General features: G+C 44.8%; 1 protein-coding gene across 2 annotated transcripts; it reads left to right on the plus strand.

Moving 5' to 3' along the window:
* The first annotated feature begins 2,373 nt into the window (after positions 1-2,373).
* Positions 2,374-49,317, plus strand: NADK (NAD kinase). Of its 2 annotated transcripts, XM_070955995.1 has the most exons (13): positions 2,374-2,583; positions 15,010-15,203; positions 22,495-22,578; positions 35,184-35,313; positions 37,599-37,707; positions 39,325-39,410; positions 40,953-41,055; positions 41,993-42,147; positions 42,906-43,005; positions 43,569-43,726; positions 46,101-46,183; positions 46,821-46,978; positions 48,325-49,317. In XM_070955995.1, exons 2-12 carry the CDS (start codon positions 15,022-15,024, stop codon positions 46,969-46,971), a joined length of 1,341 nt encoding a protein of 446 aa, XP_070812096.1. In that variant the 5' UTR covers positions 2,374-2,583; positions 15,010-15,021; the 3' UTR covers positions 46,972-46,978; positions 48,325-49,317. The 2 variants fall into 2 exon arrangements, with proteins under 2 accessions (XP_070812096.1, XP_070812095.1); XM_070955994.1 differs by lacking the exons at positions 2,374-2,583; positions 15,010-15,203; positions 22,495-22,578 and adding an exon at positions 28,417-28,586.
* Positions 49,318-53,890: the final 4,573 nt, after the last annotated feature.

The following is a 53,890-nucleotide window of genomic DNA, read 5'->3' on the forward strand; positions in this document are numbered from 1 at the left end:
AATAGAATAGAACAGAACAGAAAATATGATATAGAATGGAATGGAGGAGGAGTGGAGTGCAGTGGAGTGGAGTAGAGTAGAATTGGAATGGAATGGAATAGAATAGAATAGAATAGAATAGAATAGAATAGAATAGAATAGAATAGAATAGAATAGAATAGCTTTATTGGCCAAGTGTGATTGGACACACAAGGAATTAGTCTTAGTCTCAGTGTACATAAAAGAAAAGGTACATTCGTCAAGAAACATAAGGTACAACACTTAATGATAATCATAGGGAAACAGTCAATATAAATATAAATATCTGTAGGTATTATCTTCCAAGTATCAAATAATAAATTTATTTATTTATTCAAATAATAAATAATTAAATTTAAAACTCTCTTTTGGGCTAACTTTGTGGTTATCTCACCTGGCAGCTGGAGTTGATATGGCTTTATGATCGATTCTGACAGAAAATCAACTATTTAGTAAAGAAATAAGTAAAAGTACATGAGGACTAGTGACTTATTTTGCAATCAGGGCTAAAACTAGCCAATCATCCATTAGCAACCAAATTCTTTCCTATTGACCTGACCTTAAGAGAAGGAAAATGAGGAGGAAAATTATTTGGTCATTTTAGGAGCGAGTGACAATAGTTAGGGAATAGATTTTATTTGTTGGTCCTTCCAGTCTCTTTGTGGGCCTTCAAGCTTGGAAACAAAGAGTTATTTTTTTCTCTCTTTCTTTCTTTCACTTCCAAATGCTTTCGAAAACACCCGGTGTTTTCTGCCAGCTGGAGCTTACAGGTATAAATATAGCTGTAGATGAAAAGAATATTAATGTACGAATCAGGCAGGCGAGAACAAAAGTCTTATTGATATTCAATGCATGTGCAAATTCCTGGTCATCTGGATCTGACAGCTGGCAGATGAAAACGGCACTGATTTAATTAATAGGGGAAATGAACAGAATTTGATTAGCCAGGTCTTTTTATTTAATTATTTTTTTGTGGAGTTCAGTCTGTAGCAGGGATTCTGTCTGAAGCACCAGCCATCTTTGTCTACATTTTCAAAGTTTGGAGCCCATTTGGTGCACTTTCAGATATTTTGTGAATTTTTGGGGGAATATATATATATATATAATTTCCTTTATGCATTTTGACCTCTCTTTCATCGTAAGAAATTTTTGATATTAATGCAAACCTGTTTGGAGCCTCTTACGATGTAAAATGCAGCTTAGTATTTGCTAGCAGCCATCCCACCTCGTTTTAATGAAATAAAATTCCAATTTATTCAGTCTACTGGCAGACAATTTTTGTCACCGAGAGCATATGACTAGCGCAAATAAATTAACGCTGTATTTTTTTTTTTAAAGAAAAACAAAGAGCATTGATAAAGTTGCCATAAATCTGTGGTCTTGTAATAAGAATTCTGGATAGTATGCAGAATTCTGCATTGAACCTTCTAAATTCATTTAACTAAGCTGCTGGGGCAACAGGGTTGTGACATAATTCAAAATTTTTCCTGTCACTGGAGGATCTGTCAATCATGCCTGGACTGACACCATGTTTATTGCGACCTTATCCCAAAAACGGATCAACATCACTTAATTTTTCCTTCTTAGGATCTGAAAAGGCAGCAAGCTCATCCTCTCCTGGAAAATTTTGAAGTACAGGTAAGTCCTCGATTTATGACCACCATTGAGCCCAACATTTCCGTTCCTAAGCAAGACAGTTGTTGATTATTATTTTTTTTGCACCCATTTTACAACCTCACTTGCCACCGCTGCTAAGTGAATCCCCGCTGTTGTTCAGTTAGTCACAAGGTCGTAAAGTGAATCTGGCTTCCCCATTGATTTGGCTTGTCGGATGGTCGCCGAAGCGAATCCCGCGACCCGTGGACCCTGCCAACCGTCATCAATATGAATCCGCCGCCAGGCATCCAAAGGTAAATGACACTGTGGTAGCAACGCTGCAACGGTCGTTAAGCGCGAAAAACGGTCGTGAGCCACCGTGCCGTCGCAATGTCGAACGGTCACTAAACGATGCGTTGCAATTCGAGGGCTACCCGCAATGCCTCTTTTTTACTTGCCCTGCCTGAATGCCAAGTGGCACAACACACAAGAGGAAATGAGCCATGCTGGAGGAAGAAAGAAAAAAAAAAGAAGAAAAAAAAAGATCTTATTTTTAATCTTATTTCCAGAATTTCCCTCGCTTGCCAATAGGGGGCAGCGAAGAAAGGCAGGAGGGGACTCGCGACGCAACGCCGCGCGCCCCTCTAGCTTTTTTTTTTTTTTTTTCTTTAAACAGCTCTATCAGCCACTCGGAATGGCGCGAGTGCGCAGGCGCGCCGCGCGCCCGGCCTTTCCCTCACGAGCGGGGAGGGCGCTGAGGCGGGCCGAGGGGCGGAGAATGAGGGCGGTGCGTGGCGGGCTCCGCGGCGGCGGCCGCCCTCGGCCGGATTCGCTGGCCTGGAGGCGCCCGTGGCGAGCGGCGGTGGCGGGAGGCCTGTGAGGAGGCCCACCGCGGAGGCGCTCGGACAGCGCGCGGGAGAGAAGAAGCGGCGGCGGCGGCGGAGGAGAAGGAGGGGCCTGGGCGCGAGGGTGAGTGACGTCAGCAGGAGGGGCGGGGCCGAACGGTGGGGGGGTTAGAAGGGAGGGAGTGGAGGGGGGGAAAAAAAACAAGCGACGTTCGCCAGTTCTCCAACCTGGCGCCCACGGTCCCCCCCCTTTTTTTTTGCCCCGTCAACTGTTGGGGAACGTTGGACTACAACTCCCATCATCCACCCAAGCAATACCAACCAGGTTTTATCCCCCCACCCCCCAAGCCAAGGGGCTCATCCTGCCCATCATTGCATTGCATTGCATATACAACTACACAAACACACACACACACAAGCCAAGGGGCTCATCCTGGTCATCATTGCATTGCATTGCATACACAACTACACAACCACACACACACACACAAGCCAAGGGGCTCATCCTGTCTATCATTGCATTGCATTGCATACACAACTACACAACCACACAAAACAAGGGGCTCATCCTGGTCATCATTGCATTGCATTGCACACACAACTACACAACCACACACACACACACACACACACACACACACACACACACAAGCCAAGGGGCTCATCCTGCCCATCATTGCATTGCATTGCATTGCACACACAACTACACAACCACACAACTACACAAAACAAGGAGCTCATCCTGGTCATCATTGCATTGCATTGCACACACAACCACACACACACAAGCCAAGGGGCTCATCCTGGCCATCATTGCGTTGCATTGCACACACAACTACACAACCACACAACCACACAAAACAAGGGGCTCATCCTGCCCATCGTTGTATTGCATTGCACACACAACTACACAACCACATACACACACAAGCCAAGGGGCTCATCCTGCCCATCATTGCATTGCATTGCAAACACACACAACCTGCCTGGTTAGTTTTTTCCACCTTTGCTGGGGCCGTTCGTTGGGTATGTTGTTGTGTTGTGTTGCATAAAACGCAACTCCAAACCTGCTTGGTTAGTTAAGGGTTCAGCAAACCACGATGAGAGAATGAATTCAATCACCAATTAAATGCGTTGTGTAATGTACTAAATGCTGCCTTTTTTTTTTTTTCCCTGACTGGGATTTGCATCCTGTATCTTCTTACGAAATGTGGTTGCGTTATAATTCCTGCCGTTCAACTTTCTTACAGTCTGATGTACCAAATGTACTGGATTTATTTATTTATTTATTGTATTTTTTGGTTCGATTTATATGCCGCCCTTCTCCAGAGACTCAGGGCGGCTTACAATGCGTTAAGCAATAGCCTTCATACTTTTGTATATACCTGCTTAGTAGGGCTTTCGCCACCCCCCCAAAGCGGTGTTTTTTTTTTTATACAAAGTCAGCTTATTGCCCCCACAATCCGGATCCTCATTTTACCTACCTCAAAAGGATGGAAGGCTGAGTCAACCTTGAGCCTGGTGAGATTCAAACTTGCAGTAATTGCAGCTGGTGCTATTTAACAGCACTTTAGTCTGCTGCGCCACCAAGGCTCATAACGCTTTTAACGTAAGTAAGTAATTGATTTCCCAAAGGTGCTTTTTCTTCCAAAAAAAAAAAAAAAGACAAGTGGATTTTCTTGCTTTTTTTATATTTCTTTGAAAACGTTTCGCTTCTTTATCCAAGAAGTTTCTTCAGTTCAGAAGTGAAATAAAATTAAAATTAAAATTAAAAAAAACTAAGAAAGCCCACCTGTCTTTTGGGGAAAAAAAACACACCTTTGGGACAATCAGGACTTGGATGTTTGAAAATCTTCATAGATAATAATAATAATCTACCCTGTTTTCCCCAAAATAAGACCTCCCTTGATAATAAGCCCAATTGGGCTTTTGAGCGCATGGCAATAAGGCCAAGCACTTATTTCAGGGTTCAAAAAAATATAAGACAGGGTCTTATTTTTGGGGAAACACGGTAGATATATAGATAAATAGATAGATAGATAGGGATGGATAGATAGAGATATATAGATAGGGATAGATAGATAGATAGATAGATAGATAGATAGATATGGATGGATAAATAGATAGATAGATAGAGATAGATGGATAGGGATGGATAGATATGGATGGATAGATAGAGATAGATGGATAGATAGATAGATACCCTGTTTCCCCCAAAATAAGACCTTCCCTGATAATAAGCCCAATCGGGCTTTTGAGTGTATTTCAGGGTTCAAAAAAATATAAGACAGGGTCTTATTTTCGGGGAAACACGGTATATATTTTGACACCCTCAAACAAGGACATCTGCCTTTTCAGATCCTTGGGAAGGACTTAATAGGTGGACAAAAATGCCAAATCCAGTCTAAACACGCGTCTAACTGTGTAACAGACCATAATAAATAATATAACGATATAAATAGAATAGTGGATTTCCAGAAAAAAGAGGTGCCATGTCCAAAGTCTTTTGCAAGCTTGCTTTCTTGGCAAGTATGCGCTGTAATTGTGCATCATTTCATAACTGGTTCTCGCCATTGTTTCATTGCTTACAAAACAACGGATTTTCTTGGAAGCCTATCAAATTTTCTTTACTCTTGTTGTTTTGACTCTAGAAATGCAGCCTAATCATTTTTGGCTCCTTTGTTAGCGCTGGAATGTTTGCAGAAAGAATGAGAATGTTATCTTAAAAAGTCACAGTCCATTAAATAGGATAACACGACCCGTTATATGACTAGATTCACAAAAGGAGCAAAAGCGAGCACTTTTAACAAATACCCTCTTCTATCTCTTTAAAGTGTATTATTTTGTTTCGGGGGTTCAAGCAGTCTTTTAAAAGAAAGTCGATTAATTATAGTGCTTTCAGCGGTAAGGCTTCAAAAGGGTACAATTAATAAAGGGAGAATAAACCCCGTTCCAATCTTCTTCTATAAATGGTCAAATTGAAATTAAGAGCCTATTTGGAAGACACAACAGCCACAGAGTAATTGATAGAGCTACTCATGTAATAGATAATGGGAATGTTCTACAGATGTCGTTTAACTTCTTTTCAGCAAGGTATTTTTGCAAGGTTTTCTATGTGGTTGACAAGCCATGGATACAACAACTGTTGTATGTGTGTGTGTGTGTGTGTGTGTGAATATTCACATCCAGGGAAAAGTGAATGATGCAACCGACCCTTATAAAAGAAAAAAAAAATCAACAGTTTATCTAAGAACACCTTGGCTGTGTGCACTTGATCCACTAATCCGTGGCTTGTCCAGAAAATTAACATTTTCTAGGTTGATGGAACAGAGAAAATCATAAACAGACCTTGTGGCCTCATTCGTGACCCACCAATTGATGGACCCTTGATTGACACTCGCAGTTTCATAATACAGCATTGTGGGGGTGGGAGGGGAATAGCCATTAAGTGGAATCTTGTTGAGCTGGTCATTTAGCAAACAATGCAGGCAGGAATCATGAAACCTTGGTAGATGGCGAATCAAATCTGCAAGGCTAAATCTAACAGATCCGTCATTTCAAAGATGACTTTAAAGCAAGGCTGTTGAAAAATTGCAATATTTGGCGCGTGTGTGTGTGGATGGTGAATCACTTGGAGCTAAGCCACTATCAAACCATAGTTACCTCATATCTTGGGAGACACTCAGAGCCACAATATTCTTGGTTTTTGCTGGGTACACTTTGTGCATGTCGTCCGGAGGGGCTTGAAAAATCAGGGTTTCCAACTTAGGTTGTGTCAGTTTAGCCGCCAATTCCAGGTTATTCAATAAATGTGGCTCAGTTTAACCAGACCGTTGGCTTAGTTTTAAGCGCGATTTTTGAGGGACTCAAGGTGGCTCAGTGGCTAAGACGCTGAGCTTGTCGATCGAAAGGTCGGCAGTTCAGCGGTTCGAATCCCTAGTGCCGCGTAATGGGGGGAGCTCCCGTGACTTGTCCCAGCTTCTGCCAACCTAGCAGTTCGAAAGCAGGTAAAAAATGCAAGTAGAAAAATAGGGACCAGCTTTGGTGGGAAGAGAACAGTGTTCCGTGCGCCTTTGGCTTTGAGTCATGCTGGCCACATGACCACGGAGACGTCTTTGGACAGCGCTGGCTCTTGGGCTTTGAAACGGAGATGAGCACTGCCCCCTAGAGCCGGGAACGACTAGCACATAGGCGTGAGAGGAACCTTTACCTTTACCTAAACGCGCTTCAAGTCACATTTACACTTTCTGCTGTCCTCCTCCGAGTCTATTATCTTCAGAAATGTCTTCAAGCAACTTTGAAACCCTCTTCTTAATTCCAACCATCCTTTTGCGTTTTCGAGTGGTGCAAGAAAAGTAACATAAACAAGAATCCACCTAATTTAATTTAATTTAATTTAATTTAATTTAATTTAATTTAATTTAATTTAATTTAATTTAATTTAATTTAATTTAATTTAATTTATCGCATTTCTATGCCACCCAACTCCCAAGGGACTCTGGGCGGCTTTCAGCAAAAATAATGCGACATAGAAAAAATATTTAAAAAACATTATAAAAACCTTTTAAAGACATTAAAAGCCCATGCACACCACTCATGGCCGGATCTCGCAAGATTGCAACAGTGAGATCAACGGCCCCAGGCCTGCCGGAAAATCCAGGTCTTCACCGCTTTCCGGAAGGCCGATAGGGTGGGGGTAGTCCGGATCTCAGGAGGTAACTGGTTCCAGAGAGCTGGGGCATAGTCTTTAGGAGGCAATACCCACAGCCCCTCGGTCTTGTCTGGGTTAAGTCTGAGCCTTAACCCAGACAAGGGTTAAGCCTTGAAAAAAGGACATTTTTCTGTCCAGCAGTTTCCTGTTTTCCGTTTCTCGAGAAACGATTTTGCAACTGGTACAAGTGAAGAAATTCTTCAGTCCTCTCTGCCCATTTGTTTACTATCCTGTAGTTCAAATTACAAGCGGTAATATGATGCATAAACAACCTGCGCTGAATGGCTGTGATAAAAACCAGTGTCCGATTCGGTCTTTATTGTAGTATCATTGGAGGAACTTGGTATTTACCACTGTATGAATCCAGTTCGACACCTTTCACACGTGTGGGTGAATTAACTTGAGGAAAAAAAGGCCTCACTAATCACTTGAACCCAGGATCTTGGTCTGGTACTTGCGGACAAGCCAGGATTTTGCAATCAACCAGGATCGGATATTGTTGTGGCCCGCCATTGTTGTGGCCCAGCCTGCGCAGATCGTGGCTGATCCCGACAACGAGGAGGCTGGTGTGGTGTTGCGCCAGCAGCCGGCGCTCGCGTCGGACAGCGAGGAGGCTGAAGAGGATGTGGTGCCAGAGGCAGAGACTCAGCCAAGGCCTTCAGAACCTCCAGAGGCTCCTTCAAGTGGAGACAGTGAAGTGGAGGAGCCTCTCCTCAATGCTCGAGCGTGCAGGACTGCCAAAAGGCAGGAGTGGCTACTCAGGAGGAGGAGGTCTCCTCAAGAGGATAATTGGCCACTCCCTTAGCCTATTTAAGTCACACGCCGTTAGTAAGTTTCTTGCTAGAAACAACTTGTAATTATCATCAGAGCATTTTTGGAAAAGTCTAGCACACATGTGCGAGGGGAACCTTTAGCTTTAGCTTTAATGTGTCATTTGGAGTAAAAATTAATGTAAGACACAGTCTTATTTTTGGAGAAACACGGTAAAATTGGGCCGTTCCTGACCAGATTGCGGACAGGAAGAAGTAGGAAGTTGAGGAGGAAGGAATTGGCCAGTGAAGAAACCAGTGAATAATAAACAGTCGTGCATTCCTGCAAAGGTGCTCGAAATGATTAGGACGCAGAGAAAAGTTGGCCAAAAGAAAAGGGGGGGGGAAATGGCACATTCTCCAGTTATCTCATTTTTTCTCTGCCTGAGAGAGGATAAAAATAGAACTGAATGGTATAGGGCTGTAGGTCTGCATCTTTGACAAATTGTATAAATGATGAATAAACTGCTTCATTTCCCCCCAAAAAAGGCCATAGTAAGATCAAGTGGCCGTTTGTTGTTCTTTCGCTGAATGTCTCTTTTGTTTCCTCCTGATGGGAGAATTCAAGCAATTTCTTAAAAGGTGCAGGGCAGTAGTAGGTTTCAAATCCCAGCGCTGCCAATTTGCTATTGGTAGTGTGCAGGTGCACACACGGCGCTTCACATGCGCAGAGCATTTTTGCATTCCCGCCCCCGCCGCTACAGGTTCGCCGGAACCAGGCCGAACCGGGAGCAACCCACCACTGGTACAGGGTATTTGTGAGGGTATTCTCCTGGCCCGTTGAGAATGGCAGTGTGTGAACTAACCAATTGGGGTTAAACGGCCAAGCTTGTATAGATAGTCCTCGACTTACAACAGTCCGTTTAGTGACCGTTCGAAGTTAGAACGGCACTGGAAAAAGGGACTTAACGATCGTTTTTCACGCTTACGACCGGTGGCAGCATCCCCCGTGATCATGTGATCAGAATTCAGGATGCTTGGCAACTGAGTCATATTTATGACGGTTGCAGTGTGCCCAGGAGGGGGGTGTCACCTGAAGGTTGTAAAAGGGGGTGCAACTCGCTTAACAAACGTTTCCCTTCGGCGACGGGAATTTTGAGCTCAACTGTGGTCATACGTCAAGAACTACCTACGCTCATTCCTAATTCTTGGCTTATTATGAGAAGAGCCATATACGATTAAAACCATGGAGGCCATTCCTTAATTAATTTAGCCACTTCACTTACAAGTGAAGTGACGATAAGCTCAAATTTCCAGTTCTCTTTATAGGTGAAAAGGAGCAGGGTTGTTGTCGAATTTCTCTTCTTTGAAATCCCAATGTGTTTATTATTCTGGATTAGGTTCATATTGCTCCTTTTAATTTCTTTGTGAATCGCCATCTATGTTGGGTTTTGTATATCAGATTTTATTCCTGCAACTCGCCCCGAGTTGGCAACCGTATAAATTTTCTTTGATAAATAAAATAAAAACAAACAAATCCTACAGACTGTAATTGCTACGTTGCAGAAGACTTAACATTGGCCAATTCTCTTCCGCCTTTTTTTTTTTGTGACATGCAACACAGCGCTTCTGTTTTTTTTTTTTTTTACCAGAGTGGTTATTCATTTTACCCCTCACATAAACAAACACCGATCAAGGGAGCCAAGCATCCTCACCTTCTAATTATACGGTACTTATTTTATGGATTTGTTAATCTCCCCGCTGTTAGCGTGTGAGCTATGCCAGTTGGGTAGATCAAATCTAAAGGATTTCCTGTTTTCCTAGTGTTTATATTTTGAGAGAGGCCGGCTTTAATGAGCGCCATTCAAAAACTCCCCTTAAGAAACTGCCCTTGAGATAGAATTCTTCCAAATTGCTAGCATATTTAAGGAAAATGGGTGGGCTATTTTTTTTTTTTCTTTCTTGCCGAGAAAAGCTGTTGCTGAAAATCCTGAATTGAGGGTTGCCGGTCTGTGCTGGCAATATAAGTGCAGGTGGAACAGTGGTCGGGTTCTGTACAATTGTTTTAATCTGTAAAAGGGTTTATCCTCCTCTTCGTTTAACGACCCCAAAATCAGGGATGGGATTCAGCCGGTTCGTATCAGTTCGGGCGAACCGGTAGCTCTGACGATCAGGTGAGAGCAAACCGGTTCGCTCCGACGATCAGCTGGGCCCGCCCGCCTCTGTGCTATACCAACCTATATTTCCTTTGTTTGAAGCCCAGCTGATAGGCGCGGCAGAGAGGACTGCTGTGCCTCAGCTGTTTTACTCACCGGGGCTGCAGTAGAAGGTAAGTTGTAGAGCTGTTTTCAAACGTACTGTGCGTACATGCTCAGCGAACCGGTTGTTACACTGGTTGAATCCCACCACTGCCCATAATCCCTTGCGGGGTGGAGACTGGACAACTGAATGGAGCTAGCAGAGTGTTTACTGGCCGGATGCCTTTCCTCACTCCAACGCGGAGTTTTGTTCAGCAGATATATTCTCAACATGCCATGAAAGAGAAATATCTGCCTCTACCTAGGATCGAACTGGTAAAGGGTTTATAATATAGGTGTAACTATATTATAGTTAATATTATCTAGTTAATAGCAATTTCCTAAATCCTTGTTTACTCTGCGTTTGCCTATTGTCAAGCTCCTTTAAGCCACGATGTAATTTACCTAACTCTTAATCTGCGCACAAGGTACTTGAATTCAACAAAAGAACCAGAATAAATGTTTGGTCTGTGGGCTTCTCATTTCAAAAACAATTGGTTCAGCTAATAGATTTTTACCAACCCGCTAAAGAATATATGACTATTGTTCTAATAAGCGGTTAGTAGTTTTATCCATCCGTGAACTTGATACAGAATTGGTAAATACTGTAATTGGCAAATACAGGATCTGTTCCCATGAACGGGAAACGAAGAATCAGAACCAGTAATTTTAAAAATTATCCATCGAAAAGGGTGGAGGACGAAAGAAAGTACGGTAAATATTGATTTTTTTTTTTTTTTTAAATGGCTGTTACTCTCTTTATGGATATTTGGTGTATTCTACTATTGCGCAGCGAGGCTTTACTTCCTCATAAGCTATGGGTCTCCACCCGGCCGGGAATTTTACGTTGCTTTTTTGTAGACTTTCTTCCTCAAAGTGTTCGCAAGATTACCTCCCTTTAGAGTGGGACACAGGTGAATCTGAGCTTTTCAGGAAGGGAAGTGGCTGAAATTGCTCTGCAAGTTGAAAAAAAAAAAAATCAGGCTTTTGATACCCTTTAATATTTGAATCATTGAGCCTTGCAGCTCCAAAAAACACTCCCGACAACTGTGACACCTTCAAAAGATTAACAAAACGGCCACGCCGAGCTTAACATTTTAGGTTAGCTAATGTCGTAATCCTCCATTCCCCTGTTGCACACTTAGTTTGTGTTTGTGTGTCACGCTGATTGTTAGTTAATGGGCGGATTGGGGGAGGTTTTGATTAGCACCATGCGGAGGCCCAGCTGTTGGGGTTTACATACCATGGTTTATGTCTTGGCACAGGGGAGTGAAATCAGCCAGTTGTGACTTTATTCCCCGAGTCACAAATTAACCATGTTAATTGCAAGACATGAGCTGGCCTTCGCTGTATATTTCCAAGCACTTGATTTATAATGAATGTAAGGCATAGGGCAGTAACCTTTTTGCCGTTGCGTGCCAGGAGCAAGGGGGGGCGGGGTCGTGCGTGTGCATGCCCGCACCCATAATTCTGTGTGCCCTGCCCTCGCGCATGCGTGCATGAACCCCCATCCCCCGCTCCTGACATGTGATGGCATGGTAGGCCTGTTTTTTGCTCTTCCCAGCCTCCAGAGCCTTTCTAGGAGTCTGGGGAGGGCTAAAACAGCCTTCCCAGACCCTCCGGAGGCCAAAAACAGCCCGTTTGCAAACTTCCGGTCCCAGCTGAGCTCGCGTGCCCACCGATATGGCTACGTGTGTCACCTGTGGCACATGTGCCATAGGTTCGCCATCACAGGCATAGGGGAAAAAAAATCCTCATTTAATCCACGGGGTTGTAACTCTTCAGGAAATGACAGTGAAAGATCTGTCTCGCAAGAAAAGTCGTAGGATGAGGCAAAACTCACTTAACAAATGTCTCTGTCAAGTTTCCAAAAGAAACTTCAGTTCTCCCTCCTTCCTGCTCAGCTTTGCAACTTGACAGTCTCGCTTATCAACAGAAATTTTGGGCTCAATTGTGGTCGTAAGTTGAGGACTAGCTGTATTAAACTACATTGTTATCTGGCAGGATGTGTGAATGATGGAGGTGGTGGAAACGGAGGGTATCTTTTCCCTTTCAACATCACTCCAATTGCTCTGTTTGGGTAGGGGACCCCCCCCCATGTATAAAATTACTCTCTCGCACACATACTCAAGTTCTCCTCAATCAAAGCCAAATTTACTGCAATTTCGACTTTCCCAATACCACCCAGCTTGGCGGTTGCACTGTGGAAAAATTAGGAATGGCACAGAATCATATGCTAAGCCCGTGATGGCAAACCTATGACACGCGTGCCACAGGTGGCACGCAGCGCCATATCGGTGGCCATGTGAGGTCAGCTGATTTTCGGGCCTTCTGGGCCCACCGGAAGTTGGGACACAGGCTGTTTCCTGCCTCTGGAGGGCCTCGGGGAGGTGAGAAAGGCCTGTTTTTCACTCTCCCCGGGCTCCAGAGCCTTTCTAGGAGCCTGGGGAGGGCGAAAAACCAGCCTACCGGGACCACCGTGAAATTGCGTGCCAAAAGCAGGGGGAGCACGGGGGAGTATGGGGGCGGGGCGCATAGAATTATGAGTGTGGACACATGCGAGCGCAACCCCACCGTGCTCGCGACCCCACTTTTGGCACACGGTGGCAAAAAGGTTAGCCATCGCTGTGCTAAGCCATCTAAACCTCAAATGCTAGCTCAGAATAATATTGTCTTAACTAACTTGACGCGGGTGGCTCAGCGGCTAAGACGCTGAGCTTGTCGATCGAAAGGTCGGCAGTTTGGCGGTTCGAATCCCTAGCGCCGCGTAACGGGGGTGAGCTCCCGTTCCTTGTCCCAGCTTCTGCCAACCTAGCAGTTCGAAAGCACGTAAAAAAAAAAAGGCAAGTAGAAAAATAGGGACCACCTTTGGTGGGAAGGGAAGAGCGTTCCGTGCGCCTTTGGCGTTGAGTCATGCTGGTCACATGACCATGGAGACGTCTTCGGACAGCGCTGGCTCTTTGGCTTTGAAACGGAGATGAGCAACCGCCCCCTAGAGTCGGGAACGACTAGCACATATGTGCAAGGGGAACCTTTACCTTTTATTTATAGCTGGTGGCTGATGAAGCAGGATATCTGCAGCTCAGGATTGTTATTTTCCTGCAGACATTTCATTACCCAACTAGGTAACATTATCAGTGCTATTAACTGAGGTAATAACAATCAAGCTCAGACATAACTAAGGACCCCTTATCTGGAGGCTGTTTAACAAGAAATTGACTTTGGCCTTAGGCGTCTTTAAATCAAGATATATATATATATATATATATATATATATATATATATATATTTTATTTGTCTGCATCCATACTTCCTTTTCCCACGTAACGTTTTGTTTACCAGCTAAATTGGGCGAATCATTCTTACATTGGATAAAAACAGACCCTGGTCAGGAAACTTGCACCAAAATAGTGGTTTTTGTTGTCACTGAAGAATTAGGAAATTTTGGGAAAAAGCACTGTCTTAAGATGAGGGGGTGGTTTCCAAAAAAAGGCTCCACAGAGGGAGGGGAATTTCCAAATTTCTGATCTTTCCCCACTATTTTGACTTTTTAAAAATCATCTGTTTTAAACGCAAGCAGTGATTTACTGGTTTTGTACAATTACGGTTTGAAACCATGATGTCGCTAGCTAGGAAAGGCAAATTAGAAGCACAGGTAGTCCTCGGCTTCTGACCACCATTGAGCCCGACATTTCTGATGCTAAGCGAGACAGTCGTTAAGTGAGTTTCGTCCCACTTTACGACCTGTCTCACCACAGTTGTTAAGTGAATCTCTGCCGTTGTTAGTCACACGATCTTTAAGTGAATCCGGCTTTCCCCATTGACTTTGTCAGAAGGTCACAAAAGGGGGGGGGCACTACAACCGTCATAAATACGGGTCGGTTGTCAAGTGTCTGAATTTCGATCATGGGACCCCGGGGGATGCTGCCATGGTTGCCAGTGTGAAAAATGGTTATAAGTCACATTTTTTTTCCAGTTACGTAACTTCGGTCCCTAAATGAACTGTCGTAAGTCAAGGGCGACCTGTGCCATCGTGGTTTGAAACGAGGATGTCGCTCGCTAGCTTAGTCTGAAGGAAAGTCAGATTTGAAACGCGCGTACAAATACAATACCTAGAGTGGTGGGGTGGCCTAGAGGTGGAGCTCTCACCTCACAATCAGGAGTCAGCAACCCGTGTGGCTCTGGAGCCGCATGTGGCTCTTTCATCCCTTTGTTGCAGCTCCCTGTTTCCAGTTGGCTCCACAATTGATAGGGCTTTCGGTTAGGGCAGGTAGAGGAAAAAGGACGCCGTGCTAGGAGGAGACTCTATGGTGGGGGGAACCGACTTCCGGTCGGCAGGACGCCATGCTAGGAGGAGACTCTATGGTGGTGGTGGGAACCGGACTTCCGGTCAGCAGAGGAATAAGGATGCTGTGCTAGGAGGATTCTATGATGGGGGAACTGGACTTCCGGTCGGCTGCAGAATTGAACGGCGGCTTCCGGTTAGGACCTTTGTGGCTCTTTGAGTGTTTCAGATTGCTGACCCCTGTCCTAGGTAGAGGCAGGTATTTCTCCTCTCGGCACGCTGAGATTATATCTGCTGAATATAACTCCTCATTGGTGACAGGAAGGGCATCCGGCCAGTAAACACTCAGCTCCAAGACTCCACCCCGCAAGGGATCGCGGGATCGTTAAACGATGATGGCGATAGAAATACAATAACTAAATGCCTCCAGAAGCTTAAATTCTGCATTTGCTAAGACTTGAACCCAAATTTTTAATTATTTTCTTCCTCTCTTTTCCCCCCCACCAAGTTCCTTCTCAACATGGAGTTGCAAGCAGAGGCATTTGGTCCAGCCGGGGAAGACTTAAGCCCTGGCACCATGTGCTACCAATGCCCTACCTGTCACGCCGACGAGGAACGGAGCTGCGCGAATTCCATGCGAGGACGGACAAAGACACGGAGCTTGTCTGCTTCTCCCGCCCTGGGCAGCACCAAAGAATTCAGGTACCACATGACCGCATGATCCTGGCATCACGCAATCACGGGCGGCTCTGAAATCTCCAGATCATCCGCCTGACCTATGAATAATCATTCCTAACGGATCTCTCAGAGGGCAATGAGTGCCCAGCCCAATTCTCCTTTCATAATTGTCCCCTTCGTTAATTGTACCATCCAGTCATTTAAAAACCATGCCGTTTAATGGTTCCTTAGGCCTCGGTGCTAAATTAAATGCCTACACGATTGCTGTCTAAACCTCACTGGTTTAGATAAATAAACCAAAAGTTTATTTAAGGTCCAGAGAAACTCAACAGTTTCAAATCAATCAATCAATCACAAATTGATCGACCGGCTCCTTTCCGAACGTTTCGTTAGGTGCTGTTTCTAGCCCTAGTTCTAGTTTTGTAGTTTTAGGATTATTATTTTTTTTTGTAGTTTTGTAGTGTAGTTTTAGTAAATTGTAGTTTTATCAGCATGCCGGGGGCATTAAACCATTTAGTTTTACTAAAAGTCCTGGCCGATGTTGAAGCTGCTAATTTGAGTTTCTTGGCTTGGCTAAAAGAGGCCACCGTAGTTGATTGAAGATTGAATTCTTCTATAGAGAATTGGTAAAGATTGCAATGGGGGTGAGGGTGGGGGTAAAAAGTAAAATTGCCTGACTTTTTTCTTTTTTTGCTACGAAAGATATTTTTCCCACTGGAAGATTAAGAGGTTTTCGTTCTCCCCCCTCTCCCTCTCTCCCTCCCTCCCTCTGTCTCTCTCGTTCTCTCTGTCTCTCACTGTCTCTCACTGTCTCTGTCTCTGTCTCTGTCTTTCTCTTTATCTCTCGCTCTGTCTTTCTCTCTCTCCGTCCCTCCCTCCTTCTCTCCCTCTCTCCCTCTTCCCTCCCCTCCCTCCCTTTATCTTTCCCTCCCTCTCTTTTTCTGTTTCTCTCTCCCTCTTTCCCTCTCCCTCTCCTTCCCTCTCTCTCTCCTTTTTCTCCCTCTCTCTCTCACTCCCCTCCCTTTATCTTCCCCTCCATCTCTTTTTCTGTTTCTCTCTCCCTCTCTTTCCCTCCCCCTCTCTCCTTCCCTCTCTCTCACTCCTTCCTTCATCTCTCTCTTTCTCCCCCTCCCTCTCTCTCTTTCTCCCTCCCTGCTTCCTTCCTTCCTTCCCTCTCTCTCCCCCCCTTCCTTCACCTCTCTCTCCCCTCACTCACTCTGTCTGTCTGTCTGTCTCTCTCTCTCTCTCTCTCTGGAGTAATTTGTTTCAAATGTGTCTTCACAGAGATTAGAATGTGTTGAGAATCCCCTGGCTGTGGAAATCTCCCAGGAATTTGATTGTGCAGCTCACCATTGCAATCAGGGATAAGCAAAGAGCTTTATGACTAAACCCATCAAGGATAAGGCAGTTTCCCAGCCCTTCTGCTTCTCCATTTTCTCTATTGCGTGGGGGGTGGGGGTGGGGGAACCCAAAACTTTTTTCTCTGCCCAGATTCTGGATTAGCCTCCATGAGATTTCAAAGAAATACTGCATGCATTCTCAGGATTCCTGTTCTGACCCAGCTCCCCAAACACGACAAACCCTCGGTAGTTGAAGCAATGATTCCTTGATTAGGAGCGACGGCAGCCCCGGCAAAAAGTTTCTCTCTCACCACATTGCTAACAAGTCTGTCCGGCAGGGAGATGAATAGTTGTCTGCCCCATCTATTCATCTCCGCCCCCTGCTTTTTATCCCCAGAGCTAGGGTGGGGGCTTCGCTAGCAGCAGTGGTTCTTCCGTCCCGAGGACCGGCCCATAGGTTTCCACTGCTCTCCTCTCCTCTGCTTCAGGCACTGAACCCAGCTGTTCCTCCTCTTCCTCATCAGCCACCTCCAGACCTGGGGGCTGTTGACTCTCCATCTGAGGGCTGACGGACAGCCCAGGCTCCGCCTCTTTCTCTCTCTCTCTCTCTCTCTCTCTCTCTCTCTCTCTCTCTCTCTCTCTCTCTGCCAGCTCCATTCCCTCTTCCCCCTCGGAGCTCTCAGGCTGCCTTAAGGCTGACCCTGACTCCCACGCCTCCTCCTCCTCCTCTGCTGGAGGGGCTGGTGGCCGACAGGCCACAACAGTTGCCATATTCTTCGTATACATTAGCAGTATAACAGAATCGGAAGGGACCTTAGAGGTCTTCTAGTCCAACCTCCCTGTCCAAACAGAAGAGCTTATACCCGTGATGGCGAACCTATGGCACACGTGCCACAGGTGGTACGCGGAGCCATATCTATGGGCACGCGAGCGTTGCGCTAGCTCAGCTCCAGCATGCATGCGTACGCTAGCCAGCTGATTTTTGGGCCCATCGGGAAACAGGCTGTTTCTGGCCTCCAGGGGTGTGGGGAAGACCATTTTTGCCCTCTTCAGGCTCCTAGAAAGGCTCTGGAGCCTGGGGAGGGCAAAAAAAATAGGCCTACCGTGCCATCGCATGCCAAAAGCGGGGGTCGCACGGGGTGGTGGTGGTGACACATGTGCATACATGGGCGGGGCACATTGAATGATGGGTGTGGGCACACGCACGCTCAACCCCCCGTCCTCCCCCCCCACACTTTTGGCACTCGACGGCAAAAAAGTTAGGCATCACTGGCCTATACTATTCCGGACAAATGGCTCGTCCAATCTCTACAAATAAATTCACACATTCTGCTCAGCCTTCAGTTGGCTTAAATTGGATTTGCGACGAAGCCATCAAGTGTCGGACACCCTGAACTCTCCATGCGTGAAATCCATCCAACATTTGGGGGGGCATGAAGAAACCAGTGGCTCTTTGCTTAAACCGTGGTCTTACATACAGCTCTTCCCCAAACTTTTTAAACCATTCTTTGCATCCCGCAAACAGTTGTTGTTTTTTTTCCCCCCCGTGCGAGAAAAAGTCCCGTTTTTCAGTATTTATTTCCTCTCGGTTTTGTTTCTTGATCACTTTGCAAACATTGAGTAAGACGGGAAGGTTTGGACTTCGGATTGGCGAAATCCCCGATACAAATAGAGAGGCTGATGTAGATACACGGAGCCATTAACTCTTAAACATCATCATCGTGTTACTTAAGGAGATAATCCCTGGGGAAGTGATTGGTGTCGTCGTGACGCGGATCTTTTTCCCTGGTTAAAGAAGATCTGCCTTCTATATATGTGATAGCAGACTTTATCCAAGAGCTTCTGACCTGGTCCCGAGGAGGCTGCAGAAGAGGGGGAATTAATCCGGGTTATGGAATCTCAAGGGGACGCGGTGGCTCAGTGGCTAAGACGCTGAGCTTGTCGATCAGAAACGTCGGCAGTTCGGCGGTTCGAATCCCTAGCGCTGCGTAAAACGGGGTGAGCTCCTGTGACTTGTCCCAGCTTCTGCCAACCTAGCAGTTCGAAAGCACGTAAAAAAAAAAATGCAAGTAGAAAAATAGGGACCACTTTTGATGGGGGAAACAGGGTAGAGATAATAGAATAGAACAGAACAGAACACAATACGTAAAGTAAAATAATAGGGCCTGCTTTACCAGGCTGACAACAGAGAAAGGAAATTCCCTTCACAAAATGAAAGGAACATACGAACAAAGGGGTTTTAGGAGGAACCTTGAAGATCGTCTAGTCCACCTCCCGGCATTATTGACTTCCAACAGGGCAATTCTATTTTTTTTTCTGCATTGTTCCTCAGCCAGGAGAGCAGCATATAAATCTTGAGCTTTGGGCTTTCAGGCCACGGGGATGTAAATCACTCGACCTGCCTCGCCATAGAGAGACACTCACACACGGACCTCCGAGGCGGTTCCTTATTTGCTGGGACATAATAAAGGAGGTAGTGTGGCTGACTTCAAACGTGCGAGAAAAACAAAAAAGATTTGTTGTCCGACTCTGACCTTGGCAGCAAATATGCAGCACGTTCAGGTGGGATCAAACTGGCAGAGGAAGTGCTGGCATAAGTTGGGGGAAGATTTGATAAGACCACCTGCTTCAAAAGCTCTCACCACTTAAAATACCAGGTTCTGCAGAGCAACATCTCTAAAAACCAACCTAAACTTCATTTTTATTCCCCAGTGTACCTGAACTCCCCTTTAATGATTTATTTTTATTGATTTTTTAACCCCCTCCCCCCCATTTCTACAGCCACCCATCTCTCACAGTGACACGGGGCAGCGTGCACAATAAAACAATCCGAACAGAGAAAAACCGATAACAACCCAAATCAATTAAAAAAGGGTTTTAAAATGTCCAAAAAGGGAAAAAGAAAATCCCATTCAGAGAGCATACGGGTAGTTCTCCGATTACTTTGGGCGAGGGAGCCCAAAGTAATTTCCGCCGACATTGGTTAAGAAAATTTTGCCCCATCATTTTACTGTCTTGTCGTTAAGGGAATCACTGCAGTCGTTAAAGTCAGTCGCACGCCGGTTAAGTGAACCCGACGTCCGCGTTCACTTTGCTTCTCAGGAGGTCGTAAAAGGAGGATCGTGTGACACACACACGTACCCCGGGAGGCTGCAGACGTCATCAAAATGAGTCAGTTGCCAAGCCACTGAATTTGTCTATAAGGATGCTGCAATGGTCACATCAAAAACAGTCCTAAGTCACTTTTTTTTTTTTCAGTACCGTTGTAACTTTGGTCACTAAACGTTGTAAGTTCGAGGATTACCTGTATTCCAATTAACCGCCATTAGCAGGTTCCGGGCCCCGGAACCTGCTAATGGTGTCATGTGTCATGTGCTAATGGTGTCATGTTTTGTCAAAACATGACAAAAGCATGTTTTAAAGGCTAAAAGGGTTACAGCCAGCCTCACCCTGGATAGGACAGAGATTCCGCAGTGGCAGGACCACAGCAGAAGAAGCTTCTCCTATGTCCCACCCAACAAAAACCCCTGATCCGGGGGTCCATTCCGGCCAAATCCAGCCTCCATTCCGTGGACTGGCACCGGGTGTTGTGGCCTGTCGGCTGCCAGCCCCTCTAGTGGCCAGATCACATAAGGAGGAGGCGTGGGAGTCAGGGTCAGCATCAGGGAAGAGGGAATGGAGTTGTCAGAGAGAGAGAGAGAGAAAGAGAGAGAGAGAGAGAGGTGGAGCCTGGGCCGTCCGTCAGCCCCCAAATGGAGAGTCAACAGCCCCCAGGTCTGGAGGTGCTAATGAGGAAGAGGAGGAACAGCTGGGTCCAGTGCCTGATGCGCAGAAGGCAGAGGAGAGGAGAGCAGTGGAAATCTATGGGCCGGTCCTCGGGACGGAAGAACCACCGCTGCTAGCGAAGCCCCCCACTCTAGCTCTGTGGATAAATGGCAGGGGGCAGAGATGAATATATGTGGCAGACAACTATTCATCTCCCTGCCAGAAAGATTTGTTAGCCTGCGGTGAGAGAGAAACTTTTTGCCGGGGCTGCCGGTGCTCCTAATAAAGGAATCTCGGGGTTAACTTCAGAGGGTTTGTCGTGTTTGGGGAGCTGGATCAGAACACCTGGCTGCCACATGCCAAAAAACCGGGCCACACAAACAAGCGAAGCCCCATCTGTGGGATGCAGGCAGTACCCAAAACACCCCCCCACCTCCGGTCCATGGAAAAAAACTTCCCTCCACGGAACCGGTCCCCGGTTCCCAAAACGTTGGGGGCCACTACCCTAATCAATGAGACCCGTAACATGCCTCTCCTGCCAGATCTGGTGGGACTGGACTGGTGTAACTGGGGAGAGGCAGTCCGCCAAATACCCTGGCCCCATGCCATGTAGGGCTTTCAAAAGCCATAACTTTGAATGGGACCCGGAAACAAACTGGCCACCAGTACAGCTGACATACCCTTATGTTCTTTTATCATTGCTGCAGGTGACAGGTGAGAAGGTTAGGGACAGGTGAGCTTTCCTAGTTCCCTGGGGCGAAGAAATATCACCTCCCGATGATCACAAGGCTGTCCGGTCACTTCGTTCCTTTAGATTGCTAATCGCCCCGTGAGGTTTATTGGAAACGGGGGCGGGAAATACGGTCAGGTTTTGTAAGGCTGTCTGAGTCACAGATATTGGTAGGTTTGTGCCGGTAATCTGCTTTTAATGCCCTGACGTAACACGGAAGGATGCTTCCTGGGTGAGACCGATGGCCCCCGCAGATCTTCAGAAATGGCCCTGAATTATTCAGATTGCGACGCCAGGGGGGGATCACACAGTTACGCCCGTTTTTAAATCCCATTCGCCTCATTCATTCATTCATTCTGAGCAATATTTCCATCAAAAGCTAAGCGCTCACTCGTAGGTCGAAGGTGACATCCGGGCCAAAATTGGGATCCACCCCAGAACAGTAGCAACATCTGGAGATCTCTGTAAGCAGTGCGCAATTGTTTCTGCAGCATCTCAACAACATCGAAGGACGTCTTAAAAGATTGTTTTAACAATTGGGAATCGCAACTGTTTTATTTCTTTCCTGGTGGGTTAGAACGAATCGAGCCTCGGCTCTCATTTTGTCAGCTGTGAACATCGTAAAAAAAAAATACACTGACTTTTGTCGCGGCCGTACAACCTGTTCTAAAATCCCTCCTTTTGAAAAACAACAGAAAAGTTGCATCCAGATCTATCGGACCAAGTAGCTTACCCAAAAAAAAATAAAAAAAATTCTAATTAGTGGTCAGAAATTCTTGTGACAGCATACCTGCAACAGAAATGAAGAAAGCATTTTGAGAGGTTGCATTTGCAACGTTCCTAACTGAAAACTTCTATTTCCAACCGCAGCGGGAACATTCGGATGGAGACACCGGATGTTTCAACCGTGCAGGAAAGGGTCTCCCTTGCCCTATTTTATTTACCATTCGTTCTTTTCTTGGGGTTTTCTTTTTTTTTTTTTCTTCTTGTATATTTTGATTTCCTCCTGATATCTTAAGCCAACGTTTCAGGACCCTGGTGCTTTACAGATGGCTGGGCTTCAACTCAGCTGCCGGGGGAATTCTGGGAGTTGAAGTCCGCGCACATCTGAAAGCTGCCAATACCGAATTATGAATATTGAACCCCAACTATTGTTTCCAGTGGTTGGATTTTTCTGCACATCCTTCAGTCAAACTCAAACTAACTACGTTGTTTCGGCGTGACGGGAACCCATTCTGTAGACTGTACCAGGGGTCTCCAACCTTGTCAACTTTAAGACTTGTGGACTTCAACTCCCAGAATTTTTCAGTAGCTTATTGAAATTTCAGAATTTTGAGCTAAATCAGACTCTGTTGCTGACGGTTTTAGGGTGGGGGGAGTTAAATTGTAAACGGATGCTCCTTTTTTAAAAACCCTCGAAGACGATGTTGCATCTTCTTGAGATGTTAGGAACTAAATCCTGCCTTTTTTCTCTTCCTAGGAGGACACGTTCCTTACACGGACCATGCCCCGTCACTACATTTGGACCAAAAGCTTGCATGTTGCAGAATCCCCAAGCCATCATGTAAGTGGAAAACTTCCTCTTGTCTTATTTATAATTTCCAGGAACGAAAGCCGATTAAATTAAGGAACTGTCGCAGGAGAATTCCAGACACCCTTAATCTAAATTATAGAATTTGTTTTTGCTTGGTTTTGTTGTTACAAGAATTTTGTTGTTACTTTGCTTGGTTAAACACAGCGGCTCCTTAAACTGTTTCCTTGTTTTTTCTCATAAAAGCTCTGATTCATCGCTTAACTGCTTTGCAAAGGTGGATTTATACGTCTTTGATCGTGTCCATAAAAGGGCAGCTGGGATACATTTGTTTTCGAATGGAGAGAAGGTGATGACTGATTATCAAGGCGTGCTTATCCCCAGGTAGATGTTTGTCTTCTGTTTCCTACAGAAGACTTAGCTTGAGTTCCATGTTTTGGAACAAGTTTTGGAGAACTTGACCTCATGAACTCAATTGAGCTCCTTCACAGAAAGTGCCTCAGAAGTAGACTGACTCTGACCAAAATCTCCTCCCAAAAGGGACATTTTAAGTGGGATGAAGGGACGCGGTGGCTCAGTGGCTAAGACGCCGAGCTTGTCGTTCGAAAGGTCGGCAGTTCAGCGGTTCGAATCCCTAGCGCCGCGTAACGGGGTGAGCTCCCGTGACTTGTCCCAGCTTCTGCCAACCTAGCAGTTCGAAAGCCCGTAAAAAATTCAAGTAGAAAAATAGGGACCGCCTTTGGTGGGAAGGGAACAGCGTTCCGTGCGCCTTTGGCGTTGAGTCATGCCGGCCACATGACCACGGAGACATCTTTGGACAGCGCTGGCTCTTCGGCTTCAAAACGGAGATGAGCACCACCCCCTAGAGTCAGGAACGACTAGCACATATGTGCGAGGGGAACCTTTACCTTTACCTTTTAAAAGATCTCAGGGAGAGTTGGTTTACAGGTGATCCTCGACTTACGAACACAACTGAGCCCAAAATTTCTGTTTTACTAAGGGAGACATTTGCTGAGTGAATTTGGCCCCATTTTACGGCCTCCCTTGCAACATTTGTTAAGTGAATCCCTGGCAGTTGTTAAGTTAGGCACAGGATGGTTAAGTGAATTTGGCTTCCTCGTTGACTTCACTTGTCAGAAGGTCGCAAAAGGGGGGAAATCACACAACCCTGGGATGCTGGGACCATCATAAATATGATTCGGTTGCCAAAGTGTCTGGATTTTGATCACGTGACCACGGGGATGCCGTGGAACAGTCACTAAACGAACTGTCGTAAGTCAAGGACCACCTGTATTTGCATTATTTAGGTACTGCCCGTTCCTGAAGGCTCTGGAGAAGACTCTCCAAGTTATCTAGAATTATTTTCCAGCAGTGTCCAGAGCAGCCTTTCAATGCAGAAAAAAACATAAGAATTTGTTTCTTGTGATTATAAGTTGAATTTATGATTATAAGTTGAAAAGCGTCACTTCTCCTTTAGCTCTGCCAGCTGCTCACTTTGTTTGAAATGGGGAAACGGTTGGGAACAAAACGGTACGGTATTTTCAGCCTATAGCTTCTCATTAAGAGAGGCGGCTCAGCGCTGTGGGTGTGAATGCCCGTTCTTATTTTTTAACGTGTATTAAGCGAGGTGGAAGTTTTTAGACCTTTCAGTAACGTGTGTGTCTTCTCGCAGTCTTCCTGAGTTGAGTAGCCATGGATGGTCTCTCTATTTTGGAGCCTAACCAGCCTATCCGATGATTAAATTAATTCCTTTTCTGCACTTGCACACCCAGACAGTGGCCGAAATTGTCTAGATGGCAAAGAAAAAAAACCAAGAATGAAACTATTCAAACTTTTAGCGCATTGTGTGAATCCAGTTGGTCTGACTTTGGTGGTGTAGAAGCCTGGGCATGAAGTTAAAATGTTCATGAGCATTGCCAGAGGTGGCATTCAGCCGGTTCGGGCAAATCGGTAGTAGCGACCTGTCCCGGCGCTATGCCGACTCTATTTAGCCACGTTTTCAAGCAGTGTTCATGCGTGGAAGCCGCGTGTGTGAGCAAAGCGCTTGCACGGAAGGCCATGCGCGAAGCATGTGCTCACATTTTCGATGCTGGGCGAACCGGTAGTTAAATTATGTGAATCCCACCTCTGACTGTGTTGCGTATACATGCACGCGTGTTGGTCCAGATTCCAGAATCTGAAATGCAAGATTCTTCCTGATATTCTTTCTAAAAGATTCCTTACGTCTCCCATCAAACTCACAACTCCCTTCCTTTTCCATTGCGGAGAGATTGCATTCCATTGGATTTTTTTTTTTTTAATTCTAATTTTGCAGAGAAACGTATTTGCCTGAGAATAATTCTGATTTATCTTCTGCATGGCGGCTTTTCAAATAGCTTTCCCTTTTTTTTTAAAAAAAAGAAAGAAATCTGGTGTCTCCTGGTGTCTGGGTGCTTTTTAAAATCTGTTTACATTTGTACGACCAGGAAATGGATGGTAATGAGTTGGGTTTTTTTTTTGAAACCTGTGAGAATCAGGAATGATGATCCTGTGTTAAGAGAAGGGCTGCTTCCCCAGTTCTGAGTTCAACTCCTACCCTGTTTCCCCAAAAATAAGACCCAACCAGAAAATAAGCCCTAGCATGATTTTTCAGGATGCTCGTAATATAAGCCCTACCCCAAAAATAAGCCCCAGTTAAGATTGTCAGCAGATGGAGGTGTTTATTACTGTATTTCCCACCCAAAATAAGCCCTAACCGGAAAATAAGCCCTAATGCATCTTTTGGAGCAAAAATTAATATAAGACCCAGTCTTATTTTGGGGAAAACATGGTAGTATTTCTCCATAGGGCTGGGGAAGATGTTTTTTTTTGTTTGTTTGTTTCCTAAAGAATTGCTGGAATTCAAGTTCAGGATTGAAATATTAGTCTAGGATTGAAATCCTAGTCTAGTTCTCCTGCGTCTTAAAGAGGCTCTTGGTTTAATATGGTGAGGACTAGAATCTTGCTTTGTGTTCAAGGGTCATCCCTCAATAAAACTTTTGCAAGCTGGTAACGGGGCTTGGGGGGGGAAGTCTGCAGAAATTAAGTCAAGTTGGTAAAAGAAAGCGCTGCTTTCAGTGGTTTTGTCTGGTTCCAGTTCGGTGGGTCGTTCACCTAATGGAGATCCTCCTGTGTCTTTATATCATTTTTTGGGCAGGTCTGCTTTCACAGTGAATGGGAGTCTTCTGCGTAGTAGATGATAAAAGTCTGTCTTGAATTATAACTTGTTGTTGAGTTGATGGCTCAGGGTTAGGAACTTCCCTTGTTTCGTAAGCCGGAGAATCCAGAGACGTTGAAAACGGTTTCAAGCCACCCGGGGCATGCTGGAAAAGTAAATTAAAAATAACTTTTTGCGATGGGACCTGAATTGTTTCCCTTTTCAACCAGTGGTGGGTTTCAAAAATTTTCGTTACCAGTTCGGTGGGCGTGGCTAGGTGGGAAGGGGGCATATGACTGAATGGGCGTGGCCAACTTGACATCACTCACGGCCACTCCGTCACATGATCCTCCCACACCTAGCCACGCCCAGAGGAAAAGGCAGGAAAAATATGGGAATTTCCACCTATCTACCCCCACCCTCCCTTCGCCAATCACCCCCGTTCTCCTCCTTTAGTGAAGGAGCTTTCTCCCCCACCACCGCCTCTTTGTTCGGGCTGCTTACCTTCCGTGGCGGCTAGTCCAGAGTCCAGAAGGCAAGCTGACCGGAGTTTTCGGCGGTCCCCAGCCAGCCGCCGCTGATGGAAAGCGGCTGGCAAAGAAGACTCTTTGAGAGCTGCTTTGCAGCTGTGGCGGCTGGCCGCAGGCTGCCAGAAAGTACCGCTGCTGTCGCCGCCATATTCTTTGCGCACGCGCACCCCATTGGACTTGCAAGGCAATGGGATATGCGTGCGCGATGAACATGATGGCCGGGGTGAGTGAGCGGTGACTGGGGGACCAGATCAGGGGTGTGGCCGGCCAGCCATCGCTACCGGTAAAGCAACCGACGACAAATCATCGCTACCGGTTCTCCCAAACCAGTGCGAACCGTAGCAACCCACCACTGTTTCCATCCCTTGAATTTTCCAGAGATGGAAACCTTGCGGGATAGCCTCTTGATGCCACAAGTTCTTCCTCCAGGTGCCTTAAATACAACAGACATACCGTACTTGGCCTGTTCTCACAAGCGTCGAGACCAGCTATGCAAAACCGCCACAGATCTCGGAGAAAACCTGGTCCCGTGCTAATCTGTTGGGGAAGTCCCCATTTATTCTGGCGTGGTTAGCTGGCTGAGCTGTGAAGTCAAATTGAGGCTAAATTCAACAAGCGTAGCCTCAGCCACCCAATTCCATCTACATTGCCACGATCCAGGGGAGTTATTCGGACCAGACCTTAACTTCCCATCGCTTTCTGTAGCTGCTGGGTCTCGCTCTCCCACCCCCTGGGAAAGTTGCCGGCATTGAGCGGGTTGTTAGATCCACTCAGATCCAGTCCTGAGGTTTGGCATCTTGGTTTTGTTTTGTGTGTTTTCTCCTCTCTTGGCAATTTAAACTTCCTCCTCGTTCTCTCATTTCTCCGCTCCTTCGAAACAATTCGCAACGAAGACAAGGGCGCAAAGCGGAGCCGATTGTGGTCAGGCAGGCCGGACCGTCAGAGAGAGACAAAGACAAGGGGTTAATATTTGTTGACTCGCCCGAACCGCACGCAATCCGTGTCCTTCGTTTCTTCGCCTCTGAGTCAATTGTGGTTTAACTCGGTTTCTCCCCCCCCAACCCCCCCCTTCTTCACCCGAACTCCCCAATCTGCAACAGCACTCCTGGGGCATCCATGAAGGAGCTTCTTCTTCTTATAAATTGATCGATGAACTGGTTCGGGCTCTGCCACTTTACCCGTTCCAGCTGCCTCTTTTCTAATCCCTGCGCTTTTGCAGATTTGCAAGAAAAGAAAATTTTAAAAAAATCACCTACACCTGCTCAAGAGAGCCGAAGCTGACCAACCTCGCAACAAGACAAAAAAAAAAGAGAGAAGGACCGCTACTGACTCAGTCCTTGTCCTGAAAACACGCACACATACATACCTCCTTCCCTCCGTGCCAGGTGACAAGTCAGGCCTTCCCGTGGTTTGGAAGGGTTAAAGGCAGGGTTATTCAACTTCGGACTTGCATCACTCGTTTTTTTTTTTTTTATCACCAGGTTAGAGCAGCTGAGACGTGGAGTGCTCCTCCTCCTTCTCCTCCTCCTCCTCCTCCTCCTCGGGGTTTGTACAATATAATAATGTGTGCTGAGATTAATCCACTGGCCAAGGAGGCTCCGAGCGTTTCTAGACTCGAAAAAGCCGAGCGTGAAACATCCAGGGGGGAAACAAAACTGCCACCAAGAACGAGAGGCATTAGAGCAGCTGAGCGATTCGACTTCCCGGCACTCTTTTCTTTCAGTTTTGGATTTATCTGGCTGATTTTTTTAAATCCACCCGCATTTAACTTCTCCAAATTATTTTCTTTTCCTCCTTAAGAATCCCAGGCTGCCCGTTTTGAGTAGGCAGTAGCGGGCCGTGCCGTCTCTCTGCTTTTAATCTCCCATATGAAGATTAATATGAAGCTGGGGACAGTTGTGGTTTGTTAAGATGCAGAGACGCATCGGAGGTTGATTAAAACTTGTATGTAAACCGCTCTTCGTGCGACAAGAAGTTGGAGGAAGCATAAGGATTTTTTTTTTTTTAATACTTAACACCGAGCACTTTTTCTTTTTCTTTTTTTAATTTTATGATTTGAGAGGTCCTGGATAATTCTTTACGGTGGGGTTTTTTCCCCCCAGAAAACAGCAATATTTATTATTTTTTGGGGTGGGTGTTTCGAATTGAAGCAGGTTTTTTTTTAAAAAAAAAAATGGAAGTTGGACTTAAGCGCGCCGTGTTTCGTCTGAGGTAGCTGTTTGGCTCCCCAAAGATTATTTTGAGGCTCGTTTTTGGCCCTTGGGTTCACCGCGTGCCTGGGAGAGAAGGATGAAGATTTTTCAGCACCGTTCGTTCGGTCGGGCAACCTGGAAGTGGTGAGTCTCGGGAGGGAAGGGAAATCGTCGTGAGTTAGAAAACAGTAGAGAAAGTGAAGAGAAAAAGGATTTTGAGAGCTCTGGCTTTTTGGCAGGAAGGAGTTAATTATGGCTTGTCTTAGGAAAAAGTTACTGGAGTTACTGAAAAGCCGGGTGGATCCATTCGAAATGCTGAATCACATTTTTCTTGCTTCCACCTTGAAGTAAATAGCAGGTTAGGAGGAAAATACCTTGCAGGGTAAAAGTTCTCCGAAGTACAGGTTCTAATTCCCTTTTCTTTCTTTTCATTATATCCCAGTCTTCCTTCCTTCCTTCCTTCCTTCCCTTCCATTATTCTTTCCTTCCTCCCTCCCTCCCCATTATTCCTTCCTTCCTTCCTTCTTTCCCATTATTTTTCCTTCCTCCCCTCTTCCCTTCCTTCCTTCCTATTATTCTTGCTTTCCTCCCTCCCCTTCTCTTCCTCCCTTCCTCCCTCCCATTATTCTTTCCTTCCTCCCTCCCTCCCCTTCTCTTTCCTTCCTTCCTTCCTTCTTTCCCATTATTTTTCCTTCCTCCCCTCTTCCCTTTCTTCCTTCCCATTATTCTTTCCTCCCTCCCTCCCCCCCCTTCTCTTCCTTCCTTCCTTCTTTCCCATTATTCTTTCCTTCCTTCCTTCCCTCCCTCCCTTCCTTCCTTTCTGATTTTTTCTGCTTGGAAGAATATAGGGAGCACGATGTAAAAAGTTAAAAAAAACAAGTTCAATGTTCCATGTTTTGTTTTTAAAACACAGTTGGATGATGGTTAATTTCTTTCTTTGTTGAGTTTGGGGTGTTGTAGCCTGCCTGTGTCTTCTGTGCAGCTTTAAAGCAGGGTTTTATAATCACCTTTTGGAGGTTATGTAAGGTGGTAGAGGGATGGCTTAGGATTTATCCTGAGTTCATGACCAAGACCTTCTGGCTTTCTTAGAAACAGAAAAACAAATTTCTATCCAGAGTGGAAGTCTTGCTTGAAGAGAGCACATAGGATTGGCTATTGATTTATTTTATTTTTGAACATTTTTATCTCCTGCTTTTTACTGATAAAACAGCCTGGGGAAAATATTTGTCTAATATTTTGTAAGTGATAACCTAACTGGAATGATTCTAAATTGCAACATCACATTTAGTTAATTGTTAATATAATACAGGGAGAACTATACTGAGTTAGAATGAAGAATTCTTTAATTCCTGCCCTAGAAATCATGGGTTTAGTTCAGTAGAATTCTTGTGTGTGAGAGAGATAAATAGATCAGATAGATAGATAGATAGATAGATAGATAGATAGATAGATAGATAGATAGACAGACAGACAGACAGACAGACAGACAGACAGACAGACAGACAGACAGATAATGGACAGACAGACAGACAGACAATTTGCCACCGTATAATTAATATATATGTCTAATTGCCACTGCTAGCAAATTTAATTTTCTCTTTTAAAACTAATTGGGTGACCATATTGTAGCATGGAGTTCCCCAGTTTGCAGCCTGCAAAGAAATTGTCACTTTTTTTTTTTTTTTAAATATACTTTATTAAATTTTGTCATTAATTGTCACTTTTCATCTCCATTGAATAAGAAACCCAGGCTAATTTCTTTTCTCCACACGCAGAAAGGTTTTACAACAAATATCAAAGATTAAGCATATAATATCTTTCCTCTTAACCTTTGGCTTGTATTCATAAATAACCAGATCCACCCCAGGCTAAACATATTTGCAAAAGAAAAAAGAAAAGAAAAAAGAGAAGAGAAGAGAAGAGGAAAAGAAAAAAGAAAAGAAAAGAAAAGAAAAGAAAAGAAAGAAGAATGCATAAGAATGCAGTTAATTTTAAAATTAAGAACTGCCCCCCCCCCGTTTTTTTTTCTTAATGTGCTAAATGAAACTTTTTGCTAAGTGATAAGAAAACTGGTTTGATAGTAAGCCTGTGCTTGATGGCAAAACATTCACAGCTCTAGGCTGGCCTGCTTCTCAAAAGAGACATCAAAATTGCGTGAGAAAAAGGAGATTTTTTTTTTACCGCTGTGATTTCCCTGTTTATCAGATTGTCAACCGGAACGCAAAGTCCTTGGGAGAATCCTTGCATTGTTACGTTCGCTCCCTTCCCAACAGAATTTACTAAGCCGATCTCAGATTCCTCGGGTCGATCACTTCTAGGCTTGTGGAAGTGTGACAGTTAACACAATCTACCAGCCCTTTTGACAAACCTACAACTTCTAGAGCCAAGATGTTCCACTGATTAATTAACAGAATAAGAGACAAGGGCAAAACTCACCCAACAACCATAAATTTGGCAGTCAATTGCGATCGTAAATTGAGGACTACCTGTAACGAAGACGCTTTGATTATTTCCCACAATTGGGTTGTCTCTCATCTATCAGTTATGGGAATCGGCTACCTCCAGTACGGTTCCTGGCTTCAGAAGAGACAAATTTATTGAGGGATAAGGTAAAGGTAAAAGTTCCCCTCGCGCATATATGCTAGTCGTTCCCGACTCTAGGGGGCGGTGCTCATCTCTGTTTCAAAGCCGAAGAGCCAGTGCTGTCCGAAGACGTCTCCATGATCATGGGGCCGGCATGACTCAACGCCAAAGATGCACAGAACGCTGTTACCTTCCCACCAAAGGTGGTCCCTATTTTTCTACTTGCATTTTTTACGTGCTTTCGAATTGCTAGGTTGGCAGAAGCCGGGACAAGTCATGGGAGCTCACCCCGTTACGTGGCGCTAGGGATTTGAACCGCTGAACTGCCGACCTTTCAATTGACAAGCTCAGAGTCTTAGCCACTGAGCCATCGCGTCCCTATTGAGGGATACTTATCCTAAAAGCTAGTCTGGGCTTTTATTCTAATATGATATGTTATGGATGTAGAATTGCAAAAAAAAACCTAAACTCAGCTTCCAATGTCTTTGCCTTGGGGATTGGAAGTTAGTATGAATCTGGCTAATCATTTCACTGGTTTAGATCATCTCTTAAGAGCTGAATTTTAATATATCCCTAACCTTCTTGCTAGGGACGTGGTGGCTCAGTGGTTAAGATGCTGAGCTTGTCGATCAAAAGGTCGGCAGCTCAGCGGTTCGAATCCCTAGTGCCGCGTAACGGGGTGAGCTCCCGTTCCTTGTCCCAGCTTCTGCCAACCTAGTAGTTCGAAAGCACTTAAAAAATGCAAGTAGAAAAACAGGGACCACCTTTGGTGGGAAGGGAACAGCTTTCCGTGCGCCTATGGCGTTGAGCCATGCCGGCCACGCGACCACGGAGACGTCTTCGGACAGCGCTGGCTCTTCGGCTTTGAAACAGAGATGAGCACCGCCCCCTAGAGTCGGGGATGAGTAGCACGTATGTGCGAGGGAATCTTTTCCTTTAACCTTCTTGCTGGGAAGTCTATGGTCAGATCTGAAAGCATCTAGCCATGTCCTACTGCCTTTATTGCAAGTATTTTAGGGACATGCGCTATAAACTTTATTTCATATCTTTAAAAAAAAAAAAAAAACCACGAATCTGTTGAGTCCATGCTTAGATTTTCCAAATCGGCATTGACTTCACCTCTTGAGTAGGGGGTTGGACTACAAGATCTCCGAGGTCCCTTCTGACTCTTGTTATTCTGTTATTTGTGACAGAGATGTGTGCCTTTTTTCCCCCTAAAACAAAGCTTATCTCCAGGATTTAAAGGATCACTTAAAACACTCCATCCAAGAGAACAGCAAGCTTCCTTGTCAACATCTCAACCCTAGAAAAGGAGCGAATTTAAATCACGTGTGATTTTTTTTTTTTTTTTTTTTTTTTTGATAACAGCTCCTGGCTTACAATAGCGCTTCTGTCTTTACGCAGCGGCCTGTCAAGAGACGGGCAGCAGAAAAGTTCGCGTACCACGGCGTTCGATGCTGCTTCGCCGTCTCTGCTTTAATCGCCTCCAATAAGAGGGAGCCTGTGTCTTCCTTCCTCATTGCTCCACAGTCCACTCCCAAATGTGCTTTGCGTGGGAACGGTGCGTGGGGTTAACCTGTTGGACGACCGGCAATCAGAAAGTTGTGGGAACACCTTCCCTTGTTTGACGCATTTGTCCATTGCATAAGAGCCGGAGACTTTGGCGTGGCACCAACATGGGTGTTTGGCAGCTGGAATATCCCATGGGGAGTTCATCTGCCTAGGGCAGTGTTTCCCAACCTCTGCAATTTGTATGATGGGTGGACTTCAACTCCCAGAATTCCACCTGCTGGCAATAGGGCATTGTGGGAGGTGTGTATGGAATCTGGCCAGGATGCCAAAAGTTTGGAAATCACTAGCCGGTCGGCTGAACGCAGTGCGCTCTAAAGGATGGGTGAGCAAACAGATTGAATACATAAATCAAACGGGGTGGGTTTAAACTCATTTTGTAACTCTTGGGAATTTTTTTTTTTGCTAAAGGGCCGCTTTGCAGACTTGAACTCGGGGCCCTGTCTAACAAAAGGAAATTCAGCGGTGGGAAAAGTAAGGTTCTACATTGAGGCAGTCAAACAGGAATAATATAGGTGATAACCTGGCTCAATAGTGATGACTGTGAGAGGGATCCCGGAATCCTAGTGGACAAGCACTTAAATAGGAGCCAGCCTTGTGCTGCAGCAGCGAAAAAGGCCAACGCAATCCTAGGCTGCAGAAACAGAAGGATAGAATCAAGATCACATGAGACCACTTTAAAATGCCTTGGTAAGGCCACACTTGGAATCCTGCATCCAGTTTTGGTCGCCACGATGTAAAAAAAAATCTGGAGACTCTAGAAAGAGTGCAGAGAAGAGCCACAAAGAGGATTAGGGGACTGGAGGCTAAAACATATGACGAACGGTTGCAGGAACTGGGTATGTCTAGTTTAATGAAAAGAAGGACCAGGGGAGACAGGATAGCAGTCTTCTAATATCTCAGGGACTGCCCCAAAGAAGAGGGAGTCAAGCTATTCTCCAAAGCACCTGAGGGCAGGACAAGAAGCAACGGGTGGAAACGAATCAAGGAGAGAAGATACTTGTAGAACTAAGGAGAAATTTCTTGACAGTGAGAACAATTAATCTGTGGAACAACTCACCTCCAGAAGTTGTGAATGCTCCAACACTGGAAGTTTTTAAGTAGATTGGATAACCATTTGTCTGAAGTAGTGTCGGGTTTCCTGCCTAAGCAGGGGGTTGGACTAGAAGACCTCTAAGGTCCCTACCAACTCGCTCATTCTGTCACTCTTTGACCAAAAGGTGTGCCTTTTTCTCTAAAACGTAGCTTATCTCCAAGATTGAAGGTTTCTGTCCTCTTGGAGCAGGACAGGCCCTGCGGACAGATGGGGGACCAAATGCATGAGGCACAGGTTCTTGAACAAATCAGTCGAGAATCTCCCACTGGATAAACTTTTCAAACGCCAAGCATTCGAGAGCCCTGACTTTCTCTGAATTATTTGCTTTCAGTATTAACAAGAAACAAGGTAGAATGCTGGGAAATTCCTAAATCGGAGCCGAGGGTGCGTGTTTGTACGAGTGACACTCTCATTATATAAAACGTGGAATTTTTTTTGCTTTTAAAAAGCCCCAGAGGGACACGTGATTCAGGCCTGTAAAAAAAATAAAATAAAAATCAGCTGTTTAAAAGCCCTTCCTCCCCTTCGGTGTTCTTTTTTTAAACTCAGCCTAGGGAAATTCACATTTCAATCTATCCTTGGAAAATTCTACTTCTGGTGCCAAAGAAAAACCAGCAGGCAAAGGAGAAACTACGTGTGTGTGTAGTTAATCCCACTGGTTCTTTTTATTTTTATTTTTTATTTTTTGCAACAATTTGAGCGTCCTGGTCTTGTCTGTCATCTGCACCTCTATAACTGTCTGGTTTGGTTCTGCAACCCAACAAGACAGACAGAGACTTCAGAGGATCATTAGAACTGCAGAAAAAAACATGGCTACCAACCTGCCTTCCATGGAGGATCTGTCTACTGCACGAGTCAAAAAGAGGGCTGGGAAAATATTTACAGACCCCTCACATCCTGGACATAAACTGTTTCAACTCCTATCCTCAAAATGATGCTACACACCAGAACAACTAGACACAAGGACAATTTTTCCCCCCGAACTCTGCTAAACAAATAATTCCTTCAACATGTCGAACTATTCACTAAGTCTGCATTACTACCCTGTTTCCCCCAAAATAAGACATCCCCTGATAATAAGCCCAATCGGGCTTTTGAGCACATGGCAATAAGGACAAGCGCTTATTTCAGGGTTCCAAAAAAAATATAAGACAGGGTCTTATTTTCGGGGAAACACAGTATTACTATTAGTCTTCTCACCGTTCCTATCACCCATCTCCTCCCGCTTATGATGGCATGACCGTAACTTTGTTGCTGGTATCCTTACGATTTATATTGATATTGATTACTTCCTAGTATGATCTGATTGCTTATTTGTACCCCATGACTATCATTAAGGGTTGTCCCTTATGATTCTTGACAAATGTATCTTGTCTTTTTATGTACACTGAGAGCTTATGCACCAAAGACAAATTCCTTGGGTGTCCAATCACACTTGGCCAATAAACAATTCTATTCTATTCTATCTATTCTATTCTGCTGTCTTCCCACAGGCACATTCAGGATCCGGCAAGCCAGCGGTTGACATGGAACAAACCCCCGAAAAGTGTCCTTGTGATCAAAAAGATCCGAGACGCCAGTCTTCTGCAGCCCTTCAAAGACCTCTGCATTTATTTGACCGAGGTGAGCTGGATTTCATTCTGTCCTTCTCTCTCTCTCTCTAATGCTGGATTTTTCCCGTTGGTGCAGAGATATCCCTGGGATCTCGGAAGACCGGAAGATCACATCCAATTTTTGGTCACCGCGATGTAAAAAAAAAAGATAAGCATTAGAAATACAGGCTGTCCTCGACTTACAACAGTTCACTTAGTGACCGTTTGAAGTTACGACAACTGAGAAGCGCTTTTCACAGTTACGACCATTGCAGCCTCCCCGTGGTCGTGTGATTTACATTCAGATGCTTGGCAACTGATTCATATTTATGACGGTTACAGCGTCCCTGGGTCACGCAATCCCCTTTTGCGATGTTCCGACAAGCCAAAGTCAACAGGGAAGCCCGATTCGCTTAACAACCGTGTTGCTAATTTAAGAACAGCAGGGCTTCGCTTAACAAATGTGGCAAGAAATGGCTTAAAATGGACAACTTTCAGAATGCGATGTAATCCTTTCCCCAGTCTTTAAACATAAATCTCGACTGAAAAGTGATATGTTGACTGTTGATAGGCCCGAAGGTGCTTTTTCAAGAGGACTTCCTTGATTTTTCCTTGAAGAAGTTTCGCTTCTCGTCTAAGGAATCTCTTCAGAACTGAAGAAGCTTCTTGGATGAGAAGCGAAATGTCTTCATTGCCATTCTTTGGGACAACTATGATTTGGATGCCTGACAATCTCCATGGGCATTGACTGTTGATTCAATTCCCCGATCTCCCAAGCAAGAAAGAATAACTACAAATGCACATGAAGAAGCTTCTTGGACGAGAAGCGAAACGACTTCAAAAGAAAAAAAAAACAAGCCTCCTGAAAAAGCACCTTTGGGACAACCAGGACCTGGATGACGGAGAATCTCTATAGGCCAGGAGTCAGCAACCTGTGGCTCTGGAGCCGCATGTGGCTCTTTCATCCCTCTGCTGTGGCTCCCTGTTGCTGGTCGGCTCCACAATCAATAGGGCTTTCGGTTAGGACAGATAGCAGAAAAAGGATGCCATGCTAGGAAGAAACTCTATGGTGGGAGAACCGGACTTCCGGTCAGCAGAGGAGAAAGGACACCGCGCTAGGAAGAACCGGACTTCCGGCCAGCTCCAGAATTGAACGGGGGCTTCCGGTTAAGACTTTCGTGGCTCTTTGAGTGTTTAAGGTTGCCGACCCCTGCTATAGACGTTGACTGTTGATTCAATTCCCCGATCTCCCGACCAAGAAAGAAATTAACTTACACACGCCCAGAGGTTCCTTTGCCACCCAAGATGGCAGCTGATAAAGTTTGCGCCTTAATGTGGATGAACCACTCGGGCTCTTGGTTAAAATGCATGCCCTACATACCTGCCATATTAAATAAATCTCATTTTCTAGATTCATTCATTCGGCAAATATCTTTGCTGTTCAATGCCCAAAGAATTCCACACAGTTCTTTTGCCCGGCTTATTGTCTTTGGAGATTCTCAGTCATTCAGGTCATGGTTGTCCTAAAGGTGTTTTTTTTCAAGAGGCGACTGGACTTTCTGTTTTTTTTTTTTTTTTAATTTGATTTATATGCCGCCCTTCTCCGGAGACTCAGGGCGGCTTACAGTGCGTTAAGCAATAGCCTTCATACTTTTGTATATTTATACAAAGTCAGCTTATTGCCCCCACAAACTGGGTCCTCATTTCACCTACCTTAGAAAGGATGGAAGGCTGAGTCAACCTTGAGCCTTGGAGAGATTCGAACCAGCAGTAAATTGCAGGCAGCTGTGTTAATAACAGGGTGTGTAGACCACTGTACTATCAAGGCTCTTTGAAGATGTTTCTCTTCTCCTCCAAGAAGCTTCTTCAGCTCTTTCCCTGGCTTGATTTAACATACCCTGTTTCCCTGAAAATAAGACCTCCCCTGATAATAAGCCCAATCGAGCTTTTGAGCGCATGCATTAAAATAAGCCTCCCCCCCGAAAATAAGCCCTCCCTGAAAATATTTAAACGCAGAGCTGGAAATCAGGTAAGACGGCAAGAGGAGCCCCGTCTTGCTCCACGTGCCCCAAAATAATAAGACCTCCCCGAAAATAAGGCCAAGCGCTTATTTCGGGGTTCAAAAACATATAAGACAGTGTCTTATTTTCAGGGAAATACGGTACTTAATTAACCAGCGTTGAAACTATGCTCGGCAAGCTATGGTGAACACAGCCAGCAATTCTTTGATTGACCTGGTTCAGTGGAACCGTTGAAGATCACTGAAGAGTTTTTTGTTGTTGTTGTTGTTGACTTGTTTATGTTGACTTGTTCCAGGTGAACAACATGCTGGTTTACGTGGAGAAGAAAATCCTAGAAGATCCAGCCATCATGAACGATGAGAGTTTTGCGTCGGTGAAGAAGCGGTTTTGCACTTTCAGTGAAGGTATTTAGGAGCTTCCAGGTGGATCAAAAGGACTGGTGCACCTCTTCCCACCTAGTATCCTGTTTTCCCGAAAATAAGATCCAACCAGAAAATAAGCCCTAGCATGATTTTTTCAGGATGCTCGTAATATAAGCCCTACCCCAAAAATAAGCCCCAGTTAAGATTGTTAGCCAGATGGATGCATTTAGTACCGTATTTTCCTCAAAAATAAGACCCAACCAGAAAATAAGCCCTAGTATGATTTTTCAGGATGCTCGTAATATAAGCCCTACCCCAAAATAAGCCCCAGTTAAGATTGTTAGCCAGATGGATGCATTTAGTACCGTATTTCCCCCAAAATAAGACCTAACCATAAAATAAGCCCTAATGAGTCTTTTGGAGCAAAAAAATTAATATAAGACCCGGTCTTATATTCGGGGAAACACAGTAGGAAGTCTACGGAAATGAAAAATCAGAAAGATAGTAAGGGTGGTCCTCAGCTTACGGCCGGGCGATTACAATGGGCCCGCAAAAGGCTACTTACAACCTGGTTCAAAGATCCTATGTAGGCCACACTTGAGGCACTGGACAACCAGCCCATCTCTACAATGGTGGGCTGGTTGCAATGCCGTGCAGTCATGTGACCACAATTCATGATGGTATTGCAGGAAATTGGCGGAGTGGTGCGGTGGCCTAGAGGTGGAGCTCTCGCCTCACAATCAGGAGGGCCGTGAGTTCGATCCTAGGTAGAGGCAGATATTTATCTCTCTGGGCACAATGAGAATATATATTTGCTGAACAAAACTCTGCACTGGCGACAGGAAAGGCATCCGGGCCAATTAAAACACTCTGCTAGCTCCATTCAGTTGCCCAAGACTCCACCCCGCAAGGGGATTACGGGGTTGTTAAAAAATGGTGATTGCAGATAATTGGCATTTATTTCCAGTTTCCAGCAAAATCAGCCCATAGTGAACAAAGGGTTCACTCAATGACTTAACGGCAGAAAATGTCATAAAATCAGGCCCAGTCATGTGGTGACCTGCTTTACACCTATCACAACGTACAACTTTAAATGCGGAGCTCTGTTATGGTCATAACTCAAGGACTGCCTGTATATGGAGATATATCAATTCTAAGGGAGAAATAGCAGTGGTGAAATCCATATTTTTTTACTAATGCTTCTGTGGGCGTGGCTTGGTGGGTGTGGTGTGGCTTGGTGGGTGTGGCAGGGGAAGGGTACTGCAAAATCCCCATTCCCATCCCACTCGGCCAGCCAGAGGTGGTATTTGCCGGTTCTCCAAACTGCTCAAAATTTCCGCTACCGGTTCTCCAGAACCTGTCAGAACCTCCTGGATTTCATCCCTGGGAAGTAGGTAGGATTCTTGTCACCTTATCCCATTTTTCTCAACAAATCTTATTAAAGAAGAGTCCATAAGACGCCGGGCTTGGAAAGAATAATTTTTTGATGTCAAAAATTGCCAAACAGCCCCTCCGTGTATGTTATTAAATAGCCGCGGTTAAAACAGGACCAGATGAAAAGGGTATTTTATTCTGGCATCCGGCTGTATCTTTGCTTGTTTAATTGGTAAGATTGAGAACCAAAGATCTTGAAACATTATTTTTTCCTCTTTTTCGTAGATTATGACGATATCTCCGATCAGATAGACTTCATCATCTGCCTGGGCGGAGATGGGACGTTACTGTACGCTTCATCGCTTTTTCCGGTAAGCTCATCTCTCTCCTCTCCAGCCTATTTCTTTACACAGCTTGGACAACTTCCGTTATCTGCAGTTAACGTGTTCAGGTGTCCTTTTTGGCATTCTCTGCCCCCACCCCCACCCCCGGCTTATTATGGGTTCACTTTCTATCCCTTTCCACAATGGTTAAATACCTTATGAGCTCAAATACCCATTTATTATTAAAAGAAAAAAGAACCATACAAGAATGGAATGGAATGGAATGGAATGGAATGGAATGGAATGGAATGGAATGGAATGGAATGGAATGGAATAGAATAGAATAGAATAGAATAGAATAGAATAGAATAGAATAGAATAGAATAGAATAGAATAGAATAGAATTCTTTTATTGGCCAAGTGTGATTGGACACACAAGGAATTTGTCTTTGGTGCATACGCTCTCTGTGTATATAAAAAGACAAGATACATTCATCAAGAATCATAAGGTACAACACTTAATGATAGTCATAGGGTACAAATAAACAATCAGGAAACAATCAATATCAATATAAATCATAAGAATACAAGCAACAATGTTACAGTCATGCAATCATAATTGGGAGGAGATGGGTAATAGGAACGATGAGAAGACTAATAGTAATAGTAATGCAGCCTTAGTGAATAGTTTGACAGTGTTGTGGGAATTAGTTGTTAAGCAGCCTTGTTAAGGAGCCTGGTTTAGCTCAACAGACAGAAGCACTGTAATTTAACACCAGCTGTCTCCAATTAAAGTAAGTTCAATTCTCACCAAGCTCAAGGTTGACTCAGCCTTCCATCCTTTCTAAGGTAGGTGAAATGAGGACCCAGTTTGTGGGGGCAATAAGCTGACTTTGTATAAATATACAAAAGGATGAAGGCTATTGCTTAACGCACTGTAAGCCGCCCTGAGTCTCCGGAGAAGGGCGGCATATAAATCAAATTTAAAAAAAAAAAAAAAAGCAGAGTGATGGCGTTCGGGGAAAAACTGTTGTTGTGTCTAGTAGTTTTGGTGTGCAGTGCTCTATAGCGTTGTTTTGAGGGTAGGAGTAGAAATTTATTCTACCAGACATTGAGGAAAAAAAAAAAAAAGAATCCAGATTAAATTAAACACAGGCAGACGTGTAAAACACAAGGACATTACAGCTATCTTAAATATGCAACAGAAGAGCGAATAGTCATTATTATTATTTTTTTATTCCAACATGGTCTGTCTCCCAGTGACTCTGGGTGGTTTACAAATTCTTAAAAATGGGTTGTTGTTTTTTTTTAAAAAAAGGGAACGGTACAGAAATAACCCCCAAAGCAACACAAGGAAACACAGAAATATGTCTTAAGGGCCGGTGCTTTCTGCAGTGGCTTTGCAAACTTAGCACAGTTAGCTTGGTGTATTTCCTCTGGATTTTGCACTAATTCCCCATTAATGCAAAATAATCCAAGGGCGTTTGTCCCAGATGTAAGAACGGGGACAAAAATGCTCAGAGGATGCAACTCTTTCCCTGTGATTTCTAACACCACCCCCACCCCAATTTCTTTTGTCTTTGCCAACAGAGGAGTGTACCCCCAGTCATGGCTTTCCATTTGGGGTCCCTGGGCTTCCTTACCCCCTTCAATTTTGAGAACTTCCAGTCTCAAGTCACCCAGGTCATAGAAGGTGAGTTCTTAAGGGTCCTTCCATTTCTACGGGCTGCTCCTAAGAGGCGGGGTCTTTTTCTGGGGGGGGGGAGGTGTCGGACGGGTGGATTCTGTCTGCCTCTGCACCGATTAATTCAGGGTCCCCAAAATGCTTTCTGATGTGCTGTCAAGCTACATCACCAATGGGGCATCCTCAGCCTGAATCCCACTTTGTTGCTCTGCTCTCCATTTTGTGATTGATTTGAACAGTGCAAAAAGAAAAAGAGAGAGAGAGAAAGAGAGACAGATAAAGAGACAGAGAGAGAAAGAGACAGAGACAGTGAAAGAGAGAGAGAGACAGAGACAGATAAAGAGACAGAGACAGACTGTGAAAGAGACAGAGAGACAGCAAAAGAGAGACAGATAAAGAGACAGAGAAGTGAAAGAGAGAGAGAGAGAGACAGAGACAGTGAAAGAAAGAGACAGATAAAGAGACAGATAAAGAGACAGAGAGACAGTGTGTGAGAGAGAGAGATAAAGAGACAGTGAAAGAGAGAGAAAAGAAAGAAAGAAAGAAAGAAAGAAAGAAAGAAAGAAGAAAGAAAGAAAGAAACTCCCTCCATGGCAGCCATTTTGTGAGTGTGCCCATGACATGCTTTCAAAATCCCAGATAGATCCCCTTTTAAGATTACACGCCGGGCATGGTGATACAGCATCTACCCTGTAGCAGAAAAGTCCAAATTGATTCAATCTATTTGAAGATTACTGGATGTTTTTGCCATCCAGTAACGCCAATAAAGCCGAGGGACGGTCTGAATTAAACCCGTTCTTCCCAATCGGCTCAGATTGGAAGCAGGTTCTCTGGCTGTATTCTTCCACTAAAGTGGATCGTGTTGGTGGTTATTCAGCGTAGGTCGTTCTTTTACTAATTAGCGTTGCCATTTTAATCCCTTCTTGTCTTTAATTCCTCCCGGCAGGCAACGCGGCCCTCGTTCTCCGAAGCAGGCTGAAGGTGAAGGTGATTAAGGAGCACTGGGAAAAGAAGACCATGATTCAGAATGGGATCGAGGAAAATGGTGTGGTGTCTTCAGGTCTGGAAAAAGAAATGTTTAAACAAGCAATTCAATATCTGGTGGGTATCCTTGGAATGTTATTTTTATTTTAATTTCATTTATTCTTCTCCCCTCCCCTCCCCTCTCCTCCCTCTCCTCTCCTCTCCTCTCCTCTCCTCTCTTCTCCTCCTCTTCTCTTTTCCCTTCCCTTCCCTTCCCTTCCCTTCCCTTCCCTTCTCTTCTCTGTGGTGCGGTGGCCTAGAGATGGAGCTCTCGCCTCACAATCAGGAGGCTGTGAGTTCAATCCTAGGTAGAGGCAGATATTTCTCTCTCTGGGCGCAATGAGAAATATATCTGCTGAACAAAACTCCGCATTGGCGACAGGAAAGGCATCCGGCCAGGAAACACTCAGCTCCATTCAGTTGCCCCGACTCCACCCCGCAAGAGATTACGGCCTCATTTAAAAAAAAAAAAAAAAGGTTTATCTATCTTATTTTATTATTTTCAATTTCTGTATACTCGGCCAAGTCACCCTTCCTTTTCTTTCTCAATATTACTCAGCACGAAGTCGATGAAGATTGAGATTCCTCAAATGAAATGTTCCCCTGTTGAATTGGTTCTAATCTAGACACACACACACACACACACACACACACACACACACACACACACACCTGGGAGTCCTTATACCAGTGTTTTTAACCTTGGTCCCTTTAAGACGGTGGCTGGGGAATTCTGGGAATCGAAGTCCGCCCGTCTTAAAGGAGCCAAAGTTGAAAAGACTGCCTTAGGCCAAGTTGATGAGTTTCATTCGTAATGTCCTTTTTCTGTTGTTCAGGTCTTGAATGAAGTAGTGGTGGACCGAGGCCCTTCCTCATACCTTTCCAACGTGGATGTCTTCCTTGATGGTCACCTTATCACCACTGTGCAAGGCGATGGTAAGCCCACAGAACTGGGGGTCACTATGTCCTCACCAAGCTCCCCAAACACGACAAACCCTCTGAAGTTAACTCAAAAGTTCCTTTATTAGGAGCGCCGGCAGCCCCGGCCAAAAGTTTCTCTCTCACCGCAGGCTAACAAGTCTGTCCGGCAGGGTGATGAATAGTTGTCTGCCACACTTATTCATCTCCGCCCCCTGCCTTTTATTCCCCAGAGCTAGGGTGGGGGCTTCTCTAGCAGCAGTGGTTCTTCCGTCCCGAGGACCGGCTCATAGATTTCCAGTGCTCTCCTCTCCTCTGCTTTCTGCGCATCAGGCACTGGACCCAGCTGTTCCTCCTCTTCCTCATCAGCCACTCCAGATCTGGGGACTGTTGACTCGCCATCTGAGGGCTGATGGACGGCCCAGGCTCTGCCTCTGTCTCTCTCTCTCTGCCAGCTCCATTCCCTCTTCCCCTTGATGCTGACCCTGACTCTCATGCCTCCTCCTCCTCCTCTGATTTGGCTACTGGAGGGGCCTTTCCCATTGTTCTTACGGTAAACGGTGCTCATTTCTTCCCACTAGGTGTCATTGTTTCCACGCCAACTGGCAGCACGGCGTATGCAGCCGCTGCGGGCGCGTCCATGATCCATCCGAATGTCCCTGCCATCATGATTACCCCCATCTGCCCTCATTCCCTCTCCTTCCGGCCCATCGTCGTCCCAGCTGGAGTGGACCTGAAGGTTGGTTGCCATAACAGAGAAACCTTGTGGGGCAGGGCAGGTTTGAGCAGGGAGACCCAACTTCTGTGCTCAGCCACAGGGGAGCACGTGGGTCGTCTTTGAGCCCGTCCTGTAGGAAATGAGCAGGCTGAACTGCAAGGGTTCGTTTAACAGCTGCCTGCAAAAAAAAAGAGAAAAAGTCGTTAAATGAAACGTGGCCCTCTGCTTAATGATCTTGATGGCTTACAGCTGAAATATGGGCTTAATTACAGTTGTAAATTTTCTGGCTCTGCCTTCTCTGTCCCCCATGAATGAACCGAACGGGCCTGTTCCTCACATTAAACCTGCAAAACTAAGCGCATAAGTCACTAACTCTGAAATAGCCAACACAGCTGATTTGGTTCCGTCTAACCCGCCTTTGGGGCTGTAGCCGGCGCGACGAAGGAGATATTTTTGCAATCCCGGCCCCAGCGAACAAGTTTATCTTTTATGTAAGCAAATGAAGCATTAGCAACATGAGCCGCGGTGGCGCAGTGGTTAGAGTGCGGTACTGCAGGCTGCTTCTGCTGCCTGCCGGCTGCCTGCAATTTGGCATTTCGAATCTCACCAGGCTCAAGGCTGACTCAGCCTTCCGTCCTTCCGAGGTGGGTCAAATGAGGATCCAAATTGTCCAGGTGTGCTGACTCTGTAAACTGCTTAGAAAGGGCTGTGAAGCACTGTCTAAGTGCTATTGCGATTAGTCTCCATTCCGGATTTTCTTCCCCCGCCAACCTCTCTCGGCAAAACAGGGAGATTTATAGCCGACGTACGCCGTGTTCCAAACCGTATTTCAGTCCCACAAAGCGAAAAGAGAAGAGCCAAGTCAGGGAAAGCAATTACCGGCTTTATTTGAAGAGTTGGAATCTCTTGAGTTATTGTCGGCATGTTTTGTCTTGGGGAAGGCTGTGTTTTGAAGGGATGAATCATGCTTGAGTCTGGCCCCACCCAAAAGAACCCAGCTGGCACACTTCAGAAATCTCACATCCCTTTTTTGTTTTTAAATTGGTACTGTGTTGTCCTCAAAATAAGACCAGGTCTTATATTTACTTTTGCTCCAAGAAACGCATTAGGGCTTATTTTCTGGTTACCTTATCTTATTTTTGGGGAAATGTGGTACTAAATGCATCCATCTGGCTGACAATCTTAACTGGGGCTTATTTTAGGGGTAAGGCTCATATTACGAACATCTTGAAAAATCATCCTAGGGCTTATTTTCCAGTTGGGTCTTATTTTTTTTTTTTTAATTTGATTTATATGCCGCCCTTCTCCGGAGACTCAGGGCGGCTTACAATGTGCTCAGCAATAGCCTTCATCCTTTTGTATATTTATACAAAGTCAGCTTATTGCCCCCACAAACTGGGTCCTCAATTTACCTCCCTTAGAAAGGATGGAAGGCTGAGTCAACCTTGAGCCTTGGCGAGATTCGAACCTGCAGTAATTGCAGGCAGCTGGTCTTAATAACCAGCTTAATAACAGGGTGCCTTAGACCACTGTACTACCAAGGCTCTTGATTTTCAGGGAAATACAGTACTAAATGCACCCATCTGGCTGACAATCTTAACTGGGGCTTATTTTAGGGATAGGGCTCATATCACGAGCATCCTGAAAAATCAGGGTAGGACTTATTTTCCGGTTGGATCTTATTTTCAGAGAAACAGGGTACGATCGAGAGACCTCTGGATGCAGGTAGTTCTCGACTTATAACCATTCATTTAGTGACTGAAGTTGGACTGAAGAAAAGCGACTTACGGCCATTTTTCACACTTGCAATCCCCTTGGTCACCTGATCAGAAATCAGACGCTTGGCAACTGCTTCATATTTATGACTTTTGCGACCTTCCGACCAGCAAAGGCAACGGGAAAGCCAGATTCGCTTAACGGCTGTGTGAGGGTAGCGATTCATTTAAGAACTCTGCCAGCCAAGGTCGTTAAACAGGGTAAAACTCACTTAACAGCTGTCTTGCTTAGGAACAGAAATTTTGGGCTCCCATTGTGGTCATACGTCGAGGACTAGCTGTATAGACGCTGCTTTGGGTTAAAAGAAGTATGCTGAAATATGCATCAGTCAGAGGTTGGAAGTTAGCATCTTGAGATTAAACCAGTGTTTCTCTAGCTTGTCGATTTTAAGGTGTGTGCGGACTTCAGATTTCAGAATTCCTCAGCCACATCTTAAAGCTGGCTGGGGAATTCTGGGAGTTGAAGTCCACACGTCTTAAAGCTGACTGGGGAATTTAGCACCATGGGTAACATATCACTATCTTATCCAGGACCTCTTCTTTCTCTCAAAAATACTTTTTCATCACAGAATCCAAACTTGGGAATCATATGTCTTTTCCCCCCTCTCTCTCAATCCTAGATCATGCTGTCTCCGGATGCCAGGAATACCGCGTGGGTTTCGTTTGACGGGCGGAAGAGGCAGGAAATCTGCCACGGGGACAGGTGAGGGTGTCCTTCTGGATGAACTCAAAATTGGCCAAAGAAAGGGCTTTTTTCATAAACCAGGGGTCTTGCAACCTTAAACACTCAAACAGCCATTTAGCCCCGTTTCCCACAGAAAAGAAAACACCGGGAGCCACAAAACCCTTCCCGTGCCTGACTATTTCTTGAGCGGCCACAAAACTAGCCTATGTAGTTGAATTAAACGTTCTGTTTTCTTCTGAAACTTTCCTTTTCTTGGATTTATCCATGGTTGGCCTACCGGGGGTTGAAAAGCTCAATAAATCACGTGCCGGCAGGTATCGCATATTGGTAGTTGTGATGCATATTTTGAGTGACAGGGAGATGCAGCAGAGGGTGAAAGAGCCACATGCGGCTCCAGAGCCACAGGTTGCTGACCCCTGTCCTAAACAATCAAGAAATGCCAAAAATGCAGGGGTAAAAAAAGAACAAGGCTCGGCATTCAAAATTGGTTCTTTGGCCTTAGGGAAGAGCTGCTTTTAAGCCACTCTGATTAAAAACCCCAAACAACTGTTCAATTCGAAGCCGTGCAAATATTTTGAGCTGACGAAACGTTTTGGGTTGACCGTTGTCAGCTGGATTTAGTCTTAACCGGCCGTCCTTTTTGGCTTCCTTCTAGCATCAGCATCACAACTTCCTGCTACCCTCTCCCTTCGATCTGCTTCCAAGATCCCGTCAGCGACTGGTTTGAAAGTCTGGCGGAGTGTTTACACTGGAACGTTCGAAAGAAGCAAAATCACTTCGCGGTCGACGAGGAGGAAGAATTTTGAGTGTCGGGTACGCATCGGAAGAAGAGAGAACAAAATGGAACTGTCCTTGTATATAATAAGTATTTGAAGCCTGTAGCCTTTGGGAGTAAACCCACGTACCTCCCCCTTATCCATATATATATATATATAAATAGATAAGGATATATATGGATATATAGATATAGATATATAGATATATGTAGATAGATGGATGGATGAAGATAGATAGATAGATAGATAGATAGATAGATAGATAGATAGATAGATAGATAGATACTCACTCTATGGTATAAATGGATATGTATATATATGTATATATAGATATGTATCTATATGTATATATAGATATGAATATATATATAGATATATTGTGTTTCCCCAAAAATAAGACTCTGTCTTATATTTTTTTTGAACCCCGAAATAAGCGCTTGGCCTTATTTTCGGGGAGGTCTTATTATTTTGGGGCGCGTGGAGCAAGACAGGGCTTGTCTTGCTGTCTTACCTGATTTCCAGCTCTCTCCCTAACCCTAATGAGAGGAAATGGCAGGGACCAGCTGCGCTTGTGTTTAAATATTTTCAGGGAGGGCTTATTTTCGGGGAGGGCTTATTTTAGCACATGCGTTCAAAAGCCCAATTGGGCTTATTATTAGGGGATGTCTTATTTTCGAGGAAACATAGTATATATAGATATATGTAGATAGGTAGATAGATGGAAGGAAGGAAGGAAGGAAGGAAGGAAGGAAGGATGGATGGAGATGGATGGATGGATGGATGGATGGATGGATGGATGGATGGATGGATGTGGATATATTCACACACACAGAGAGATGGATATATATATATATGGATATCTATCTCTGTGTCTAGGTATCTATCTAGCTAGTTACACACCTATAGTTATAGATATAGATATAAAAAGATAGCAGCGTACCTCATATCCTCCTGTTCTGATGATGACTAGCCCTCCTGTTAGTTTCCTGCCTTGTTAAGGAACCTTGAAGACAAGAGGGACAGGCACAACCCTAGCTTACCTGGGCCACGGAAAGAAAGCAGCATTTTTGTGAAAACACGCTGCGTGTCTTCCCGGCAACCCGATTTCACATCTGGCAAGGGAAGCTGTGTTCCCAGGAACGCCATTTGCTCAGTTGGTTCCCAAATCCGTAGCGATGATGGCGGTGAGGACTGGCCGTCGTTTGCAATAAACAGCCTCTTTTCCGTTCTGCAAATTTGCCCACCGTCTCACGACGGCCGCTGTCCGTTCTTCCTTTTCTCCTCTTTCTTCAGTTTACCAAAAAAAAAAAAGAAAGAAAGAAACGGTGTGTTTTGGTTTTCCAGCGGGCCCCTTAGAACTCCTTTTCCCTTTTGTTGTTTCAGTGACAAATTTCTCTATCTGTCTTGTGTGATCCGTCTGTCCTTGAAGGGACCAAGGCAAGCTGGACTGGCTCCTGTTTTTTAAACCCGCTTTTTCGCATCTTCCAAAGTAGTTTTTCTTCAATCTCTTTCGGATGTAAAAAAAACCAAAAAAAAAAAAAAACAGGTGAAGCTTGTAAGGGACGGGTGATGTTTCGCCTTCCCTTTGAAGCGTGTTTTGCGTGAAGACTCTCCTTTTGCTCCTTGCATCTGAAATAATTCCGACTACCCTGTTCCAAATCCATACTTTTTGAGTAAGGCGGGGTTGAAAATCCACCTCAGTCAGAAAGAAAGGAAAGTCAGGAAAAAAAAAAATTGCAGACATTGTGCAGACATTCTTCCAACAAAACTCGACTTTTTCGGTGGTCAGGATTCCTGCAAAATTTGCTCCTTTGAGACTTTTCCCTACAGACTTGACATGGCCAAGCATTGACATGGTAAAAAAAAAACGGATGGAGAGAGAGAGTAGAAATCCTGATTTAACCGCTCTCCGAGGACAGTCCTGTAAAATTCTGCCAGGCACGGAAATAGCTAAAAAACTCCTATCCTGTTGCACCTTCCTGATTCACCTGTCGTCGGAGAATCCAGTGTTGCTGAGCTGTTTCCTTCTGGACCACCCAGGGCTGAAGAAGCTGTTTGAGACAAGGCTGCCTTCAGTGAGTTTTTAAGCCCCTAAGGACTCAAGGCTGTTACTGATGGGATGGAGGATCCTGATCTCTCCGAGGTCAAACCACTGCAAGAATATCCAGAGGAAGTTAGAAAGAAAAAAAAAAGAAAATCCTTTGCATTTTTCATTTGTCTTCAACATATCGTGTTGTCTTTTTTCTTCTTCTTCTTCTTCCTGTTATTGTATTATCTTATCTTATTGTTGTCTAAGTTTCTATCTCATGAATATGGGGAGAAAAGATAAAAGAGATGGCTTTTACAGAGATTAATAAAGGGAATCTTCCAGAGGAACGGGGAGCATCCGGACTAAAATACTTTTTTTTTAAATTCCTCCACCCGTTAACCCAAACTCCGCTTTGTTTTCGTTCAGGGTGTCCCAGGATAGGACAAAGAGGTCCTTTCCCCTTCAATTCCTTCAATTCCAAAGAACTGATCATCAGAACTCTTTGATTTAGAAAAGATGACATTTTTTTTTTTTAATCCCTGGAAGTTCAAAGCTAAGAGGTTACGAAGGCAGTACGATAGCCTGATTTTTTTTTTTCCTTGCAGGAAATGAGTTTGCTACACTCTCACATTTGATTATTTTTGAAAACAGGAATCTCTTAAATTGATTTTTTTTTTTAATGGGGTAGCTGCTTGCTCCCTTGATCACTCTGTCTGGTGGAAATAAGAGCGTAGGTCCGTGATGGTGAACCTATGGCACATGTGCCAGAGGTGGCACACAGAGGCCTCTCTGTGGGCATGTGCACTGTCACCAGCTTCTGGTTTCTGGCGCGCTAGCTGGTCTTTGTGGGTGCCGGAAAAAAGCCTGAAAGTGCCCCAAAACTAGGCCGTTTTCCAGGCCGTTTTCTGGGCCATTTTCTGGCTGTTTTTTGGGCCTGAAAACAGCCCAAAAACGGTCTGAAAACAGCCTGGAAAACAGTCTGAAAATGGCCAAAAAACAGACAAGCATGTGTGCGCCAGCCAGCTGGTCTTCGGGTTTCCGGTACGCCAGCTGGTCTTTGCGGGTATCGGGGCACCGGAAAAAAGCCTGAAAATGGCCAAAAAGTAGGCCATTTTCCAGCTGATTTCCGGACCATTTTCAGACCGTTTTCTGGGCCTGAAAACGGGCCAAAAAACGGTCGGAAAACGGCCAAAAAACAGACATACATGCGTGCGCCATTCAGCTGGTCTTCGGGTTTCCGGTGCTCCGGCGCGCGCACATGCACGCATGTTCCAGTTTGGGCACTTGATTCCGAAAAGGTTCGCCATCACTGACGTAGGTTGTTTAGAATTTTTTTCTTTTTGTCGCGGTATCGACTTCATTCGGGGAGTCTAAATTTGACGGAAAAGAGCTTTTCTATTCCCCCCCCCTAGAAATTTACTGAGGTTTGATCAATGATAGTCGCCCTGGTGTGAAAATGTTTCTGATTTCCCCCGCCCCGCCCCCCTTTTTTTTTAAACTATGTGCTCAGTCTTGTGTTAAAATCCCTCTCACCTCTGCATCAGTCCTGTCCTTTCTCTCCCCGTGGATGGAAAACCTCTCCGGTTCATTTGACGCCGAGCGAAAAGTTAGGCTTTGTCGTCGTTTTACATTCTACAATCACAAGCTTATTTCGGTTTGCTTGCTGGGATTTTTTATTTTTATTTTTTTAAAAATGTGTCGCTTGTTGAGTTAAAACACTGGTGAGCTGCCGCCCATCCCACACGCCGCACTGCCCATTCAGAAAGCTGCCTTCGCTGTGGTTGTTTGAATTTTCAACCACTCTTTGTATTCTCCTTTTTTTGCCCCCCACCAGGGGTGGGTTCTAACCGGCTTTACTACCGGTTCTCTTTGTGCGCGAGCTTCGTGCGCGATCGCCTCTTCGCCTCTCAGCTGGGCGAAAAAAGAAGAAATATAAGGTCGGAATAACGCGGGGGCGGGCGGGAAGGCCCAGCTCCCGAAGAAAGAGAACCGGTTCGGTGACGTAATAGCGTCACCGCTATCGGCTCGGCCGAACCGGGCCGAACCGGGAGCAACCCACCACTGCCCCCCACCACCACTTCAAATCACAGGTATTTTAGCTGGCCAGGTGAATCGCAAGTCTTGATATCCGGACTGCAGAAGAGGATGGCATTTTAACTTCGGAACCATCAAATCAAGAGACGTTGCTTAGCTTTTTAAAAATACTACGCAGTTTGCCGCAATTAGAACGAAAAGCATAGAGTCAAAAGAATTGAAACAGTCGGCAAGATGGTTGGAAACAATTTCTTCCCAGGCTAGACAAAAAGAGCAGAAGTGAGTATTTTGATTTTCTCATCTTCCTCCTGCTCTCTTACCAGTTATTTAAACCACGATTGTACGGAATAGAAAGTCGCTCGTTAGGTTTTCTTCCTAATAAGCAATAATTAAAGGGGAAGGGGAGGGGGGGAAAGCCCCAGGCCGCTGATGTTGGTACAGATTTCTTGACTCGGATAAAAGGGTTTATTGAAGGCTCAAAAGGAACAAAACAAAGAAATGAGAGATAAAATGAGCCTTATTTAGGAAAGAAAAATTTACTTTTTTCATAAAGCTGGCCATTTTTTTTTAAAAAAAATAATCATATTTAAAAGAAACATTCTTTTTGTAGCTAGTCCTATATTTCTTCCAGCGTTCAGGGAAAAAAAAAAATAAACCCAGCTGTTTTTTTGTGCTTTTGTTTTTAAACTGAAGGTTGTATGTAATCAACTCCCACGAATTCTGTCTCAAAAATCATTTTTCGAAGCTGCTTCATTGTTCTTTCGCTGAGCCAGTCCTGAGCAAACTTTCCCACCTCTTTATTTATGTATATTTTGGCCTTGGAGGAAGTTAAGGCAAGGAAGCCCCCCCCCCCCCCCAGCGCTTGACCATATCATGGCCTGAAATCTGAATTTCGGATTGCAGCTGGGTCCTAGCGTCCTCCAGTCACCCTTCATTGAAAATTCAAAATTCTCTGAATCATCCTATTTAGAGCCCAAAGTTGTGCGTTTTACGGAATCGTGTTTGAGCCAGTTCTCTTCGGTATTAAGAATTGCTAGGATCTCCAACCTTTTGGTCTTTTTTTCCCCCCCCATCTCTTCCTTGCCACCAATTTTCAGGCCGAACACCACAAACCAGGATTGTTAAAAAGCCAGGTTTATATCCTGAATTTGGGGGGGGTGTCACTTCACGCGGCCCGCTTCTATTTATGTCAGTTCACTGCAGGCTCTTTTTAAGCTACCTCCGCGAAGGATTTTGCGGAAAGCTTTTCGACGGCTTTCCTTCCTCTTGTTGCCAAACGCTCAACTTCCCCTTTCTTGGCAAGAGTACAGCAACTCCGCCCTTAAAAAAAGAAAGAGAGAAAACTATCGTTTTATAAAAACCGGCGGTTAGGAAAGGTGTCACTCTGCCGTACGATGGGGCAGCCGCCAAGTGTGCAAGAAAGCATGACGTGCCAAGCCAGCATTCGGAAAGAACATCGGGGCGTTAACCTCAAAGAGGCAATCCAGATGTTGCTCACCGGCGACATCCGAGCACGCATCGGGACTTCTGGGTTTGATGGGTGGCCGAACCGGAAGGTCCCAGCTCATTTATTTTTTTTTTAATTTTTTTGGAAGAGTTCTCGAATTCTTTTTATTATTTATTTATGATTATTAATCAAATTTCTATACCGCCCTACTCCCGAAGGACTCAGGGCAGTGAACAGCCAAGATAAAATACAGATAACACAAATATTAAAAATCCCTTAAAATTATTAAATATTTTGGCCGAAACACAGATTAAAACACCCAATTTATAAGATCACGAATTAAAAAATTTAAAAGAATTCTTGAACTTCTTGAATGTGGAGAACAGCTGTCTTAATGTTTTAAAGAACATCTTCTTCATTGGCCTGTTTGCTCCTCCAGATATTTTACACGCAGGTGATGTGTAAATAAAAGCAATAGGGCCAGTCCAATTTGCAGGTTGATTGATCAATCGACTTTTTAACCGCATGGCCAGCGTTCTTCTGAACCCCCGTTACAAGGGCATCCCTGCGGTGGGATTCGGAACTTTTCTTGCAAAAGAGAGAAAAATGCCTGACGTTTCTTGATTGTCGTTGAACGCTTTGAAAACTTGTACGATATTGCTAAGAGCTGAGAACGATTTTCCAGAATCTTTTTCCAATAAATCTTTGGTTCTTGTTGGTTTTTTTTCCAAAGATCGGCATTGTGTGATAGCATCAATCCATGGGGTGGGGGAGAAGCCAGCCCAAATCCATTGAACATGTAGAGGATTAGCAGGAGGGAAAAGATCTGGGTTTTTTTTAGTTTTTTATTTATTTATTTATTTGATTTGATTTATATGCCGCCCTTCTCCGGAGACTCAGGGCGGCTTACAATGCATTAAGCAATAGCCTTCATCCTTTTGTATATTTATACAAAGTCAGCTTATTGCCCCCACAAACTGGGTCCTCAATTTACCTACCTTAGAAAGGATGGAAGGCTGAGTCAACCTTGAGCCTTGGCGAGATTCGAACCTGCAGTAATTGCAGGCAGCTGGTCTTAATAACAGGGTGCTTTAGACCACTGTACTACCAAGGCTCTTTGAGGAAAAAAAGTCGTTCTTCCACTAGCTTTCGTCTTTTCGACGTCAAGAATTTGGTTTTTCTCTGAGTTAATCCCTCTTGTCCAGTTGGGGAGACTCTCGGTTATTAATCTCAAAATCATCGTAATATTTATTTAGAGTTTAGAATAACAGAGTTGGAAGGGACCTTGGAGGTCTTCTAGTCCAACCCCCTGCCGAGGCAGGAAACCCTGTAACATTTCATACAAATGATTGTCTAATCTTTTCTTAAAAACTTCCAGCGTTGGAGCATTCACAACTTCTGGAGGCTAGTTGTTCCACGGGTTAATTGTTCTAATTCTC

The sequence above is a fragment of the Pituophis catenifer genome, unplaced genomic scaffold (genome assembly GCF_029215685.1).
Source record: "Pituophis catenifer annectens isolate HBS135680 unplaced genomic scaffold, rPitCat1.0.hap2 SCAF_18, whole genome shotgun sequence".
In the NCBI taxonomy this organism is placed as follows: Eukaryota; Metazoa; Chordata; class Lepidosauria; order Squamata; family Colubridae; genus Pituophis; species Pituophis catenifer.

What these genes read in the sequence shown, in the direction of transcription:
- NADK (XM_070955995.1), top strand. Translation starts at nt 15,022, where the DNA reads ATGGAGTTGCAAGCAGAGGCATTTGGTCCAGCCGGGGAAGACTTAAGC. An exon ending in ACGCTTCATCGCTTTTTCCG is followed by an intron (nt 39,411 to 40,952) that starts GTAAGCTCATCT and finishes CTTTGCCAACAG; the next exon opens with AGGAGTGTACCCCCAGTCAT. An exon ending in CACCACTGTGCAAGGCGATG is followed by an intron (nt 43,006 to 43,568) that starts GTAAGCCCACAG and finishes TCTTCCCACTAG; the next exon opens with GTGTCATTGTTTCCACGCCA.